The sequence below is a fragment of the Magnolia sinica genome, chromosome 2 (assembly GCF_029962835.1).
Source record: "Magnolia sinica isolate HGM2019 chromosome 2, MsV1, whole genome shotgun sequence".
Classification (NCBI taxonomy): Eukaryota; Viridiplantae; Streptophyta; class Magnoliopsida; order Magnoliales; family Magnoliaceae; genus Magnolia; species Magnolia sinica.
The window spans coordinates 123724018-123796106 of NC_080574.1; the positions used below are offsets into that span (position 1 = coordinate 123724018).

Below are 72089 nucleotides of genomic sequence, written 5' to 3' on the forward strand. Positions count from 1 at the left end.
TGAGACAAATGGGTAATACCTAAATTTGGATAATGGATCGCAGGCTCAAAGCCGCTACGGTCACACTGGGCCAAATGATATAGATAAAGTCATTGATTAAATAGAGGTATTTCAGCTTCCCCAATTTTGCTAGATGAACGGATTTAATTAAATATTCGGCTAACATGAACATTCATAATCTTGCATTAGCATAGGTTGTCAACTCGGTAGTTGAGGTCGCATTGAGGGAGTGTTAGTTATATACGAACGTATAAATGGTGTCGCTTGAGGGAGTGCTGGATGGTAAGGGCATGCATCATATCATAATAGTATGCATGTGCATTAACTAAAGCATTTAGGGACTGTATACTTTAATTACTTTTCATTAATTATGTATGTGGATTTGATAGCTTGTGTAACTTAATGTTAGCGGAACCACTGAGTTGATCACTCACTCCCACTCTGTAATGATGTTTTAAAACACCAACCAGACGATATTATCAATGCAGGTACTATCGAGAGGTTTCAGACAAATAGGCTTAGAGTGGCTTGCACCACCGATGTTGTGTTTTAGAGGATTGGATCAAACCAAAAACTTACACCTTAATCATTTTGGGTATGTATATTATGTCTTGTTTAATCTTCATTTGGGCGAACACCATATTTTAATTTTATCTTTATTGTCATGCCCATAGTTATTAATTTTTGTTATCTATATCTCGCTTTGGATTCGCTAATTTGAATTACACTACTCTGATTGCTCGTGTGTAAAATGAGTGTGAATATGAATCAAGTCACATGTGCATTTTATGTGGTTAACACTTGGAAACTCGGGATCAGAGTTTATGCATTCGGATGCCGATTTTCGAAGTGTTACAGTGAACCACCATTGATATGCCCGTGCTATTAGTAAAGAAGGTCCGCTCATCTGATGGGACACATGTATATACTGGAATATAGTACTGTTAGTCTTTTCCTTTTTCTGCTGGCCATTGTATTCATGCACATGTGTGGCCCACCTGATGAGACATTGATTTTATTGTCAAGGCATAATCATATGGTAAGAGGAGAAATTATTAGGTGTTGATTGTATCTTTTCAGAGCATGCACAAGTTTCAATTCTTACAAGTGGGCCGGATTGAACTTTTTTTTTACCCCCACACACTCACACCACATTGGGTACCGGAACTCATGACCTCGTGTCTAAATTCTTTAGAGTCCACCAACGAGGCATGAGTAAGGACCCCATGATTGAATTGAATAACCGTGATGAGATCCAAATTAGGGGCAGCAATGGGTTGGGTTTTGGTCAGCTCAAGCCCGGCCCATTTACTAAAGTGGCCAATAATTCTGGCCTTTAACTAACCTGCACCTCATTAACAGACCCAGTTGAAATTCACTAAGCCCAAGCTGAAGCCTGACTAGACCCAACCATTTACTTGTAACTTTATAAAGTAAGATCGAAATGATATCAATGCAAACAAGCTCAAGTTTAAGAATGAAATATATGGTCGGTTATGGTAAAGTGAGTTTGGATCATCTAGCCTAGTCCATTGATAGCCTATAGGTAGGTCCATTCTGATAGAAGGTTAACATGAGCCCAACCCATTTGCTTAAACGAGTCACATTTTCTAATCTTGGCCCAAGCCACATCAAAAGTAGTTCAGGATTGCTGATCCATGGTCCACTTGACACATTTACACCCATAATATTAGATGTAGAGTTAAAAACTCAAAAAATTTCCAGTCAGTTGAGCTCAAAGAAGTGTACTCCTTATATAGTTCTCATTTAATAATTATATTAAAAATATAAAATAAACGACATTTTCTATGTAAATATTTCTATAAAAAAAATAAAAAATACACAAGTAAATTGCTGATCATGTGGTCCTTTTTTAGATACCTGGCACTATTTTCTAAGTACATGTTTGGAACATGTAAATGGTGAGACATCTCAACCAGATAAATGCCAATTTTGGGAAAGATCTTAGAGTGGTTTAATCTTTAAAAAAAAAAAAAAGTGATATGTTTTATATTTATATTCCTTTTATATTTGTATCACATAACATAAATTATATTACAATATTAATAATGTTAGTCCAAATTTTATTTATTTATTTTTTTTTTTTTTTACATTTATCTAAGTAAGATAATGTACGGATTTGGTTACATTTTAGCTATGCCTATTTATGTTAAAAATTTAAATGTGTCGTTACTTTCAATCTATTATTACTGGCAAGTTACAGATTACAAAGATATAATTGATATTAAATGGATTTATATTATGTTGTCACAACTATTAACATTGGTATTGATATCACATTAATAAGTAGTCAACCACATCTCATTTGATATTGGTTTTGTAATGGTTAAATGATCAACTTGATTCTTTAGAACTTTTGGTTAGTGCAAGTTGTTTTGAAATATTAAGTATGTTTCTCAACAACAAATTATAAAAGCATTTTTGGAATATTTATTTCACTCGTGGTTCTTTAGATACTGTTAAAAGAAAATAAGAATAACAAAAACCGACTAATCAAAATACAAAATGAAAATAAAAATACACTAATGATAGAAAAATAAAAATAAAAAACTAAAATTTAAGAAAACACACACACACACACACACACACACACACACACACATAACAAAAACAAAAAAACAAATATATAGAAATATGAAAAGAAACTAACAATCTGCAATATCAAAACAAGATTAAAACAAGTATCTATTTAACTGAATTCCAAAAACACATGACATTGAGAAAGAAAACAAAGAAATAATCAATCAAATAAGATAACCTAGATGATAAAATTGAAATGAAAATTCCATTCTTGAAAATTGGTTGCAGCGGATAGGGCCTTCTCTCCCAGGACCCACAGCTGGAAAGACTCCCCTCCTCGCCGGTCCCTGCAAGTGCTGGGCATCAAGTATGCGCTTGTCCCCACCAAAGGCCCATCGATAGTGATGTGGTCTAAGCCTGTGGATGGTTGGATTAAGGTTAATGTTTGCGGTTCGGCCAGGGGCAATCTGGCGGCCGGGGGATATGCAGGGGGAGTAACGAGGAATTCCTCTTTGCCTTCACTTCGGGCTATGGCATGGGTTCCAATTTTAGGGCGGAAGCTATGACTTTTGTAAGGCCCATATCCTAGACGGTACCGTTCCGTAGGCCTCCTGGGTCATCCCGGTCGAATTCTAGTGACCCTCGACCTATATTCGACATTTGCGCACTATCCTAAGTCGAGTCTTACATATCAAAGTCGGCTCAACCTGCGACTTGTACTAGTGCGACTGCGCCGTTACCGGGGTTCTAATACCGCATCTCGCACGCCGATGCGATACCTGGGCTAGGAGATGTGGGCCCGCGTTCAGTTCAAGAAAAACGCCGCGCTTTGCAAAACTCAAGAGAAATATCCCATTAATCAATCCAATCAATCACCTCACATGTCAAATACAACATCTCATCCCCAAGTACCAACACCCATCCCTAAAGTCAACTCCCTCCCTTACATGTCAAGTACACATCACTCCATCACTCACCATCCCTCTCATCCATCACCTCTCTCTCATTCTCTCTCCATTTTTTTAAAGCAACCCTCATGAGAGGTGGGCGTCCATGGCTTCCATGAGAGAAACTAGGTATGACCCACTCCCTACCACCCAATCCCACCCTCCAAAATTGATCCCAACCGTTGAAATTGTACCTTTGGATCTCTAACATATATTGGCGGAAGAAGGAAGGGGAGATCTAAGGTGGGTGTTGTAAGACCCGTATCCTAGCCTGTACCATTCCGTAGGCTTTCACAGTCCTCTCGGTTGAATTCTGGCAACCTGCGACCTATAATCGGCATTTGCTCGCGACCCTGAGTTACATCGTATCATTGCGACCGCGCCGTCGCCGTGGTTCTGATGTCGCGTCTCATGCACCAAGACGATACCCGAGCAAGGAGATGTAGGCCCGCGTTCAGTTGGAGAAAAAACGCTGCGTGTTGCAATTCCGTAGAAAATCTATCGCGTCAATCACTTCAGTTGTCAAAATACACCCATCAAGTCAAGTACCATATCTCATCCCCCAAGTACACTACACCATCCCCAAAGTCAACCTTTCCATCCTATCCCTTACACACCCCATCACTCCTCTCCCATCATCTCTCTCTCTCTCTCTCTCTCTCTCTTTCATTCTCTATCTCACTTTTTCCTTCCAAGCAACCCACGTCCAAGCTCCCCATGAGAGAGCTAGTGTGGCCCACCTTCCTACCTCCCATTTTCACCATTCAAAGTTCATCTCAACCATCAGAATCGTTTCCTTAAAGCTCTAGAATTATAGGCGGATGAAGGAAGAGAAGATCAAAGGTGTGTGCTTCTCTCTCTCTGTGCTTCTCTCTATCTCTCTCTGTCTCTATTTTGTTATGGGTGTGATCCACTAAATCCACACCGATCATGGACTCACCATGATGGATGTATTTTATTGACACCGTCCATCTGCTTTATCCATGCCATTCAGTGGGCCTGGCCTAGATGATGGAAAAACACAAATATTAGACTCATCAGGTGGGCCACGTGCATGTGGGACCCACCATGATGTCCATGCCAGAGACGCTGGATGAAATAGGGGTGGATAACATGGGTGCGTGTACTGACATGGGTATGTACTAACAAGCTAAAAAAAATTATTTATTTGGGGTGGGCCACCCATGTAGGCCCCACCTTAATGTATGGGGCTGATCCACGCCGTCCATTCCATTCCCCAGCTTATTCTATGCGTTGACCTGAAAAATGAAGTGAATCCAATTTTCTGGCGGGCCATACCATAGAAAACAGTAATTTCTACCGTTGAAATCAGCCTTGATGTTTCTATACACCAAAATACCCCAAATATTGGGCTCGTTCGCACTGTCTTGAGCCATGGAATTCAATGGCTGGAGTGGATTCACTGATGCGGGCCCCACGCATGAAAAACCCTAAGAATACATGGTTTTTTTAAAAATAAATAAATAACAACAGCAGCGTCTGCTACTGCTGCTGGCAGAGGACGCCAGCGACGTCTTACGCTGGTTGGCGTAGGTGGTCAGGGGACCGTAGGTCCCAGTTGTGGGCCCCACCGTGATGTGTGTAGAACATCTACACCGTGCATTGGGTGGTTCCCCTCAGGGCAGCGAGACGCCCCAAAAATCAGTCGTATACGCGGCTCAGGTGGCCCACATCACAGCAAACAGTGTGAGATTGAACGACTGTCATTGAAACTTCTTTTGGGTATCAGAAGTTTTGGATCGTTATAAAATTTATTTTTCCTCTTCATCTAGTCCACGTGACCTTATCAATGGTTTGGATGGAAAATAGACATCTTGGTGGGCCCCACCTGGCTGTATGACCTTATCAACATGTTGGGTGGAAATAAACATTCTGGTGGGCTCCAAGTCCAGGTCCGTGTGACCTTATCAGCAGGTGGGTGGAAATAAACATTTAAGTAGGCCCCAAGTCTGTATGACCTTACCAACAGGTTGGGTGGAAATAAACATTATGGTGGGCCCCAGGTCCATGTGACCTTACCAGCAGGTTGGGTGGAAATAAACATTACAGTGGACCCCAAGTCTGTATGACCTTATCAACAGGTTTGGGTGGAAAATGAACATTATGGTGGGCCCCACATGGGACCCACTGATGTGTGTATTGTAATCCACACCTTCCATTAGTGTGGGCCCCACCATGAAGTATGTACTTCATCTATGCCATCCATCCTTTCCATCCCTATGGGATCCACCATGATGCATGTGTTGCATCTAAACCGTCCAACCATTTTGAAAGCCCGTCTTAAAGTTTGAGACTAAAAATGAGACAGATCCAGTTGTCAGGTGGACCACACTACAGAAAATAGTGGAGTGAATGCCTACCATTGAAACCTCCTTTGGGTTACAAAAGCTTTGGGTCAATATGATATTTGTTTCTCCCTTGGCCCTTGTGACCATGAGAATAGTTTGGATGGAAATTAAATGTTGTGGTGGGCCCACTGGGATTTGAAAGTGGGAAATTAATATCACCACTGTTAGTTGTAGTATGGTCCAGATGATCTTTGGATATGATTCATTTTATTTATTTATTTATTCATTTATTTAATGCTCTGTAATGATCTCTATTGATGGATGATTGGCGCGGCCCATTCGATCGGCCAATTGATTCGGCCCATTCGAGTCGACTCACTTGATTCGACCCATTCGACTAGGCCCATTCAACTCGGCCATTCGACTTGGCCCAGTTGATTTAACCCATTGTTGTAGCCCATTTGATGTACATATGGCCCATGTGAATAGGCCCACTTTGGTGTATTTCGTGGCCCATTTATCGGGCCCACTTGATGTATTTTGTGGCCCATTCGTTGGGCCCACTTTGATGTACTTTGTGGCCCATCCATCAAGCCCACTTTGATGTATTTTGTGGTCCATTCGAGATGCCCACCTTGATATACTTGTGACCCATCTGTGAGGCCTACCTTGATTATTTATGGGGCTCATTAGTACGGCCCAATGATGCAGCCCACTTCTTGTACATGAGGCCCATTGGTGCGGCCTATTAACACGGCCCAACTTGATATGATGAGGCCCATGTGTAGAGCCCACCTGCTTGAATATGAGGCCTATGGGCAAGGCCCATTGTGATATGTATTAGGCCCATTAGTGCGGCCCATTGATGCAGCCCAATCGATGTATATGAAGCCCATTGGTGCGGCCTATGGACGCCGTCCACTTGATGTATATGAGGCCCATTGGTGCGGCCCGTGGATGCGATCCACTTGATGTATGTGATGGCCCATGGGTTGAGTACCAATGTGATGTATATAAGGGCCACGAGTGAGGCCCAATGAGACGTATGTGGGGCCTTTGTATAGGACCTCTTGTGATATATATGAGGCCCATTACGATGTGTGATTACTCCATAATGTATGTAATGATGATTATGGCGGGTCATGCCTTGGGAGCAATGATGGTTTAATGTCCACATTGATGGGCAATGATGGTTGGATGTTCACATTGTGACCTTTCATTAGGCCTTATTACCGATTCCGATTGTCGTGGCAGATTACCGATGCCAATTGACGTGATCGATTTGCCGATTCTGATTATTGGTTAATTTTGATTGTCGTGACCGATTATTGACTCCGATTGTCGTGACCGATTTGTTGATTCTGATTATCGATCTATCTAATTATCGTGACCGATGTGACAATTCTGACTATCGATCGATTCCGATTGTCGTGGCCGATTGCCGATTCCGATTGACATGAATGATTTGCCGACTTTGATTATCGATCGATCCCAATTGTCGTGGCCGATTACCTATTCCGATTGACGTGACCGATTTGTTGATTCTAATTATCGATCAATCCTGATTGTCGAGGCCGAGTCCGAGTGTCGATTTTAATTGTCGAGGCCGATTGTTGAGACTTATACGGTGTATATGCGACTTGTAGTTGAGGCCCATTGTGATGTATATTCGGCTATGTTTTAAGCCCAATGTGATGTATATAAGGCCTATGTGGTAAGGCCCATTGTGTTGCATTTGAGGTCCAGGCAATGGAGCCCATTGTGATGTGTGTTAGGCCCATGTGAAAGGACCATCGTGATGTGTATTAAGCTCTTGAGTGAGGGCCATGGTGTTGTATATTTGGCCCTTGTGTGAGGCCATGGGTCCACTATATGTTAAGTTTTATGTGGGCCATTCATTAGGGGCAATGTTGATTAAATGACCATATTGTCAAGGTTGAATGTCGATGCCAATTATTGATACTGATTATGAGTATGTGACAGTATAGCATCATGATACATGCCCATACGCATCATCTGTATGTTTGTTATGAGATGTGGTTGATCATTGCATATGTCATTGAGCATGTTGTTATGAGACTCCCTGATAGGCGGAGGTTATCTCACATGAGTGCATAGTATGCGCGGGATTGATGCATGACTGGATTGTACGACTCATGTATCTTGCATTATGATTACTGTACGCCCTATTGACATAAGGGCCTTAGCCTCCACAGGCATATCATGGATGGCCAGACGGGGCACTGGAAATTTGTTCTAGCATTGAGCTGCCATATATGGCCCTGGGTGAAAATTTCTAAACCCTCTTGGTACCAGAGGATGCTCCAATGTTAAGACTGAGTGGATACATGAGCGCTCGAGTGCCGAATGCTAGGAGGCCGCGTTTCCCATTGTGTCGTGGTCAGTTGGGAGGGGGTGTGGCCTTACCTGCCCGAGGGTAGGGGGCATAGCTAGGCTGAGTTTGACTAGCTCGTGAATGGGTCCGCTATCGACGTGCCGGATAGGTATTGACAGATCTATTGGTCGGTGGATAGTAAGGTTTCTTATGCTTACTTGGATTGTGGGGCTGAACAACAGACCATTTGGAGTGTACTAAATCCCAGTGATGATTTCAGAGATGATCTGTACTGATACGTGGACTTATTGAGCCGGAGTTACATATTCATTCATTCATTCACTATCCACTCGGGCTGGTGGTGCGCAACTATTTGTTACATGTACATTCGTAATAGCCAGGATTTCGGTTGGAGCGCGCGACTAACTTGAGATTAGGAGTTTACCATATTGAGACTGACTATCCAAATTAGGTATGGGATTAGTTTGGATAGAAGTCCCTTGTGATGAGCCCCATAGCCTATGATATTACATACTATCATCCCGACTTCACACTCTAGCATGGTCACTCCATTCGCACCACATATTGCATTATATCTGCGGCATATAGCGGGTTATTATGTTTCTGCATTTATATAGTCTAGGTACGGCTGACACTATTTGTGTTACTCATCAGAAATGTATATTGCATTGCATCCTTTGCATCTGATATTTGGCGCTCTATGACTCCTTATTTGCATAGTTGATTCGTATTGCGTATTCTAATATTGTATGACTTATGGACTTGTCAGTATTTCCGCTTACTCTGTTATCTTATGATTTGTGATCTTGTCAGTATTTCTGCTTATTCCGACATTGTACGATTTATGGATTACCAGTATTTTCGGTATTGTATGACTATAACATTGTATTGAATACGTGGCACTTACCTTGTGCACATACTTACACAACCCTCTAAGCTTTTATAAGCTTATGCACGATAGATGCGTGCAAGTAATGTTAGGTTGCAGTAGTGTTGAGCTTGGAGTGTGCAGCGGTCTTCTGGAGCTTGATTTTCGATTTATGTATTTCCCTTTCAGTAGTGTACTCAAATGATTCTATTAGTGGATATGTGATGATGATGTTGCCTTTGTGAATTGGGTAATCATGTGGTTATGCTTATTATGAGTTAAATGTACACAAAAAAAATTCTCCTTATAAGATCCCAGGATCAGAATCTAACATATGGACATTAGGCGCCGAGAATGGGGTACTATGGAGGCTGTCGGTACCGGATTCGACGATCGGAATTCCTGTGAATCCGATTTCCGGGTTTGGGGCGTGACAGGTGTTCATTCGTCGATTTTTTTAAATTGGTGGCCCACTTGTGGTGGAACTCATCTTGATGTATGCATTATATAGAGGGATCCATAGTGGTGGGGTCCCTCCGCTACTTCGATCTCCATTTCTCTCTCTGTTGAGGGTCAAATATTGCATATCAGACCCCGATTACTGCCTGATTTTACGTACACGATAATGCCTAATATTATAATTTAATCGTGTTTTTGTTGCAGGATGTAATAAGGAGCTTTGATTGAAAAAGAGTATTAAAAGCATGGATTTAATGCTCCGAAGTCACCAGAGCAAGGGACGGACTCCAGGGGACCAAGATCAACGGAATTACACGCCAGGGATTCGCGAAAATTGAGAAACTGAAGCTCAAGCGGCCTGAAAGTCAGCCAGAATGCAAGATCACTGGGTTTCCATCATCTGTTTGGCTCGAAACTTTATACATGGCTCGAGGACCAAAAACTAACCGTACACGTCAAATTTCAGCCATTGGATCCTCGTGAAAGTGGCTGAACTAATAGATCAGCCCATAAAACCCTGATTTGGGGCCCACCCGCTGTCCAGATACGCTTTAACTTCGGCCCCCACGGCTCAAATGAAATGGGGAACAAGATGGATGGTGTGGATTTCTCATAAGCATCATATAGTGTACATAGTACACTTTTTGCACTAAACTTGCATGGCAAACCGTCCTCTGGACGTCTCCTCTTCAAAAACAAAAACAGAAGTTCTGTTTCTGTTATAAAACAGAGATTGCGGTCCGGTCTTGTGGGCCACCACGGTCGATGATCCAGATAATCGGGACCATCCATCAGGCTTAAAAGGGCCCCGTAAACATAGTCTAGGTGGCGAAATGGCGAGATACATCGGAGGTCAGTTTTTAATCATCAAAACTGAAGACAGACGGTGGAATGAGTTGATTTGATGGACCACACTGAACCTGAGTAAAAGCACCCCTTCCTTGCTGAAATTCCGAGAGGAATTCAATGGGCGGGTCGGATTTATCAAGCGACAAGGTAAGTGGGCCCCACCGAGAGTCCAGCGCCGACAAGATCGGGCGCTGTTTACGCAGCCCGCGCACATCCGGAAAAGACGGCACTTGTGGGACGTAATGTGATCAAGATCACATTCTGATGCATGATCCAGACCATCCATATGCTTCAACAAATGGCCATAGCCCTAGCCAAGGTGTCAGAATCAACAAATGTGTTGATTTCATGCTGCAAAATCAAATCAAATAGAGGGTGTTTTGCTGCGAAAGACAGATTGTGCGTCCGGTTTCTGCTGCGAAAAATTTCCGCATGGAGTGCGAAAACTCCAGCCACCGCCTCTAACACTCCAGCAGGGTCTTTGCTGCCTATAAAGAGAGAGAAAAGCATTCGTTTAAAGGGGGGAAAAAAAAGAAGGAGAGGGAAGCAATTACGGTTTGGTCGACGGCTGGAGAGAGAAGGAGGGAAGCAGGGACTGCTGCTGCTGCTGCTCGCTCCTGTTTTTGGCTTTTGACGAAGAAAGAGAAACGGAGGAAGGTTTTGGGTCGTCTGGCAGCGTGAGGATTAAAGGAAGAAAAGAAAAAAAAAACGAGAAGAGAGGGAGATCAAAGCGAAGTCGGCTGCATGTCATCTTTGGACGGGAGCAGAGGCTTGGACGGTTGAGTTCTTCTTTTTCTCTTCTTCTTCTTTTTTTTTCCGTTTTCTTTTCCTTTCTATTTGTTTTGGGTTTAGGCCAATCATGAGTGGCTAAACCTCTTAGCTAGGGCTAAGAGGTGAAGCCTGTAGCGAGATGGGAGAGTTTATTTTATGCATTTAATTTAAAATTTCTGAACTTAATGTGATTTTTAAGTTGATAATTCAAGGAATATTTTCTCAGTATTTAATGGTCTGTTGTGACTGAAATTACAATGGATTTGCAATGGCTTTGAATATTTCTCTTTCTCTTTTAATGTTTATGACGTCAGGAGGCCCTGTTGTTCATCATTGCTCCATGGGCATGATAGGATGACAGTACCCTTCCGATCTTCATACATTGTTGATTGGTTGGTAATTAGTTTAATCCTGTTGTTTACTTTGTCTCCTGGGCATGGTTAGATGATGGAATCCATTCTAATTCATATACCTTTCATCTCTTGAAACCTATATCAATGGCAGTTCAGTAAATTTTCATAATTTGTGATACTGGCACAGATCTCCCTGATCTCTACAAGTGGATCCTCTGAATCCCTAGTTTCCTTTCTCTGAATTCCTTAAAGTCTTAGATAATTCTTCCACAATTATTTCTTAAAGTCTATTTGGTTTAGATCACATCTTAGTCTAGTTCTAGTTCTACTTGGTTTCAGATAACGTACAGGTATCAGCCCCTGTGGATTCGACCTCGGTCTTACCGAGTTTATTACTACATCACAACCCTATACTTGGGGAGTGAACACTCTCTCTCATTTCCCCTTTTTGTGGCCCACCTTGAAGTTGATCCACACTATCCACGCTGATGTGGACCCATCACGATGTATTTATTATACTTGCACCATCCAGGAAAATTGGACGGTGGAGATCCACCCACCTGATGTGTGTGCACGTGTGCAGTGCACTGGTCGTGGGGCCACCTTGATGTGTATGCTTTATCTGGATGGTGCAGCCCACCTGTACATGTGATTATTCACACCATCCCTTGCACTGGACGTGGGGCCTCGCCTTGATGGACGTGTTGAAGTCCAAACCGTCCAGCCCAACTGGATGGTGGGCCCTACCATGATTAAATGTGTTTTATCCTACCAGTCCATTCATCTGGACCGTCCATCTATGTGGACCACACCAGCCATATGGCTGATGTCGGACGTCAGCAGGACAGGTGGGCCCTCACCGTGATGTACGTATTCTTACACCCACACCCATCTGGACGGTGGGTCCCATGCTGCAGGCAGCTACTGCTGCCTGTCCTGGTCGTCAGCAATTTTGTGGGGCCCATGCAACTCTCAGCTGCATCACGTCAGCAGCTGTGGGTCCCTGCATGAGGTATGTATATCCTAACCGTTCATCTAATGGGGCTGCATAGCAGTTGCTGTATTGATGTCAGCAAGTTCTGTGGGACCCACCTTTGTTGTATGTGCATATCCACACCGTCCATTTACAGTGGGACCCACTTGTCATGTATGCATTTCATCCCTGTTGAGGGACCCTCTTGCTGACGTGCTGCAGCCCAGCACGTGGGAGCCACACATGGTAGATGTGTTTTATCCTTGCTGTGTTGCAGCCGTGGGACCCACACACGTGTGGACTCCATTATACGAAATGTATTTCATTAATATCGTCCAAATGGTGGGCCCCACATCAGCAGCTGTAGCCGCTGCTTTGACGTAGCAAGTCCTGTGGGTACCATCATGGGGTCTGTGTTTCATCCAGACTGTCCATTGGACCAACGTCCAACCTCCTGGACGCTGCAGCTTACACAGCTTCACACACATACACACGTATATATATATATAGATATATATATATATATATATAAAATATGTTATATATGAATGCTGAGGTGGGCGACTGTTACGTGGGACCCACCTTTATCATGAAGCCTACACCGTCCAGATCCATCTGGACGATGAGTTTAAGTAATCTGCTGCTACTGCAAACATATATAGTATATAATATTATATTATATAATATTTTATATATTAATATATATATTACAGTGGGCCATTAAGTGGACCACACCATGATGTATGCCTATATTTGCACCGTTCAATTGTTGGACGATGCAGCGGTTATGTTATCCAGACCGTCCATCCAATGGACACGGTCATGGACACCATGATATGTGTATTGTATCCCTGCCATCCACTGATTTGGACGTGGGGACCACACATGATGTATGGGTCTTATCCACATTGCCCATATGATGGGACGGTGGGCCCCTTTGATGCATGCATTCTATACTATGTCGTCCATCCATCTGATGTTGCACACGGCCTTACCATGAAGCATGTGCTACTCCACACCATCCATCCATTCATCTGGCGAGCTGACTGCTCCACACCGTCCATCCATTCATTTGACGAGCTTGTCTTACACCACACCATCCATCCATCTGACGTTGCTGTGGGCCCCACTCTGATGGGTATTTTGAGATAACTGAAGTTTTGAACCAATATGATATTTGTTTTTTCCTCTAAATACAGGCCTTCGTGACCTTATGAACAGACTGGATGGAAAATAAAAGTTATGGTGGGCCCAGCGGAATTTTGATGGTGGAAATTATTATCACCACTGTTGTTTGTGGTATGGTCCAGATGATCTTTTGATATGATTCATTTGTTTAGATAATGCTCTCTATAGATGGATGAATGGTGTAGTTGTTGTGGCCCATTTGATACGGCCTGTTGGATGTATTTGGGGCCTATTTGATGAGGCCCGATGTGACGTATTTGAGGCCCATTTGGAAGGGCCCGATGTGATGTATATGAGACCCAATATAATGTATTTGGGGCCCATGGGTTGAGGCCCATTGTGATATATTTAAGACTCATGGGTTGTGGCCCATTGTGATATATTTAAGGCGCATGGGTCGTGGCTCATTATGATGTATTCAGGGCCCATGGGATGTATATACGCCTATTTGATGCGGCCCATGTGATGTGTATTGGGCCCATTGTGATGTGTATTGGGCCCATTATGATTATATAAAGCCCATTGAGATTATATACAGCCCATTGTATTCTGTATGAGGCCTTTATGTGAGGCCATGGGCCCACTATATGTTCGGCCCTATGCGGACAACTTCTTAGGAGCAATGTTGGTTAAATGTCCACATTAATGGGCAATGATGCTTGGATGTCCACATTGTGACCTTCCCTTAGGCCTTGTTAGGCCCATTCTCATCGATTCCGATTGTCGAAGCCGAGTCCGATCGGCGAGGCTGATTCCGTATGTCGAGGCTGATTCCGATTGTCGAGGCTGATTCCGATTGTCGAGGCTAAGTCCGATTGACGAGGCTGATTCCGTTAGTTGATGTCAATTGTCGAGGGCGATTCCGATTGACAAGGTCGATTCCGTATGTCGAGGCAGATTGCCGAGGTCAATTCCGATTGTCGATTCCGTTCGTCGATTCCGATTGTCGAGGCTAAGTTTGATTGACGAGGTCAATTCCATTTGTTGAGGCCGATTTCGATTGTCAGGGCTGATTTCGTATGTTGAGGCCGATTCCGATTGTTGAGGCCGAGTCCGATTGACGAGGCTGATTTCATATGTTGAAGCCGATTGTCGAGGCCAATTTCGATTATTGAGGTTAATTTTGATTTGTCGAGGCTGATTTCGATTATCGAGGCCGAATATTTAGGCCGATTGTCGAGGCCTAATGTGATGTATATGCGACCCGTATTTGAGGCCCATTGTGATGAGTATTCAGACCGTATTTAAGCCCCAATGTGATGCATATAAGACCTATGTCATGAGGCCCATTGTGGTGCATTTAAGAGCCAGGCGGTGGAGCTTGTTGTGATGTATATCAGGCTCATGTGAGAGGCCCATCGTGATGTGTATTAAGCTCTTGAGTGAGGCCCATGATGTTGTATATTTGGCCCTTGTGAGAGGCCATGGGTCAACTATATGTTAGGCTCTATGTGGGCAATCCTTGAGGGCAATGTTGGTAAAATGTCCACATTGTCGAGGACGATTGTCAATATCGGTTATTAATACCGATCATGAGTATATGACTGCATAACATCATGATACATGCCCATACGCATCATCTGCATGAGATATGATTAACCATTACATATGTCATAGTGCTGGTGGTTTATGGGACTCTCTGATAGGTGGAGTTGCCCCACATGAGCAGAATTGATGCATGACTGGATTGTATGACTCATGCATCTTACATTGTGTATTGTGATTAATATACGCCCTAACGACATCAGGGTCGTAGCCTCCACAGGCATGTCGTGGATGGCTAGATAGGACACCGGAAATGTTTGGTTTGAGCATCTGGGCACTTTGGATGTCTGGATGAAAGTCCTTAAAGCTCCGAGGCCAGGAGACACCCCAACGTCAAGACCGAGTAGATGTATGAGCGCCCGAGTGTCGAATACTAGGAGGCTGCGTCTCCCACTGTGTTGTGATCGGTTGGGAGGGGGTGTGGCCTTACCCGCTCAAGAGTAATAGGCATAGCTAGGCTGAGTTTGACCAACTCGTGAATGGGTCCACTTTCAATGTGCCTGGTAGATATTGGCTGACTACTGGCTAGGCGGATAGTGATGTCTCTTTCACTTGTATGGTCGCGCGTCAGTGGGTGACGATTTGCATGTAGAGTGTACTAAACCTCGATGATGATCCCAGAGATGTATAATACTGATTTTTGGAGCAGGAGTTACATACTCATTCATTCATTCATTCACTATCCACTTGGGCTGGTGGTGCCCAACTATTTGTTACGTGTATATTCGTAATGGCCAGGATTTTGGTTGGGGCGCACGACTAACTTGAGATCAGGAGTTTACCACGTTGAGTCTGACTATCTAAATTAGGTATGAGACTAGTTTAGATAGAAGTCTCTTGTAATGGACCCCATAGCCAACGATACCACATACTATCATCCCGAATTCACACTACAGCTTGGTCATTTCATTCATACCACATATTGCATATTGCATTACATCCTTAGCATATGACATTCTGGGTTGCTATGTTTCTGCTTTTATATGACCTAGATGAGGTTGATGGTATTTTTATGGACTTGTCAGTATTTCTGCTTACTCTGATATTGAATGGTTCATGGTCTTACCAGTATATTTTTGCTTACTTTGATATCATATGCTTCATGACCATATCAGTACTTCTGCTTATTCTAATATTATAGATTTATGGCACTGTATTGCATGCTTGGCACTTACCTTGTGCACACACTTTCACCACCCTCTAAGCTTTCTATAAGCTTATGCACGATAGATACATGTAGGTGGCGTTAGGTTGCAGCAGCGTTGAGCTTGAAGCATGCAGCTGTCTTCTAGAGCTTTGAATTTGATATATGTATTTTCCTTTCAGCATTGTATTCAAAATTTTATATTAGTGAATATGTGATGATGATGTTATTTTTGTGATTTGGGTATACTTGTGGTTATGCTTCTTATGAGCTTAATGTATATTGGAAAATCCTCCTTGTAAGATCCCAGGATCGGAATCTGGTGCAAGCGCGCTAGGAGCCGAGAATGGGATACTACGGAGGCTGTCGGCACTAGGTTCGGCGATCAGGAATTTTGTGAGCACGATTTCCGTGTTTAGGGCGTGATAGCTTTGGCTGATGGCCTTGCTCTGGAGTCGCCAATGGCTAGCCACTCATCGAGAAATATTAAATATAAAAGCATAGTATCAATGACTTTTATTTCAAAGTTCGATGTTGAGAAATATTCCGGGAAAAATAATTTTGAACTTTAGAAGGTCAATTTGCAAGCATCTATGCGTTTCAAAGGATGGGTCATTGACTGTTCAATTGCTCATTCATAGCATGGCAAGGTGCCAGGCTAGCCCATGGGTTAACTAGCCCTACCTGCTTTTGAGATGGGTTTGGGCCAGCTAAATGGATAACAAGTTGTTCTAGGAATGTGGCCGCCGTTAAGTAAATGGGCGGGGCTAGGATTGAACCCTACTTGGAGTACTGGCCAGGTCACCTGAATAGAGCAACCTAAAACTCAAAAAAATAAATAAAGAAGAAAAAGTAGTGTAGATGAACACTTTTTGTATGTATCCACTGTCAGGGCTAGGTTGTGCATTCCTCTAGTCACTACAAGGAAATTGACCTTAGTGTCAAATTCCATTCTTAAACCTGAGTTGGGTCGAGGTGGGTTGGTTCAGGTCAACTTAACCTTAAATAGATCTAGTCAAGCTTGATGAATTTTAAGAAGCATAAGGTGGGGTAAGAGGGTAAATGGGTTGGGCTTGGGTTAACCCTGACCATGATCGAACCTAACTCATTGCTATTTTTAGTCATGTCGTTTCGACTAACCACCATATACTTGAACGTTAGTATTATATGATCAATGTGATTTTTGGACTTTGGCCTACCTAAGAAGCAGTCAAACAATTGGCTCAATCCGAATCAATATGCAGTCTTTAAATTAGGGATGGTTGGTCATGACCCTAATCAGGATAAAAATTCTTCCCCCTGGCTCTAACCCTATGAGGTGCACCTTATAAGAAAAAGATTGGCATGATCAAAGGTTTGTAATAATATAAATCTTTAAAAATAAAAATAAAAATCCATCATCCACTTTGTAAAGCCCGTATTTTTTCTAAATAAAATTTAAATTTTAAATTTTTAAATTTAAATTTTGAGTGGGAAAGAGATCCACCGATTTCATCACCCTTCCTCTTATATCTCTTTATTCAAAACTTTCCTCGTATCTCATAGTCTCTCAACGAACCCTCTCTCTTAAAAAAGGAACTTAAGAGAGTGAGAGTTGTATCAAAATTCAAAGAACCAGAGAAAAACTCGTAGAAAAAAATGAAAAACTCGTAAAAAAAAAACAAAAGGAAAAGTGGGAAGGAGGTTTTTGGATTTCGTCTATTCATGTTAGTGTAATTTTTTTTCTTTATTTTCTTTATATAGTAATTAATTTGGCATTGATCTACACATTGAATGGATTAGATCAATCAAACATCCATTGTATAGGGCCTAATTCATCCATGTGGAAAGGTACACTGATGCGCATTCTTTAGGGCTGATGTGTAGAAAGTGGGATTTTTCCATAATGAATAGCGATCGGTATAATCTGTACAATTCATGGGTGTTTTAAGACTCAATTCGACACATCAATAGATTGTACCAATATTCTTTTTAAATCTAATGAAATTGAATTAATACTGGAAGAGTAATTCTTTGTGCAAGTTATAACTTGGCACAGAGAATTATGTAACATAATCTGAAATATGTGATTAAATCATCACCATTCATTAGATTTTTAGGATCAAAATAAATTAAAATTTTAAATTCCAGACCAATCGGACCATTGGATGGGCTACATTGCTTTGAAGAATGGTAGATAATGAATCATATATTGATTTATTATGTGGAATTGTAAGATTAAAAAAATAATTCTTATTTATGTAATTTTAGAAAATCCTAATCAAATCATTGGCTTTACGAAATCATCTTTACCGCATCAAGGTAAGTAATCCCTATGTGTTTCTCATCCATCAAGTTAAAATAAATTGATTGTTTGATATGTTGTATACTTATCTTGATATTGTTAATATGTATTCTTAGTTGATTTGGATGAATGTGTGATTTCTGTATTAATATAATAATAATGATATGATTTGATTAATGTGTTAGTATAATTAATTATTTGAGTTACTATATTACTGTAATTTATATGTTAAATTATTAATTGGACATGAATTGAATGATATACTAATATTATTGGATAGTATTGGAATATGTTGATTCGAATGTGATAATCGAACTAATCTATATAATATATGATTCACGATTAGTTGATATGCTTGTGCATCTACTAATTGTATGCACAACACGTGCTGAATTCCTAGGGGACCTCTCTTAATTTATACCTGATAGAATCGTTACCAGAAGCTCACTATATTAGTGAAAGCCTACTTAAGGAGTGTATATAGGCCTTACATATACCTACCAAATGTTAGAAGCCTGACAAGGGGTAGATGCAGGTTTATGAATTTCCAACGCAAGCAACTAGACGAATTCCCGCTTGATGCATTCATGCATTGCATAACATTTGAAATTTCTTTCTAAACTTATATATCGTATGATTGTTATTCTATTCTAATTTGATGTGAAGAGCCATGTCAGGACTTCTCATTAGGCCTGACCAGCTTACTCTGTATTGATGTGATTGAGTGTGAGCTAATGACTTAAGAAAAGGAGTACGTGGCTGACCTGGAAAAGGACTCAAGGGACACGTGACCCTACTTGACAGAGGAAGAAGTTGTCACATTAGATTGATAATAATTATCACTTTAATTATATTTGATATTATTAGATTGCTAACTATTTCTTTCAAGTTGTTAGACAAATATTTATTTTATTTCGTAAGACCCTAAATAGGAGGGTCCTTAACTATGTTCATAACTAATGATTGGAATGGGTGATCGATTTTTTATTTATGAGATGTTGAGTATTAATGGAACATAGATCTATGGTAGAACTACTAGCTAGTCGAATTTTTTTAAACATATCTAGTAGTTTAAGTACACATAGTGTACAAGTCATGATATGAATCTTGGGTCCGAAGTATACGCCAAGTACCCGAAATTTGGATTGTGACACACTCCATCTGTGATGAATCCCATCGTATATAAATTATTTTGATAATATAAATCCTTTTGTTATTTGAAATGAAAGCATCATTTAAAAATAAAAATAAAAGTAAAGGCCAATTTTCTTGTAGTGACATAGACCTTAGATGTGACCCTCACAAGGGTTTTTAATTTGTCCATTCTTTTATATGACCGGACTAGGCTAGCAGCTGAGCTGTTCACCATTGGCCTTGCTCCTACCCAGCAGAAACATCAAAGCCTAGATTCCAAGCCCAGCCGTCTGGCCAATATCAGCCCTACAGGGCTGCACCATCAGGGTTGGGCTACAGCCCGGCACATTAATTTAGAATAGAGATTGGGTGCAACAATCAGTTTCGTAATGCAATTGATCATGCTGTCATTCCTCAAAAGGGTCCATCTATATCAAAATCAAATCGGCCAGTCAATTGGTCACATCTTAGGCTATGATTGATCATGCTGTCATTCCTCAAAAGGGTCCATCTATATCAAAATCAAACCGGCCGGTCTATTGGTCACATCTTAAGCTAATCATAGCCTGTAAAAAGATACTAGGATCGTCTGATTAGTGGGCTGTCGAGTCGGTTTCGTGATGCATTGACCCTTTTGATCAGTGTGGTATGCAATCTACAGTTGATCTAAGAGGTGACCCACCTGATGGACAGTCCAGTCAGATGAACAGATAATAGAGTCATGCTAAACGCCTGCACGCTTGAATAAACAGATTTCCTCTGTTTATTTCATAGAAACTAAGAAAATTACTTTTTTTTTTAGTATAATACATCTTAACTTGCTTTAAGTTGCATGAAAAGCCCATTTGGCGTCTGCAGAACAAAGAAGGAATGAAAGAAATGGTCCAAGAAGAGAGCTTCGCTAAGCCACACGCGTGTGCAAATAAGCTCATGTACATGCCTCACGTGTCCCATGGCATGATAGGAACAAGATCCAATCTATCCATCGGAATATCACCACTATATTGATGCCCTATGCTAAGAATCGGGTTGATCCACTGGTCAGGTGGGCCGCAATTTGCAAAACAAAATGTATGGATCTGAAAAACTTTCACCTGTTTCGCGGCCCACATGCTAGTTGGATCAGATTTTATTTAAGGGAAAACATGTAAAGGTCGGACAACCTGATGGGTGGATTGGACCTCATCTGTCAGCGTGTGGCATGTACACAGCTTTATTTGCACACGCATGTGCGCTGAGCAAAACTCACTATAACACACGCAAAACAGTTTCCAGGCGATGCATGGAAACAAGATTCATCCTGCAAGATCCAATCCACTCATCAGGTGGACCCACCGTGAGAATGCTAGGCCCAGAAATAAGGTTGACCCACTTATCAGGTGGGCCAGACATGTATAGACATGTTGGTCACTCTTTTTCGAACCATCCATTTTCCTATTACACAAGTGGCCCGCCTGATATAATCCAAGTGGTCAGATTTCGAGACAAGGAATATTGAATATGGGCCCCACCTGATGACTCGCCCAGATATGCTTCACGCGTGATCACATTAGCAGGTGTCGTAAGACTCACATATCCAGAGAGATCCTCGATCGTCCAACAACCATATCCTCCAACATTATAAGACGTCCATTTCACAGGATAATAATATCAAAACAGGATACATATATGGGAAAAATCACCCTCAAACGTTTGTAGCTAAAGACCAGCTAAGGTGTTTATATGACACTATTCTCAATTCCTCAAAACCATGAAAGCTTTGATGGAAGGCTCCCCACATACCATCTTACACCACTTATTGGTGTGGTCACTACTTCTACTGGGGCCCATTGCTGATGTGTGGGCCATGGATGAACATCAAACGTACATCGTCCACATGGACCACTCGCACAAGCCCGACACGTTCGCGAGCCATGAGTCATGGCACCAGTCCATGCTGGAATCCTTGACGTTGGCCGAAGGGACGTCGAGTGAAGAAATGTTGCTCTACCCCTACAGCCATGTCATGCATGGCTTCAGCGCCAGGCTGTCACCTTCTCAGCTATCCGAGCTGGAGAAATTGCCAGCTCACCGGGCTACGTACCGCGAATCACACGGCAAGCTATTCAGTACCCACACCCCTGCATACCTGGGCCTCAGGCATCGTTCTGGCATATAGCCTGTATCATCCTACGGTCAAGATGTGATCATTGGAATAATGGATACTGGAGTTTGGCCCGAGAGCGAGAGCTTTAATGACCGTGGGATGTCGCCGGTGCCAGATAGATGGAAGGGTGAGTGCGAGAACGGGACGGCATTTAGCCCTTCGCTCTGCAATCGAAAGCTAATTGGAGCTCGATCATTCAGCAAAGGACTGAAAGCTGGCGGAATTAAAATCAGAGATGTCGACTATGACTCCACCAGAGACTGGTTTGGACATGGGACCTACACATCATCGACGGCAGCTGGGGCCTATGTGTCCGGTGCCAGTTACTTTGGGTACGCTGAGGGTAGAGCCCAAGGCGTAGCCCCAGGTGCCCGGGTTGCAATGTACAAGGTGCTCTGGGCTTCGGACAGCAACCAAAGTGCGGCCACCGATGTGCTGGCCGGCATGGACCAGGCGATCGCTGATGGTGTTGATATCATGTCCTTGTCTCTCGGTTTCGAGCAAACACCATACTACAAGGACGTCATGGCCATGGGCGCACTTTCAGCCATTGAGAAAGGGATCTTTGTTGCATGTTCAGCTGGCAATGATGGGCCAGAGAGGAATTCGACATACCACGGTGCACCATGGATCATGACCGTTGGCGCGGGCACCATCGACCGTAGTTTCCAGGGAAAGCTGACACTGGGCAATGATATAACGCTAGAAGGGATATCCTACTACCCCGAGAGCATATACATTGCCAATTTGCCTTTGTACTATGGCAAAGGGGACATAAGCAAAGCAGCATGTCTGCTGGGTTCATTGGTTCCGATCGATGTTGCCGGGAAAGTCGTTCTCTGTGATGTAAACAACTAGGCTAACGTTTACTCGCAAATTTCGGAGGTCAGTCGGAGCGGTGCGTCCGCGGGTATCTTCATGATGGACGCCACGTTGCTTGATCCCAGAGACAACCACATTCCTACCCTTGTTCTAAAAGGTGGGCCTGCAGCAACTTTGATCAGGAAATATGCCATGGAAGCGATTAATGCGACGGTGAGAGAGCTGAAGTTCAAGATAACAAAGCTGGGGGTGGCCTTTTTCTCATCGAGAGGGCCAGACCCGGTGAGCCCAAGTGTGCTAAAACCGGACATACTTGCACCAGGAGTAGATGTGCTTGCAGCATGGGTTCCGAACAAACCATTCGCAAAGACGGAATCAGGTTATTTGGTTACAGATTACGCATTGGTGTCAGGTACATCGATGGCATCGCCCCATGTAGCTGGCGTGGCTGCACTAATGAGGGCCATCTACAAAGACTGGAGCCCAGCAGCCATCCGTTCAGCGATCATGACCACCGCAACAGCCACGGACAACACTCACTCCACTATTGGAGATCAGTGGCCCGGGCTGCATGATACACCTTTGGACTTTGGTGCAGGCCATATCAACCCAAACAGAGCGATGGACCCCGGGCTCATCTACGACATGAACTTCCAAGACTACATCAATTTCCTCTGCAGTCTCGGATACAACAAGACCCAGATGGCCGCCATCATCAGACGGGCCGAATGGAGCTGTCCTAACACACCTACCAATCTCAACTACCCATCCTTCATCGCAGTCTTCTCAAATGAAACTACCTACCCAACAGTTCAGAATTTCAGCAGAATCGTGACCAATGTGGGAGGCGATACTGCCTCTTAAAAGGCGGTAATAGATTTCCCCTATGGAATGAGAATCCGAACAGATCCGGAAACACTCACATTCAACAGTAAGAATCAGAAGCAAGGGTTTGTAGTGAGTGTAGAGGTTGATAAAGAAGCATGGAGTAATGGTCCAGTGGTGTATGGTTATCTCAAATGAGTTGATGAACAAAACCATTTTGTGTCCAGCCCAGTAGTAGCTATTTCTGATTCACACCATTAAAGTGTAATAGCTAATCTAGTATAAATACAGAAACAAACATACTGTATTTCTCTCTTTTGATTAGCCCAAGCACAGCCCATTTACTAAAGTGTTCCAGAATTCTGGCCTCAAACTGAACCGAACTCATTAGCATGGCCAGAACAGACCTAGATAAAATTTATCAAGCCCAAGCTCAAGCCCGACTAGACCCAGCCCGTTTAGTTGTAACCTTATAGGGTAAGATTGACTCATATTAGTGCAACCAGGCTCAAGTTTAAGAATGGTACATGTGGTCGGTTACGGTAAGGTAAGGTCGGGTATCTGGCTAGTCCATTGATAGCTTATGTAGGCAGGTCCGTACTGATTGGGGGTTTACATGAGCCCACCCATTTACTGAAATAAGCTTCTATTTTTTATTTTATTTATTTATTTTCCAAAAGGGACTTTCTATTGAAAACCAACCTTTCTAGCACAGGGTCTACGGGCGCCCCTGGGACAAAAACAGGGCACCGATAGTAAAGGCAGCCACATACGGCCACCCAAAGGAAAAGAAAACAGGGGAAAAAACTTCACATGGTTAGTTCTAACAGTTCCTAACCCGACCTTATCTAGGAATAGAAGGCCGCAGACATGGGGAGGGAGATCCCCAAACTGGTCTAGAACTACAACCTTCTGCCTCTTGCTGCCCTCCTTCGCCATACGTACCATCAGCCTGACCGTTCCCTTCCCTCTGAATAACCGAAATCACAAAGGTAGCAATCTGCCCCAAGTTCTTGATTCTTGTGACCCAAGGTTTCCATTGCCACGGGGTCTTGGAATTCCCCAAGAGGAGGCCCGCCGCAACCTTTGAATCAGTTTCAACCACTACTCTGACATGCCCTTTTTCCAGACATAGCATCAGGCCATCCTATATAGCCCGCAGTTCAGCCCCGTTACTCGTCCCCACCCTGTAGCCAGACAAGAAAGCGAAGATGAGGCTGCCAGTATGTCTCCTACAAATCCCACCTCCCCTAGATAGGCCTGGATTCCCACAAGCCGAGCCATCCACATTAAATTTAACCCAGCCTCTAGCCAGTTTCGCCCATTTAACAAGCTGCATGGTACGGATCTGTCCGGACGTGGGCAGAAAACTCAGCCCTACCACGGCATGCTCTCTAATGTAATCCACCTGGCCCTCAAGGCTGGCCTTGGCTCACCAATTGATACATGCAATGGAAATGAGCTACATTTTCTAATCTTGGGCCGAACCCCACATGGAAAGTAGTTCAGGTTTCATGATCCATGGTCCAATTGACCCATTTACAGCCATAAGGGTGTTAGAGGCAGGGTTGAAAACTCAAGTTTTTTTTCAAATGGTTGAACTGAAAGAGTAGGATGTACTCCTTGCTTAGTCCTCATTTATACTTATATTAAAAATAAAAAATGAGCTTTATTTTTTGAGTGCGGATCTTTTTTTTTATTATTATTATTATTATTATTATTATTATTATTATTTTATTTATAAAAATCTGGTGTGGCCCCGTTGAGTTTTGAATCTGCCTGATTTATTTTTAATCTTTACTTCATAGAATGATATAACAAAACTGATGGGACGGATTAGACGTCATGCAGACATCATGGTGAGTGGTAGTAATTGGATTTGTATTTTACCTTGAAGTACATGTAGAAACATACCATCATCTTGACCTTTGGATTATCATGCATTCATAGTAATATTCACGCATTGTTCAAAAACTAGTGCATACCGTGTATGCTAGTTGTGAGATTTTTTTTTCTAAGTTTAGTTTGCTAGCTGGGTGAAGATAAACAGTAGATATTTTTTGGATTCTTTTCTTTCTTTAGGTGCCCCTAGGATGAATCTAGATAGGGATAAATTAGTCATTTCATAGAATAAGAAAGCCTATAAAAGGCAGCAGTGTAATACGTTTTCATTCATTCCAATACAGCAACAATCTCTCTTCTTCTTCCAAAGGTTCCAGTTTTTTCTTTTTGGTGGTTGCAGCCACACATCAGTAAGAAGTTGGGTTTTAGACCCAACAAAGTGGTATCAGAGCTACTGATCCTTGGGCCTCATCAGCAAAAAACAAGTCCTGCTCTACCTGTTTTGGGTCTGAAATACCCAAAACAAATCAGCTGTGAGAAGGAGGTCTTACACTCCCTGTTTTGGGTTTGCAAATACCCAACAAAAAAAAAAAAAAAAAAACAAATCAGTCGTGAGGAGGCTGAACTGCATTTCTTCATCATTTTTTTTGTCCAGATTGTGTTTGAAACGTCCAGATTTTTTGCTTGTAAAATCTGTCAAGCCTACTGTCTAGGTTTTGTTTGAAACGTCAGTTGTGGTGGGCCCATATGCCATAGGTCTCAGTTTTTTGTTTGAAAAAGTTTCTAACCAAAAAAACTATTTTTAAAAAAAAAAATCAGATTGCAGCAAAAATCTATTTTCAAAAAAAATATTCAGATTTCTATTTCATCCATCTCCCTTCATTTTCGAAAAAAAAATCAGCCATTCCTTTTTAAAAAAATAGAAAAAATGGCCAACACAAACCAGCCGTAGGTTCCTAAGTTGTCAAAGGACAACTATGAAAAATGGTGTATCCAAATGAAGGCATTGTTCGGGTCGCAAGAACTATGGGAGATCGTCACCGATGGGTATGAAGAACCCACTATGGAAGAAGAAGCTGCCTTCATCAATGAAGAAAAGATCACTCTAAAAAATCAAAGGAACAGAGACAACAAGGCTTTGTTTCTCCTCTATCAAGGGTTGGATGAATCCACCTTCGAAAAGATTGCTAAAGCAATATCAAGCAAGCAAGCATGGAATACCCTTGGGACCATCTTCAAGGGTGTAAATTGAGTGAAGCGGGTTCGCCTTCAAGCATTAAGAGCCGAGTTCAAATTGATTCACATGAAGGAAGGTGAGAATATTACTGATTATTTTTCGCATTTGCTTGTAACTGTCAATAATTTGAAAAGAAATGGTGAGAAGATTGAAGATGTCCGAGTTATTGAAAAGATACTTCAATTCCTCACAACCAAGTTTGAGCATGTGGTTGTGGCGATCGAAGAATCAAAAGATATTGAGAAACTCTCCATTGAGGAGTTGATGGGATCGTTGTAAGTTCATGAGCAACAAATGCAGAAGAATACCAGTTCCATGCCGATGGAACAAGCTTTAGATTCAAGATTGACTGTGAATAATAACAATGGTGGACATGGAAGTTCACAACGTGGTGAACGTTTTGCTAACAATCGCGCAAGAGGCAGAGGGCGCGGATACCAACAAAGTCATGGCCAAAACCAGTAGAAAAATACTAATTTCCGTGGAAGATGAAATGGTAGAGGTAGATGCGTGGATGAGGAAGTACAAAGAACATCCAGTGTTATAATTGCAACAAGCTTGACTACTATGCATCTCATTGTTGGAGCAAGCTGGTGAATCAAGATGAGCGATCCAACTATGCCAAAGCATTGGGCCATGAACAAGAAAGCTCCACACTTCTCCTTACAAAAGAGAAAGGCAGTAATCAGCACGATGTATGGTATCTCGACACAGGTATAAGCAATCACATGTGTGGCAACAAGAAACTCTTTGTGGAACTCATAGAAGGAGTTCATGACGATGTAACATTTGGAGACTCATCAAAAATGCTTGTGAAAGGTAAAGAAAAAATCAAAATCTTTCAGAAGAATAGTGTTCCAAACTATATCTCTAATGTGCACTATGTGCCCAACATGAAAAGTAATATACGGAGTCTCGGACAACTCCTCGAAAAAGGATATGTCATACACATAGAGAACTCTTCTCTTTCCAGAAGAGATATGCATGGACATTTGATTGTAAAAGTCCAGATGGTGAATAATCGTATGTTTCCTCTCCATATAAACACAATGCTTGAGAAGTGTTTTTATGAAAAAGCAAAGAATGATTCTTGGATGTGGCATCTTCGCTTTGGCCATCTAAATTTCAGTGGCTTGAAACTTTTGTCCTCATCAAGCATGGTGTATAGCTTGCCTGCTATTGAAGCTCCAGAACATGTGTGTGAGGCATGCACACTTGGAAAATAACAAATGAACTTCTTTCCTAGTGGAGTATCCCGAAGAACAAGAGAACCATTGTAGTTGATACACACTGACATCTGTGAACCATTAGAGCCAATCTCTCTTGGAGGTAATAAATACTTTATTACCTTCATTGATGATTTCAGTAGAAAATTATGGGTGTATGTAATCAAAGAGAAGTCTGCTGCTTTTACTATTTTTAAAATTTTTAAGGCCCATGTTGAAAAACAAAGTGGTCTTAAAATCAAAACCCTCCGATCTGACAGAGGTGGGGAGTACACCTCAAATGCTTTTCGAGAATATTGCAAGGAACATGGCATTAAGTAACAACACACTACAGCGTACACGTCACAACAAAATGGAATTGCGGAACGGAAGAACTGCACCATCCTCGATATGACGAGGATCATGCTAAAGGAGAAAAGTCTACCAAAGAATTTTTGAGCAGAGGCAGTTGCATGTACTGCCTATCTGCTCAATAGGTGTCCGACCAAGAGTGTCAGATTCCAGACATCGCAGGAAGCATGGAGTGGATACAAGCTGAGCGTGGTGCACCTTAAGATCTTTGGGTATGTTGCCTATGCTCAAGTTCCAGAAGCGAGAAAGAAAAAACTTGATGATCGTGGCGAGAAGTGTATCTTCATCGGCTACAGTGAAGAGTCAAAGGCATACAAGCTCTACAACCCACTAACCAATAAGCTGGTAGTGAGTAGAGATGTGGTATTTTGTGAAGAAGAAGCATGGAAATGGAATGAGGGAAACTTGGCTAAAGAAAAGCAAGTCGAGGTCGAAGAATATGAAGAAGAGAGACATAAGAAGTAAGAGCAGACACTCATATCAACCCCTTCGGGTGGCAGAAGTCCAGGATTACGCTCCATCTCTCCTGAAAGTACTTCATTAAATTAGAATTCATCCAGCACATCTTCATCCGATTCTCCTTCACCCTTGGCTCCTATTAAAATGAGAAGCCTCAGCGACATCTATGCACAAACTGAGGAAGTGAATTTACTCTGCCTATATGGGGACCACGAGCATCTCACATTCGAGGAGGCTGTGAATGAAGAATATTGGAGAAAGGCTATGGAAGAAGAGATTCATGCCATCAAGAAGAATCGAACATGGGAGTTGACCTCACTTCCCAAAAGCCAGAAGACCATTGGTCTCAAATGGGTGTACAAAATAAAGCGAAATGCCGATGGTAAGATTGAACGATATAAAGCAGGGCTCGTAGTAAAAGGTTACAAACAAAAATATGGGGTAGACTATGAAGAAGTTTTCGTCCCAGTTGCTCGCCTTGACACTGTAAGAATGATTATCTCCCTTGCAGCTCATCACAGTTGGATAATCTACCAACTAGATGTGAAATTCGTATTCTTGAATGGAGTACTTGAAGAAGAAGTCTATGTTGACTAGCCTGAAGGCTTTGTCATGTAAGGGGAGGGACACAAGGTGTATCGGATGAAGAAAGCCCTGTATGGGTTGAAGCAAGCTCCTCGTGCTTGGAATGCACGGATCAACGGTTATCTTCAAGAGAATGGTTTCGTTAAATGTCCATATGAGCATGCCGTCTACACAAAGAAAAATACCTGTGGTGATATACTTATCGCTTGTTTATATGTTAATGATCTGCTGTTCACTGGGAACAGTCAGGCAATGTTTGAAGAATTTAAGCAGGATATGTTTAAAGAATTTGAGATGACAGACAGAGGTCTGATGTCTTTTTTTCTGAGCATTGAAGTGTAGCAACAAGTTGAGGGCATTTACAAATCCCAGAAGAAGTACACAAAAGAACTTCTTGAGAAGTTTCAGATGATCGACTATAAAGCTGTAAGTAAACCTGTTATAAGAGGTCTGAAGCTCACAAAAGATGGAGAAGGAAGAAACGTTGACTCAACCCTATTCAAGAGCCTAATCGGAAGCTTAAGGTACCTCACAATTACTAGGCTAGATATAGTATACAGTGTTGGGCTTCTAAGCCGGTATATGGAAGCCCCAAAAGAGTCACACTAGCTAGTTGCAAAACGAATACTTAAATATATCAAAGGGACTATTGAATTCTGTCTCTTTTATCCATACGATGATGAGGCGATGCTGTATGGATACTCTGATAGTGATTGGGGAGGTGACCAAGATGAGAGAAAGAGTACCACAGGCTATGTATTCTATCTTGGAACGACTGCTTTCACGTGGAATTCAAAGAAGCAGAGTGTGGTTGCCATGTCCACATGTGAAGCAGAGTACATGGCAGCATCGTCCACCGTCTGTGAGGAAATTTGGTTGAGAAACTTGCTAAAGGAGCTGAAGCATCCGCAGGAAGAATCCACAGTCATATATGTGGATAACAAGTCGGCAATCGAGCTAACTAAAAATCCGGTGCAGCATGGAAGAAGCAAACACATTGATACCCGATACCATTTTCTGAGAGATCATGTGAAGCAGTAAATGATGAAATTAGAGTATTGTCATACTACCTAACAGGTGGCAGATATGTGAACAAGGCAATTAATGTACACACACCACTACGTGTGATAATGTGACTAGTGTTGGACACAGTGGAGGATTTGTGCAAATCCAAAACCGTATAAGGATCTTTTGAGCTAGTTGTGCATACCGTGTATGCTAGTTGTGAGATTTTTTTTTCTAAGTTTAGTTTGCTAGCTGGGTGAAGATAAACAGTAGATATTTTTTGGATTCTAACATCCATCCCATCACAGAATTCATCTAAACAAATCCTACAATTCCTGCCTAAATCTCTTCCATCATATTTCTCTGTCTTCAAAGCTTTGATTGACGCTAGAGATGCCGGGACTGATCTTGACCCACTAGCATCCATCGAATCTGTTGCAGCCTGAGCGATTGCCTCATCTTCATCGTATAATTCAATCATAGAATCGTCTATCTCCAATACCATCTCCACATGATCGTGTTTTGAATGAACTGCCTCTTCTTCCTTATTGCGAACGAAGGATGAGGCGTTTATTAATGCGGCAAAATTAAGAAAGATATGGGTATACATTCTTTTCTATTTTCATATCATATATTGTCGTTTTGTTTATCTCTTTTAAATTTATCTTACAGTTCATGATACAAGCTATCCTTAGATAAAAATAGGTTGGTCCACAGATGATCAAGTGGGTTATATTTTATGAAAATGGATTAGATAGAAAAGATAACTTGGTTGACTTTCTCCAAGCCATCCATTTGTTTCTAAATACTATAGTCCATATGATGAGAAATCATCCTGTTTTTTGGGCCATGGAACATAGCAGGACCCACCTGGGAGTGGCTTGGATCATGTGCAGAACATGTGTTGGCATTTAGATAGACCATCTTACACACTTCTTCAGTTATATATATTCTCTCTTTCTTTCAGTAGCTCACTTTTTATTCGGAGGCTAATTAGAATGGTGTCTTTGATGATCGAACCCTTTCGGGTTCGGTGTTTTCCAGCATTGTTTAATCCACATAGGCAATCACCAAAATACGTTAAGTCAAGATGTCCTATTTGGTACCTAATCTGTGCATAGGTTCCCCTCTATCCTGACTTGACTCGAGACCAAACGAGTTGATCTAAGTATAAAAGATAAGTAAAAGTAAAGTAAAATACAAATGTTGTCAAAGCATCAACACTTATATTATTAAAATATCAAATTTCTCTCTAAAATGATTTTATTTCTACTCACATTCAAATAGAAATTATTAAAACTTATGATTTGGGAAGTGAGATGGATTGGAACATGTACACATGATTATCTTCGTTAGTTAATTTAATATCTATAGATAGTTTTTTTTTTTTTTTTTTTTTTTGTTTTGCCAGTTGGAGGCAAGGGCGAATGGGAGCTGGATCGATGGATTTTTTTAATGTATTTGAAACCATTTAACTTATTATTGTAAATATTATTTTAATATTCATTTTTAACTATGTTATGCAACATTTTTTAGATTTCAAATATACAGAAAAAATACAGATTTTAAATCAAATATAAATAACCAAATGCATTATATATAGATGTGTATATATATATATATATATATATATATATATATATATATATATATAAAATAAAAATAAAAATAAAAAACATTTTTACCAGTGATCTGTACTGGCACTTTAGCACACCATTATAGTGGTTTGGTAGAACTTTAGTGGTGGTTCGGCATACACTTACCGGTGCTTACAGGACTTTTTCAGGTACTTGTTAGGCTTTCCTCGATGCTTAAGAATACCTTTAACGAAGCTTTTTCAGGCTATAATGACAGTCAAAAGAAGCGCCGGTAAAGGCTGCTTACCGCCCGTAAAGGATGTTGACTACTAGTAAAGCTCTCCCATAGTGCCAGTTAGCAAAACCGACGGGAAAGCTTGGTGGGCGCCAGTAAATGAATTACCGATGCCTCATTTTTTTACGTGTATCTAGTTGCCGACAAAGGCTTTGCCGGTGGTTTTTGGGACCTTAATTTACTGACGGTTGTAGCCACGGGTAACAGTATATTTTCTTATAGTTCATATGCAAATGGTTGATCATGTGGTGCCTAGTGCCTATTTAGAGACTTGACGCTCTATTTTTTAAGTAAATCTTTCATGGATGTATATGATTAAGTGTCGGAGATAAAATGATAATATGGAAAAGATCTTAGAGTGGGTTATTGTTAAAATGAAAAAAAAAAGAAGAAGAAGAAGAAGAAGAAGAATAGAAGTTTTATATTTATTCCTTTTCTATATGTATCATATAACATAAATTTAAAATTGTACACATCTTTCACCATTATTTATGTAAAGAAAATACACGGAATTGGTTACATTTTAGATATGCATATTTTTGTTGAAGATATAAATGTATCATTAGACTCAACCTTTTGTTGTTATCTAGTCAAAGAGTATAACAAATAAAGTTTGCTTGAGATTTTATTTTTTTTTAAAGGCCGAAGCCTAGGAAATTCATTGATCAGCTGAATTTACAGACATTTAGGAGGGCCCCACAAAAAGGAAGGCAGCCTCTCCCGTCATATACCTCAGTACAGAAAAGAAAAACAGGGTTGAAAGGGAACACAACAAAAACAACAGAGAAGGAGAAGAGAGGAGTTGCACAAGAGGACAACAGAAAGGCAAACCAGCAAAAACAGTCAGTGGCACCTGAGGGCTCCAAGACCTGCATTATCTAACACTAAAGCCCCTCTGACTGGCCTCGGGAGAGGAGCGTGATGGAAGAAAATTTTGTTTGGACACCCTTCACTGGCGGTGCGAGTTAGAGCATTGGCATTGGATTCCCTTCTCTGAAAGTATGGTTGATCACCAGGTTAAGGTCCCGGGATTTATCTCTAATTTCCCCAAATGTATACCAGATTTTCCAAAGATTGGAGAAGTCAGTCTCTCTCAAATCATCAACAATGACTTTAGAGTCAATTTCGAGAATGATATTCATAAGTCCCAGGTTGGAGCAAATGTTGAGGCCATCCAGCATGGCCCTAACTTCGGCCTTAGTGTTCGTAGAGATACCGTAGTAATTGTGAAAGGTAAAGACGAGTCGGCTAAGATGGTCCCGGCAAACACCACCTCCACCACTTTCACCTAGGTTGCCTCTCGAGGACCCATCGGTGTTTAGTTTCAGCCAAAGCGTTGGCGGCTTTGTCCATCGAATAATGGAGGGCATAGATATAGGGGAGTTGGAGAGGGAGGGGAGCCTTAACAGTTGAGCGATAAGGTGCTCAGCCAGGGAATTGCTGTTCGTGGCTGGGATGAGGGACCCAATCTCACGCAGCCAACAAGAAACTTTGTAGATGATAGAAGAGGCAGACATTTTTTGGCCCTCAAAACAGGCTGCATTCCGATCATTCCACAACTCCCAAATTATGAAACAAGGGAGGAAACCAGTTAGCATCCTGATCCTGGACTTCTCGCTAGCTAAAGCAGACCACTGCTGAATTTGCTGAAGAATGGTGGCGTTGAGGAGGAGTGAGATGTCAAAGAGGGCGATGAAATGGGCCCATACCAGAGAAACAATGCTGCCTAGGTTGAGCAGATGGTCCAACGTCTCCTCAGCATGATGATAAGGCAACGATGATGGCCTGGGTTGCTGACCCCTGTTCTGCTGAGGACGGGCGGATCCTAGAGAGTCCTAAAGGGACGCGGCAGCGACTGTTAAAGGGAAGCAGCATTCGCAGTGGGAAATGAAAGGAATCCTACATTTTTGGATCGCAACGTCAACAGGGACGGCCACGTGAGCAGTTTTTCAGCTGAAAATAGCAATCTTAGCAGGGAGAAAATGGTTCCATATCCATCTAGACCATGTGGTCTTTGGGTATTGCTGCCTGATGACGTTTTAAGAGGATTTTAGGGTGAAGGATCCCTTCGGGGTTAAATTCCAAATGAATCTATCTTCTTGATTGGAAAGGCCAACTTCAGTGGCTGATATGGTCTACATGGCTGAGGGGGAAATAATATTTTAAATTTCAGAAAGATTCCATCTACCGCCTAAAGAGTTAAAGTCACTAACTTTGGCCCTTGTAAATGAGGAGGGATCGAGCTCACTACGACACCTACCAAAATTCCCTTGCCTGTCCAATTTTGATTCCAAAAGTCGACATTTCCCTCATCAATCAACCATCTTGAGTGATGAAGAGCAAAAGGCAACGCATGGAGAAGTTCCTTCCAACTAGGGGAAGTGATGGAGCCAACCCTTCCGTGATTGGAAATAAGTTTCGAAAAATATTTGGTTGTCATGAAGCGAGCCCATAGAGATTTTCCTTTAAGCAGATTTTATCCCATTTTGATTCTGAAAGCCTGCATGACATCTTCTAAGCTTCTAATTCTAAGGCCTCCTTCTTGGAGAGGCAAGCAGATTTTAGCCCATTTGACCCAATGTCTTTTGTTTCCCTTCTCTGAGGTTCCTCAGAAGAAATTTGCAAATGCCTTTTCCAAGGATTTGCAGACGAGCTTAGGAATGTTGATGGCAGATAGCAAATGGATGGGAATGCTGGTTAGAACATGCTTAATGAGGACCTGTTTTGCAGCTGGATTGAGAAGATTTGCCTTCCAGCCATCAATCTTACATGTAATCTTATGCACAATCGGCTGTAGAAGCAGGCTAGAGATTCTGCTTTTGGTGAGAGGAATCCCCAAATACATCATGGGAAGAAGGGTTTGGCTAAAACCTATGAGGGTGCTGATTCTCTGAGCTTTGTTCCTAGACGTTTTCGTGGGCAATAGGAATGAAGTTTTGGAAGCATTCACCCATTGACCTGAAGCATTCTCGTATTGGCGAATTAGATGGAGGAGGATCCGCATATTAGAGAGCCTGCCATTCAAGAAAAGAATCGCATCATTAGCATAAAAAAGGTGGGAAATAGAGAGGCAGTTGTTGGGGAGCTTGAATGGCTGACATCGGCCCGATGAGAAGAGATTTGAGATGGACCGGCTGAATACATCAGTTGCAAGAATAAATATGGTTGGGGATAACGGATCTCCCTGAGGGAGACCTCTACTAGCTTGGAAGAAACCATAACTCCATCTGTTGATGAGAATAGAGAACCAAACATCTCTCCAACATCTTTGGAGTTAGGCTGTCCATAGGGGGCTGAACCCAAATCTGTCCAAAACCTACATTATTAATGCCATTCCAGGCGATCATGGGCCTTTTCCATGTCGAGTTTTATTATCATGTTACCTCCAAAAACTTTCCGATCAATGTCGTGAATCATTTCCCTGGCTATTGAAATGTTGTCCACAATGGATCTGTCCTTAACGAAGGCACCCTGTTCATTGGAGATCAAGACGGGGAGGATAGGAGCAAGCCTAGCTACCATGATCTTGGAAAAAATCTTCATAATACAATTGCAGAGATTGATAGGCCTAAAATTTGTAACGTATTCCAGGTTTCATTTTTTAGGAATCAGGCAAATGTGAGTGCATTGAAAGCTCTTAGGAATGTGGCCACCAAGAAGGAAATCTTTTGCAGCCTCAAAGAGATCCGGGCCAATCAGATCCCAACAGGAAGTGTAAAACACACCTCCAAACCCATCCGGCCCAAGGACATTGTCCAACGGAATGGAGGTTGCCGCTTCCTTAACTTCTTCCAGAGTTAGGGGCCTCATAAGGCTTTGATTCATTTGGGGGCCGGGTCACTAGCTTCGAGATGCAGTTGAGGATGTCGCCTTTAGATTTGCTTCCTTCCAAAGAGAACAAGAGCTAGAAGTAACGGACAGTTTCTTCACCCATATCGTCATTCGTTTCAAGCATCTTCCCAGAAGAAGTCTTCATACTATGGAGAGTCAGACGTCTCCACTTATCCAAGACAGAATTGTGGAAAAATCGAGTATTCCTATCTCCCTCAGACAGCCAGGTATTCCAGGAATTTTGCTTCCAATAGATCTCCTCTTGCAAATTAGCACGTTTCAGGTTAGCCTGGGCTTACTGTAAAGAGTAGGAGTCCGCATTTGTCATGAAGTTGAGAAAGCAAAGATCGGCTCTAGTAAATTCCTTCTCAGCCGCTTGGACATTTCTGAAAACATTGCCAAACACTTCATGGTTCCATTTTCTCAATGTATTCTTCAAAATCTTCATTTTGATGGAGAGCTTGAACATAGGAGAGGCTGTGATCTCAGATTTCCAGCTTTTAGCAACCACATTCCTGAACTCATCATGAGTCGTCCACATTCGTTGAAAACGAAAAGGGCATGGGAGTTCAACAACTGCTCCCTGGAAAGTGAGTAGAAGTGGCGAGTGATCGGAATGGATCCTCAGTAGATGGTGGACTTGAAAGCCCGGGAACAGAGATAGCTAATCAGAATTGATAAACACGCGATCCAACTTGGCCCATCTGCGACTTCTGCCAGCTCTATTGTTGCTCTAAGTAAATGGCGGCCTAAAAAACTTGCGCCCAATTAGGCCTGAATCATTGATTGCATCTTGGAATTCTCGCATAGCTCCCGTCATCTAAGGTGTCCCACCAATACGATCATCCAGACTGGTCGTGGTGTTAAAATCACCACTGACTAGCCACTGGTCAGATGTCAATCTAGAAATGTCTCTCAGCTCATGCCAGAGCTGCTTCCTGCTTTCTCTGTCATAGTTAGCATAAACAGCGGTGACAGTGATTGGTTGGGGGAAGATATCTGATTGGGCAGAGAATATTATGGATTAGGGGCTGATCCGGATGGTTTGGAGCTAGAGATGTCCGATGCCAGGATCCAAATCTAGTTAGCCCCCATATTCTTAGCAATATGGGAGGAGAAACCCAGTCTGGAAGCCACCAGGGCACGCCGAGACTCTGATCATCGGTTCTTGTAACAAAAGGAGAGCCACATTGTGTTTCGTAGCCAGCCTTTTCAAAAAACGGGTAGTCTAAGCATTACCTACCCCACGCACATTCCATGAAAGAATGCTACACATCAGAAACAAAGCCTCTATTCTCAACCCGGCATAGTTTACCTTTCAGTCTTTGACTCTTCCTGTAAATGATGCTTAGCTTGGACAAGTTTTTCTTTTTCTTTTTGCTCTCCCTCCTGATTCTCGCCTCTTGATCAGAATCAATGTTGGAATCAGAAGAGGGTGGCCTGTTAGTACCTGTTAAGCCTTGAGTATCCACCCATAATTTTAGTCCCTTAGGAGATTTTGGATTTGATTGATTTCCTGGATCATATACTTCATTGCATACAGGTTCATTTCAAACTTCTTCTTGGCCAAATGCTCTATCTGTCTGGGCCTGTAGTTCCTCATTAACTATCCTGACTAGGGAGGCATTCTGGCCCTGCACCTCCTCACTGGCTGTCCTGGCTGGGGGAGTACATAGGGTGGAGTTATTTCAAACGGCAGTTTGAGGTAGATTGGGGTAAGGAGGGCTGAGAAACAGTCTTTCCGGGCTGTCCTTGAATAAATCTTTTATACCAGATAGCCACCTGTCCTAAGCTTACAGAGTTTGTTGGGGTGGATGATTCCATGGGGTAGAGTGTTGTGGCTGACAAGGATGGGACATGGTGGGATGGCTAACAGGGGAGGAGTGCAGAGTGTTATCCAAGGGTCTAATATTGAAAACGCCAGCCTCCCTGAGCTAGGCTAGCGGTTGAATGACATCTCTATCAGTTGGCTGGTTAATCCTACTGGGTATGTGTAATTGAGGAATGAGATCCAAAATCTGGTGGTTGAAGCTTGGGGATGGATGTGGTTGGTGATGCGGCTGTCGTTGATGGCTTGGAGGGGAAGCATGAATTTGTCTTTCATCTGTAGCTTGTATAAACTCTGAGGCTGTTGGTTGAACAGGCGGAGCAACATCCCTCGGTTGGTGATCACCATGCCTAGTGCAAGTCTGTCTCTCATCAGAAACTGGAGTAGTCTCTGAGACCTTTTGTCGAACAGGTTGAGCATTATCCCTCGGCTGACGATCTTTAGGGTGAGCATCCTCCATCAGCCCTGATTGGTCATCAGTATAGCCTTGGAATTGCTAGGAATCATCCTCAGGTGGCCTGTGGTGAGTTAGCCCAAAGGTCCGGGCAACCCATTCTCTTGTTCCTTCAGTGGTTAGGTGGGGTGTATGCTGGGTTGGAGAATGCAAAATCTCCCCATTCGAATGGCAGTAGCAGTCGAAATAGGCTATAATATGATATGCTCTTCCTTCTACAAGGAGTTTGGAGGCCCTGAAAGGTGGATCACCTCGATGAGGTATAATTTTAGCTCAGGCAAACTAGCGATTTGTTCCGTCTTGAGCACCCCTGTCCAACTTAATGAATGTCCCCATCTGTTCAACAATCTGTCCGATGGTATGTTCACTCCAGGCATGCAAGGGAATGCCTTCAATCCGAATCCAGATTCCCATACCTAGGGTTATCATCGCTGGGCTCCATATTCTAGAGTGTTTGAAGTTCATTTTCTAGTGGAGGAGGTGGTCCTTTGAGAATGCTAAAACTTCCTCTCTGGATTTGAAACTGATCGCGTAGCCATATTCAGAAATCCTGTGAATCTGAGGGTTTGAAGATTTGAAGGGGGAAGATTTCAAAATGTCTATCAAGCTGTTGGAAGCATTTATTGGACTGTGAACCTCTCCCACGATGGCATTGGCCATATCCGCCCTACCCTTGTCAGATATCCATTTGGGAACAATAATGGAGGAGTTGGTGGCTGGAGGATTGGGAAGATGTAGAACATCCGCATAGGACATGTGGTTGAGGTCATTAGGGGTGGCTTGGGTAGGGATCCGACCTGCGGTGTTAGAGGAGAGAGGTGGAAGGTCAGAAGGAGGGTCTAGAGCAGGCTTAGGTCTAGGGTTTTGGGGGCCAATGGAGGGGTTGTTGGGAGCCGTTCTCTAAGAGGCATCATTAACGACCATTCGGCGCCTACCAATGAAGTGATCGTTGAGCATTTCCCCCCCTGTTCCGGAATCGCACAAAAGTGTATCCCTTCTTTCTTCTAGATCGAGCAAAGGAAGGGATGTAAATGTCATTGATATCCCCAAACTAACCGAACTGTTTGTGGAGATCGTCCTCCTTGATGTCAAAAGCAAGATTACCCATGAAGAGGCTCCATTCGTTGCCTTTAGATCGCTAAGGAAGAACTGTTCGCCATTCATGTACTTTGGGTAGCGTGGCTGAATCTCCTCTCCCGGCGTGATCCATCGATTCCTTCAAACCAAATAGTTATGGATAGCTATTTTCTCCTCATCTAAATATGGACATCTCACACAACATAGACGAGAGGCTTCCTCATAGCTCAACACCTTGCAGTTTGTGGTGTTGGTGTTGTTTGGGTGCTGTGGTGGGAATAGTTTGCTTGAGATTAAATGAATGCATATTATGTTGTTACAACAATTCACATTGGTATTAATATCATATGGATAATTGGTAAATGGTAATGATATTAAATATTAGTTTTGTAATAGCTAAATGATTAATTTTGATTACTTCCAATGGCTTCAAATTTTGAAAAATATTACTCACCGAGAAAGATAAAAAAATAAAAAGGATTTTGAAAACATCCCATTCAACCACTATATTCTTAGCGATTTTGATACTGTAAAAAATAATAAATAAATAAATAAAATTGATTATTACAAAAAGAAAATAGAAAAATAAAATAAAATAAAATCACCCTAGTTAAGATAACCTATTGAAACAAAAAACGTATGGAAATATGAAAAGAGACCAAACAGTCAGTATGGTATGCAATACAAAACAAGATTAGAAAAAATATTTAATTGACTCAATTCCAAAAACACAGCATTGAGAAAAAAAAACCCCGAAGATATAATCAATCAAATAAGATAAACCAAAAAGAAAATTGTGGGAGTGAAAAATCCATTGATTGAAAACACATACATATATGTTACAATAGGAGATAATGCATGGAATGTGTGTTTGTTTTAGAAATACTCATGCATGTGCAGTTGGCACCTTTTTAGCACTAGTCACACAAATATTGCACAAAGACACGGGATAAGCTGAACACAATATTCATTTCAACTGCATGTTTAAAATTTTCAAAGTTAGAAATGCTCTGGCGCTCTCCTAGTTACATCAGATAACTTGGACAGCCCAATATATCGATCTTTTTTTCTTCTTCTTCTTCTTCTTACGTCCAGCACTTTTTTTTTTTTTTTTTTTTTTTTTTGCTGGCCATAAAAACCATTTTTTTTTTATATTCATTGGACACTTACTTCTACAGATAAGAATACCATACATTCACCTAAAGTGGGCCATCCAATTGAAGCAATAGCTTCAGATCTAAATCTAGTTCTTGTGCGTTTCTTGTATCAGAGTTCTGACTAGTTGATCCCATTGAGTCGCACCGGTCCTGTCTTCTCTTCCGAATTGTCCTATCACATTTGCTTGTGTTGCTTGTTGGGGCTATAAAACACTGCTGGCTTGATTCCATGTAGTTCTTGCTACGGCACCAGAGTGAGAGTCTCTATATCTGATGTCTGTTGTTTCCATGTCTCCAAAGCTCCTCTTGCAAGCAGAAAGGCCCGAAACACAATGCATCCATCCACAAGTCTGAAAACAGGGGAGACGAAATCCTACACAAAAACTCTGGCCTACGACAAAGAATCTCAGCATAGGCCTTTACGAAAATCACTCAAAACCGCTCCAACGCCTTGCTTGAGCAGATCTAGGAAGCAAACTAATCCCCTACACAGAATCCCCCCCCCCCCCCCATATAGCCTCCAAAACCTTTGAAAAGCATCAAAGAAAAACATTCACTCCAACCAACAAAACAAAACCCACTCCAATCCGAAGTAAATCTCAGCCTCTTGTTGGGGGCCTTTGTACAAAACCTTAGGATCTAGCCTCCCAAAAACACCAGAATTATGGGATAATAAAGTAATGAAATAAATCAAAGTACAAACCACACGGCATAAGAAATTTTTACATAGAAAACCCTCAAAGAGGTAAAAACCACGAGACCTCGTCCAGATCAACAATCTACTATGAAGTAGAACATTACAACCTTCTTCACTCACGCAGGAGTGGATAAATAATAAGAAAATAAAGAAAAACGGAGAGATCTCACCGATCACGAGGACGTAGAAGCATTGAGATGTTGATTGCACAGTAGATCACCTCCTCCTTTCTACAAGATTCCTCTCTCTCTCTCTCTCTCTCTCTCTCTCTCTCTCTCCTTTGATAGCCCTAAACTCTTTAGCAAACCCTTACAAAGCTTTAGAAAATCCTCTTACATTTTCTAAAAAAGCCCTAGGCACCCCTATTTATAGTTTAAGAAACTCCCTTCCACACTTTATAGCGAAAGGCCTTAAATTTTCGTAGTCTACACAAGATCCGAACTTAAATCTGCGTAAGCTCGACTGGTCGAGCCGAGTCCTCGACTAGTCGAGCACCTCCCTCGACTGGTCGAACACCTCAGAGAAAATACATCAATTGATCGCTGGACTTTGAGTCGAGCCTCACTGGACTTTAAGTCAAGGTCAATCGTCACCCATGATCAGTCGAGCAGCGCAGTGAACTACTCTGAATTTTCAACCCGTTGCACTGTCTCTCCCCTGAACTGAGGAGGAAAACCCTATCACCTCTTCCTAGACCAACCAACATCATCAGTGAAGGAACCAATCTCGCCAGCCAGAAAACTGATGAAAAGCACAGCAACAGATCTGCTGATTAGTGAACACATTCCACAAGCTTCCTAGACAAAGGAACTCTAGCCCTTCATCCAAACAACAATCACGCGCCACACAAGAACAACCAAGCCCAAGCTAATTCAGCAACCCCAAATAAGCTCAAGCTAACAGTAAATACATCACTTCTTTCTCTCTCATTTTTTTTCGGACAAAATGAGCTATATACCCTATCCCATAGATTCTTGCTAGCCCTAAGCCCAACAAAAAAAATTGGCTTAGACTACCCTATCATATACCTTATGCCCTCGGTTGGCTCCTTTACAAAACATCTCTCCACATTATTCCTTATGATGGGATCCAACACAAAGAGCTGCATCACACTACATGCATCAGAAAAACAAGCAACAACCATGACTCTCACAAGCTGCGTTTTTGCCCTACCTACTAATTGAACCACTTCATCCACGATCCCGACCGAGTGCATTTAAACTCGGACCTAAATCGCCAATCGCAACCCACCTATGAATCATGTTACCTTCTGTGATTCGGTTTTTGACAGGTCATTCTACGTCGCCAATCGCTGGAATTCTTCAACATAATTTGTGACAGTTCAATTCCCCTACCGACAATTTTGGTATTGCCGGAACCATACATGCTCGTAATCACTAGGGAGGAATCATGATCAAAGAAGGCATCTCATCCGTAGCCATAATGAGATGGGTGCCTTATTTTGTCGGGCACATGAAAGTTATAATTGCTTCTACCATGCAAAAGCACCAGATTTTAATTTGAACGCTACTAATTTTACCTTTTAATATTCGGACACGTCCATGTAATTAAAATATCATTCTACTTCGGCTAACCAGTTAAGAAAATCTTCTATACATAATAAGCCATTAAAATTAGGATGTTCGGCCTTACCTCAATAGTCTTTTTTAGCATGATATAGACGATCGCCTCCATGGACTAGTTGTTGGGCAAACTATCATCGAGGTCATCGTCCCTAGAGGTTGAATCATTTGAGGTAGCCATATGATTCACCATGAGTAGTGATCTATTGAAATCTGGTTTGTGCCGACAACCACGGATGGATGAGTATCGCCTTGGGCTCAGGGCAGAATTAGCGTATCCGCAAGATGGTCGAGGGTTGCCTGTAACCCTTGCATGCATGGTTAACTGACCTCTCAATGGAAAACTTCCATTCTTTCCTAAAGATAACGCATCCCTAGATCACCGTCCATAAGATTTTGGTTCATACTTTTGTTATTTGTCATCGGTCCAAGGGGAGTCCTCACTCTGATATCAATTGACGCAAGGATGGGTGTGATGAGTTTGAGCACCGGGTTCCTCAGGGAATAATTACTCCGAATCCACGGAGCTTCTCTGAACTTTTCAGAGAGGTTCCTTGCCTTTAGTGTCATCAGAGCGTTAAATCCATGCTTTAAGCTTCATTTTCAGTCCATGCTCGTAAATACACTCTGCATCACAAACATGATTAAAGCGGCCCATTAAACGGTATCACGTTCGTAAATCCAAGCAATAACTGGGGTCTAATATACAATATTTGACCCTCAACACTACTAGACCTTATTGTTTTTTGCCAAAAATAGTGAGTGTCCTATTTAGCTAAACCACTTTGTTCTTTTAATTTTTCTAAGTACTTTTCATGTTAGACAAAACTCCTAAAATTCAATGGATCAAAAGTTATGATCGAACTAAAACTTACTATAAATAGTAAAAATGGAAATAAAATGGTTTTCAATCGTCAATCTGATGGAATCTTGTAAATTTGGCTTAGGCAATGTGGCATATCAGGGTTGTTCAGCTAAAGTAGCTTCTCCTACCCCAAAATCATATATGATATGTCAAATAACTCATTTTGATTTGCGAGATATGCCTATTTTAAGGTTCTAATGATCCAGATCACCTCCACCTCCGATCAGACATTCTCTAGTCCATCTTAGACTTGAAAGTGTCCACGACCCGCCCTACATCAGTTTGTGCTAGCTAAATGGATAGTAGGTCGGTCTAGGAATGCGGCCCATTAAGTAAATGGGTGGGGCTTGGATTGAACCCTACTGGAGTACTGGGCCAGGTTACTTGACTAGACGAACCCAAAACTCAAAACAAATAAAGAAGAAAGGTACCTGTGGGTGGACATTTTGTGTATGTGTCCACTATCAAAACTAAGCTATGCATTCCTCTAGTCACTACAAGGAAACTAACCTTAGTGTCAAATTCCATTCTTAAACTTCAGTTGGGTCGAATTAGGTTGGGTCAGTTCAACTTAACCTTAAATGGATCTAGTCATGCTTAATGATTTTTAAGATGCATAAGGTGGGGTCAAAGGGTAAATGGCTTGCGTTGACCCCGACCATAATCGAACCTAACTCATTGCTATCTTTAGTCATGTCCTCCTGACTATCCACTATATACCAAATCCCATATATAAAGTTGAACATTGGGATTATATGATCAATGTGAATTTTGGACTTTGGCCCACCCAAGAAGCAGAAGCAGTCAAACAAATGGTTCAATCCAAATCAGTATGTAATCTTTAAATTAGCTAGGGATGGTTGGTCATGGCCCTGATCAGGATAAAAAGTCCTCCACCTTGGCTTTAGACCTATAAGGCCCACCCAATAAGAAAAAGATTGGCATGATCAAAGGATTGTAATAATCTAAATCTTTAAAAATAAAAATCCATCATCCCTTTCATCTGCAATAAATTCTATCCTATAAGTACTATTGGTAATAGAAATACTACTAGAAATCCAAAAGTACCTTTAAACTACACATATATCTTCAATGTGACCTCTCACATGGTTCTTTTATATAACAATGACCCGCTTGTAACTGGACTGGACTAGCAGTTGAGTCATTCCCCATTGGCCTTGCTCCTACCCAGCAGAAACACCAAGCCTAGTTTTCAAGCCCAGCCCTCTAACCAAGATCAACCATACAGGGCTACACCGCCATCAGGGTTCGGCTAGGCAGCCCGGCCCATTACCAACCTTAAATTTAGAATAGAGATTGGGTGCATGCACCAATCAGTTTCGTGATGTAGTTGATCATGCTGTCATTCTTCAAAAGGGTCAATCTATATCAAAATCAAACTAGCTAATCCATCCTCTCGGAGATCTGGCGCGCCAGAAATGCTGCCAAATTTGATGGCTTCAAGCCTCGGTCGTCGGTGGTTATAGCCCATGTGAAATGGTGGCTCGCATCAGTGCATTGTGGTATGAATTCTTCCTCATGGCCCCTTTGGCTGATCAGAGATTGCTCGCAGATCTGGGCATTCCTTCGAGGGGCTCGACTGGTCCTTCTTTGGCGATTGTGAAATGGAGAAGAGCTCGTCTTGGGTGGATTAAATTAAATGTCGACAGCTCCGCTTTAGGCAACCCAAGTAATTCGGGTGGAGGAATTTGTAAAGGGGACAATGGTTCCTTCATCTTTGCTTTCTCTTTGGGATACAAGGTGGGGTCGAACTCCAAGACCAAGCTTCGGGCTGTTTACAATGGCCTGTGCCTTTGTTTGCAAATGGGCTTCCATCGTATTGAGATCGAGTCGGACTCCACATTGGTTGTGTCAATTTTGAACGGTACTTCCAAGCCGAACTAGCATTGGAAATGCTGGTTGCAGAGGATTCATAGGTTACATATGAGGGTCATTGTGTCCATTAATCACATTCTCAGAGAAGCTAACAAATGCTAGGTGTAGAGATACGGCGTCAATTCTAGGTTTTAGAAAAGCTGAAGCCCCATTCACATATCTTGGAGTTCCGATCTTCAAAGGGAGACCAGAGAAGGCTTATTTTCTATCTTTGTTTGAAAAAATACAGAAGTGCATTGAATGGTGGAAAAGCAGGATCCTTTCACAAGAAGGGAGACTCACGTTAGTTAACCATGTCCTATCCAGCATGACTGTGCATCTGATGGCATGACTAGACATATCAGTCTCAGTTCTAAATAGTCTCCAAAAATCATTTTCTGATTTTTTCTGGGGGTTCGACGGTGTTAGGAAGAAGCAGCACTAGGTATCATGGGAGAGAATGGCTTTTCCGGTTGTGGAAGGTGGGTTGAACTCGCGAACTCTTCCATCAGTCATGGAGGCCTTCAAGATGAAGCTTGCCTGGGCGGTGACAGATTGTGAGACTGAGAACATTTGGAGCTCGTTTGTTAGAGCGAAATATGTAGCAGACCTATAATCCTTTGATGGGCAATCAAGCTATTGGACGGCCTCCTCGCTATGGAAACATGTCTGCAAAGAGCTGCCCAAGGTGGACGCGCACTCTCGGTGGATAGTGGTGCAAGGAAACCTACATTTCTAGAACTGTAACTGGACAAGGCTGGGCTTACTTCGAGATGCTACGAACTCGCCAATTCCTCTCGATCTACAGTAACTCCAAGTGAAGGACGTAATTGGACCACATGGGGCTGGATTTCTCCAACCCAGGTTGTGGCTTTTCTTCCTCAGCACATCTTTGATCTCGTTGCAGCGGAGGGAGTCTGCACCTCGTTGAATAGGTACATAAAAATCTAGTAAGGTACAAATAATGGGAAGTTTCAGGTGGGCCAAGCTTGGGAAACCATCAGGCCTCGTGCGGACTCTAAACGCCGGGCATTCTGGGTTTGGAACTCAAATCTCCCTTTGAAGTTATCCCTGCACGTCTTGAAACTATTGTTCAATGCATTGCCTGTTGATGGAAACATTCCAAAAAAGGGCGTCCCCCTCTGTTCTAGGTGCCATTGTTGTACTGAGAATCAGTCTCCAGACGTTGAATCGATAGACCACCTCTTCTCTAGGAGTGAGACTGCTAGCTCGGTGTGGCAGCACTTCGGGCAAGCCTTCAGCGTCAACCACAACAACTCCTCTACAACGTTTGATGTGCTCAATTTCTGGTGGGTGAATTCTTCCCCCTCCAAATCAGTTCTGTTGTTGAAGGGGCGCATTCCTACCTTCAAAATCTGGTAGATTTGGATGGCCCGCAATAGTGCCAAATTTGAAGACATAGATATGAAAGCGGCTAATATCATTGCTAAAGTTCGCTGTTGGGTTCTCCTCATCGGTAATTCGCTGCCGCAACTTAAAACCTTCAAGCTGCCGGCCCAACTCACGTGCAGTCTACTGGGTGTCAATCTCCTCACTCCAAGACAACCAATCCATCGGATTGTGAAATGGACAAGACCCCCGCAGGGGTGGGTCAAGATTGACGTCGACGGAGCGGCTAGAGGTAACCCAGGCCAGTCAGGTGGAGGAGGTGTGGGCCGTGATCACAGGGGTAATTTTCTTTTTGCATTTTCGGTAGGTTATGGATTTGGGACAAACTTCGGGGCCGAAATGAGGGCAGTGTTGGATGGGATTTCGATGGCAGCTAGGCAAGGGTTCTCTAACATAGTCGTTGTTAGTGATTCCAGCTTGGTGGTTGCAGCGTTATCGGGCCTTGCTTCAAACCCATGGCCTTCGTGGTATTGAAGACGAAGAATAGAAGTGGAGAGAAGTAGACTAAATGTGTCCATCGTCCAAATTCCGAGGGTGGTAAATGCGGTGGCCGACGGGTTGGCCAGGCTGGCGAGTTTGAACCAATTCATCTCCCTTTTTTCATGACATGTAGTCTCTACCCCAAAATCATATATGATATGTCAAATAACTCATTTTGATTTGCGAGATATGCCTATTTTAAGGTTCTAATGATCCAGATCACCTCCACCTCCGATCAGACATTCTCTAGTCCATCTTAGACTTGAAAGTGTCCACGACCCGCCCTACATCAGTTTGTGCTAGCTAAATGGATAGTAGGTCGGTCTAGGAATGCGGCCCATTAAGTAAATGGGTGGGGCTTGGATTGAACCCTACTGGAGTACTGGGCCAGGTTACTTGACTAGACGAACCCAAAACTCAAAACAAATAAAGAAGAAAGGTACCTGTGGGTGGACATTTTGTGTATGTGTCCACTATCAAAACTAAGCTATGCATTCCTCTAGTCACTACAAGGAAACTAACCTTAGTGTCAAATTCCATTCTTAAACTTCAGTTGGGTCGAATTAGGTTGGGTCAGTTCAACTTAACCTTAAATGGATCTAGTCATGCTTAATGATTTTTAAGATGCATAAGGTGGGGTCAAAGGGTAAATGGCTTGCGTTGACCCCGACCATAATCGAACCTAACTCATTGCTATCTTTAGTCATGTCCTCCTGACTATCCACTATATACCAAATCCCATATATAAAGTTGAACATTGGGATTATATGATCAATGTGAATTTTGGACTTTGGCCCACCCAAGAAGCAGAAGCAGTCAAACAAATGGTTCAATCCAAATCAGTATGTAATCTTTAAATTAGCTAGGGATGGTTGGTCTAGGCCAAGAACTAAGGTTGACCCACTTATCAGGTGGGCCAGACATGTATAGACATGTTGATCACTCTTTTTCGAGCCATCCATTTTCCTCTTGCACAAGTGGCCCGCCAGATATAATCCAAGTGGTCGGATTTCGAGACAAGGAATGTTGAATATGGCCCCACCTGATGACTCGCCCAGATATGGTTCACGCATGATCACATTGGCACGTGTCCTAAGACTCTCATCTCTAGAGCGATCCTCGTCCAACAACCATATCCTCCAACAATATAAGACGTCCATTTCACAAGATAATAACATCAAAACAGGGTACATAGGAAAAATCGCCCTCAAAGGTTGTAGTTAACGACCAGCTAAGGTGCCTTCACATATGATGTGTATTTATATGATACTTCTCTCCTCAAAACCATGAAAGCTTTAATGGAAGGCTCCCCACATACCATCTTACACCACCTATTGGTGTGGTCACTACTGCTACTAGGGCCCATTTCTGATGTGTGGGCCACGGATGAACGTCAAACGTACATCATCCACTTGGACCACTCGCACAAGCCCGATACGTTCGCCAGCCATGAGTCATGGCACCAGTCCATGCTTGAATCCTTGACGTCGGCTGAAGGGACGTCGAGTGAAGAAATGTTGCTCTACTCCTACAGCCATGTCATGCATGGCTTCAGCGCCAGGCTGTCACCTTCTCAGCTATCCGAGCTGGAGAAATTGCCAGCTCACCGGGCCACATACGGCGAATCCTACGGCAAGCTATTCACCACCCACACCCCTACGTACCTGGGCCTCAGGCATCGGTCTGGCATATGGCCTGCATCATCCTACGGCCAAGATGTGATCATTGGGATAATGGACACTGGGGTTTGGCCAGAGAGCGAGAGTTTTAATGACCGTGGGATGTCGCCGGTGCCAGATAGATGGAAGGGTGAGTGCGAGAACGGGACCGCATTTAGCCCTTCGCTGTGCAATCGAAAGCTGATTGGAGCTCGATCCTTCAGCAAAGGACTAAAAGCCGGCGGAATTAAAATCAGAGACGTCGACTATGACTCCACCAGAGACTGGTTTGGACATGGGACCCACACGTCGTCGACGGCAGCCGGGACCTATGTGTCCGGTGCCAGTTACTTTGGGTACGCTGAGGGTAGAGCCCGAGGCGTAGCCCCAGGTGCCCGGGTTGCAATGTACAAGGTGCTCTGGGCTTCGGACAGCGAACAAAGTGCGGCCACCGACGTGCTCGCAGGCATGGACCAGGCGATCGCCGATGGTGTTGATATCATGTCCTTGTCTCTCGCTTTCGACCAAACACCATACTACGAGGACGTCATCGCCATGGGCGCACTTTCAGCCATTGAGAAAGGGATCTTTGTTGCATGTGCGGCTGGCAATGATGGGCCAGGGAGGAATTCGACATACAATGGTGCACCATGGATCATGACCATTGGCGCAGGCACCATCGACCGGAGTTTCCAGGGAAAGCTGACACTGGGCAATGATCTAACGCTAGAAGGGACATCCTACTACCCTGAGAGCATATACATTGCCAATTTGCCTTTGTACTATGGCAAAGGCAACATAAGCAAAGCAGCATGTCTGCCGGCTTCTTTGGTTCCGATCGATGTTGCTGGGAAAGTCGTTCTCTGTGATGTATACAACCAAACTAACATTTTCTCGCAAATTTCAGAGGTCAATCGGAGTGGTGCGGTCGCAGGTATCTTCATGATGGATGGCACGTTTCTTGATCCTGAAGATTACTACATTCCTAGCCTTGTTCTAAAAGGTGAGCCCGCAGCTACTTCGATAAGGAAATATGCCATGGAAGCAATTAATGCGACAGTGAGAGAGCTGAGGTTCAAGATAACAAAGCTTGGGGTGAAGCCAGCACCTCAAGTGGCCTTTTTCTCATCAAGAGGACCAGACCCGGTAAGCCCAAGTGTGCTAAAACCAGACATACTTGCACCAGGAGCAGATGTGCTTGCAGCATGGGTTCCGAACAAGCCATTCGCAGAGACGGAATCAGGTTATTTGGTTACAGATTACGCATTGGTGTCAGGTACATCGATGGCATCGCCCCATGTAGCTGGAGTGGCCGCTTTACTGAGGGCCATATACAAGGACTGGAGCCCTGCAGCCATTCGTTCGGCGATCATGACCACCGCAACAACCACAGACAACACTCACTCCACCATTGGAGATGAGTGGCCCAGGCAGCTCGTCACACCTTTGGACTTTGGTGCAGGTCATATCAACCCAAACAAAGCGATGGACCCCGGGCTTATTTACGACATGAACTTCCAAGACTACATCGATTTCCTTTGCAATCTTGGATACAACAAGACCCAGATGGCCGCCATCATCAGACGGACGGATTGGAGCTGTCCTAACACCCCTACCAATCTCAACTACCCATCCTTTATCGCAGTCTTCTCAAATGAAACTACCTATCCAACAGTTCAGAATTTCAGCAGAATCGTGACCAATGTGGGAGGCGATACTGCCTCTTACAAGGCGATAATAGATTTCCCCTATGGAATGAGAATCCGAACAGATCCGGAAACACTCACATTCAACAGTAAGAAACAGAAGCAAGGGTTTGTAGTGAGTGTAGAGGTTGACAAAGAAGCATGGAGTAATGGTCCTGTGGTTTATGGTTATCTCAAATGGGTTGATGAACAAAACCATGTTGTGTCCAGTCCAGTAGTAGCTATTTCTGATTCACACCATTAAAGTGTAATAGCTTAGAATCAGAGACACTTTGTTGAAAGATAATCTTTCATCTTTTCCGAGTCTTTCATTTTCAGATTTTCATACTCCCTCCGTAGAGTTTGTAACTTGATGGCAATCACTTTAAACGTACCTTTGAATTCCTGTTGTAAAGTGTCCCAAGCTTGCTTTGAATTTTGAGATGGAATGATTCTAGAGAAGATAGAATTAAAGACACTTTGTTGGATGAAGAAGAGGGCCTTCGCATTTTTCTTCTTATTCTCCTTCAGTTGTTCTTGTTGTATGGCTGAGAGAGATGTGAGATCAGTTGTAGTTGGACAACTGGTTTCAACAATCTCCCATAGCCCTTGAGATTGGAACAAGGTCTTCATTTTGATGCTCCAATGATCAAAGTTCTCCCCTCCCAAAATGGGAATTGCGGGATAAATCATTGCACCATTCGTTGCCATTGATTCTACTTTTTTAGAAGTTTCTAACACCCAGTCAAGACCCGAAACGTGGCTCTGATACCACTTTATAGGCTATTTTAGCCTTTTTACTTAGTAAAAATAACTTAGAAGGGAATAGGAGAAAACTAATTTTTGTTGTAGTACTTCATATATGAAAATGAATTCCATACACATATTTATAGTAAAAAAAAAAACTAATAGACAAAAACTAATTTTTGTTGTAGTACTTCATATATGAAAATGAATTCCATACACATATTTATAGTAAAAAAAAAAACTAATAGACATGACTCTTCAACAAAGAGACACGAGCATTTTCAACTAAGGGACATGTGACTCTTCAACAAAGAGACATGAACATTTTCAACTAAGGGACATGTGACTCTTTAACAAAGAGACATGAACCTTTTCACAAAAGTGCGTTAATTCAACATAATCTAGTATAATTACAGAAACAACAATATGTATTTCCCTATTTTTGGTTAGCCCAAGCGCAGCTCATTTACTGAAGTGTCCAAGAATTCTAGCCTCAAACTAACCTGAACTCATTAGCCTGGCCCAGAACAAACCTAGATAAAATTTATCAAGCCTAATTGCTCAAGCCCGACTAGACCCAACCCGTTTAGTTGTAACCTTATAGGGTAAGATTGACCTATATCAGTACAAGCAGGCTCAAGTGTGGGAATGGTATATATGTGATCGGTTACAGTAAGGCAAGGTCATTCATCACGTGATTTGATGTAAGAACTTTTCCTTAAACGGAATAACGAAGAAACTCCCTATCCATAATGATTTAGATATATATTCTTTTGTAAGAATTGCTTAAAAACATATATATAACTATGTGGGGTCATTAGATTTTCCAAAACTCACAGATCAACAATAATTATGAAAACGCCATTAACCTATACCCCTGATCACTTCGAAAACCCACTTTGTGATCACCCATTCACAAAACTGACCATACATCCACCCATATGCATGGTTAGAGTGCTAACCATAAAACTTTCTTATTTTTAACAAGTCACCTGACCATCCATCAGGTTTGGATCCGCCAAATGGGTCATTCGAATATCAGGATGAATCGGTCATTATGAAGATCTTCAGGTTTAAGTCCAAACTACCCGGTAACTTGTCAATCAGAGGAGTACAAATATTATTTTAGAATTTTGAAGTATATTAGCCATTAAAAGAACATCTTATTCATCCTCGAGAGATCGGGACCCAAACTGGATCACAGGAAAGAGCACGAAAAATGATGCATGTTCGCTAAATTTCAAGACATTCGGACGGCACATTTTGACCTATCGGGCGTCGGATGCCGGTTGAGAAATGGATCGAATTCGTAAATAGTGAATGCCACTACATGCCACCATTGATGCTTGATCGGATAGTATGGCCCACCCGATCAACAAATCTACCCCATTTTGGACCTTAATCCTAGCAGGGCATGTTAAACATAATGAACAGAGCAGATCGTACAACTACAAGTAGTAAAGTGGACTTCACACAAAATAACTCAATTCATTCAAATTTTCACAGCAAGCTACGTGCATGGGGTTTAATGATGAGTGTTGGTTGCTATTGGACACACCATACGACTAACTCGACTAACCAAATCGTCTCATATTTGACCCCATGTCCTAACATAGCGGTGCCAAAGACAGTGAATAGAGTGGATCTTTCGGAAGAACATCACAGGTGGACCCTCATTTATTTTAAATAACTAGATAGAAATCTGCATGTGGACGTAAATTGGAATTTACGGAATTAGCACCACACATTGACTAGTGGTGTGGCTCATCCAAAACTCGGATACATCCCATATTGTGGCTGCTAGCCTAACATCAACTTACAAAACTGATGGAAGGAATGGATTTTCTGAAAACCATACTAGTTGGCCCCCGAAAACAAACGGAAGGGAATCGTTCCCTGACCGTCCGTTCTATCACGAATAAACAGAAGGCGAACAGACCACTGAAGTTACGGGGAGAGCCGCGTCGGTTGGATTTTCGACGTGCAGACGCCAACTCTCTCTCTCTCTCTCTCTCTCAAGCCAAAAATAGCCAATGTGGGAGGAAGTACAAGCCGCATTTATCCGTTTTGAGAAAAACAGAGGCAGCCACTGACGACCGTCGCTTGGGGATGGGCAGAACCAATCCCAGCCCTTGGATCTCCATCTCCTTGCCTATAAATGAGGAGCTCAGCCCCTCAGACTTCACACAGAAAGAGAGTTGAGAGAGGAAAGAGTCGGAGAGAGAAGAAAGAGAGAAAACAGAGAGGAGCTGTGCACGGGTGCCATGGATGTACGGCCGTATTGTTAAGAGGAGCACCGTGGTCATGCGACTTACATTTATATCCTTTCTATTATTTCTTATATATACAAATCTTGTAATCGATAATGTTGAGACATTGGTTTTGTATAAGTCATGGGCTGCTTGTATATTTGAATGATAATGAAATTTTTCTTACGTTGATTTGTCCACTCTACGTTCATCTCCCTACTCTGATGAAAGATAAAAGAAAAATATATACTCGACTTTGACTATCCTTTAAGGTTAACACTCGGGTTTTTGGGAAAGGGGTCGTGTACTCGGGTCCTGAAAACAAGGGGCGTTACAATATAGATAAAATTTATCAAGCCTAATTGCTCAAGCCCGACTAGACCCAACCCGTTTAGTTGTAACCTTATAGGGTAAGATTGACCTATATCAGTACAAGCAGGCTCAAGTGTGGGAATGGTATATATGTGATCGGTTACAGTAAGGCAAGGTCGGATCATCTGGCTAGTCCATTGGTAGCATATGTAGGTAGGTCCATAATGATAGGGGGTTAACATGAGCCCACCAATTTACTAAAATGAGCTACATTTTCTAATCATGGCCCGAACCCCACATGAAGAATGGTTCAGGTTTTCTGATCCATGGTCCAATTAACCCATTCATACCCTTAAGGGTATTAGAGGTAGGTTGAAAATTCAAGATTTTTTCAAATAGTTGAACTTTTTTATTATTATTATTATTTTTAAGGAAAAAGATATTTCATTAAGATGGAAACCAGCATATACAAATATTTCGGGATGCCTAGAGAGCAAAAAGAAACTCTGGAGAGTCCTATCGTGTCAACTGACTCTAATTGTACCTAGACCCACTTTGTCCAGGAAGATGAGGCCACGAATGTGGCCCGGAATCGCCTCCAACATGCTTGCAAAAAAATTACTTTGCGATTCGCTTCCCCTCCTTGTGAGGCATCCACCAGAGCGTTCCCTTCACGAAGAGTGTGAACAAAAACACAATGACGGGAGAGGGTCAGTTTTCGGATTCTGGCCATCCAGTAGTTCCATTTCCACCCCGGGGTGGCCACGCCATTTAGGAAATTAATCACCAGCTTTGAGTCGAATTCAATGATTATCTGGTGAAGACCATGATTTAGCCCGTAGATAATACCGTCATGAACTGCTCTGAGTTCGGCGAAGGTGTTGGAGCCCGTACTATAGCCATGAGAAAAAGCGAACAGAACATGGCCAATTTTGCTTCTACAAATTCCTCCACCACCCAATCTCCTGGGGTTTCCAAGCGACGAACCATCGACATTAATTTTGGCCCAGCCACAGGGTGGGGGGAGCCATTTAATCACCTGGAAATGAGGGAGGGTGCGGGAGACTGGAGGGAGGGAGTGCTGGCTCGACAAAAGAGGAGTGGAATGGTCGTCCCTATTCACAACCGAGGGATGAGGTGGCCTGCCGGCCACGTTGAAGGAAGTACTATGATCGCCCCTAATTTGGCTGATCCACCACAGAATCCTGGAGTGGAGACGTCTAATGGAGGGGTAGCAAACATCACCTCATTTCTCATTCAGCAAATTTCCCACAGAACGACACAGGGATCCAGGTTGTGAGCCTTCGAGGAGGGGCTGATGGTGGCACGAGCTGCCCACCATTGGTAAAGACGATGCTCCACCGACGGAGCATTCTACAAGGAGATTCCAAAAATTGAGGCAACCAAATCCCACGCCATTTTAGCAATACCCCCTTCTAGAAAAAGGTGTGGGATGGATTCTAACGCCTGAGCAGGCTAGCTCAAGGAAGACAAAGAAACACAGCAGACACATCTAGGGGCCATTTGGATGCCCCTGGATTGAATTTGGGCCTCGACCGGGATTGCTTTCGAGAGTATTTTCCAAACGAGAGTGGAGATTTTTGGGGGAAGGGAAGAATGCCAGACCCATTTGGACCAGGTTGTGTGGGGTCGGCTGCTTCTGCAAAGGTCCCATGCTAAGCGAATGGAGAATTTGCCAGAGGGGGTGAACGGCTAGAACACTTCGTCAGGCCCAGGAGAAAGGCAGAATCCCGCTTGGAAAATAAAATCTATAATGTGCTGAGGAAGGATAGTAAGGACCACCGACGGAGGGATAGGGCCTGCAGGGCCCAGAAAATGGTTGATCTTCATCTAGCTCAAAAGGGGGGCAGTCTGAATGGAGCCAATGCGATTTAAGGGACCTAATCTGGTCCAGTTGGTGGCCCTGATGTTGTTGTCCCCTGCGCCTATTTTTAGCTGAATCGAGTCGTCCACTCGCTGGCACAACTGGATGATCTTCTTCCAGATAGGAGAGGCCAGACGAGGAGGAGGGCAAGGGGTATTGCTAGCAGGATTATATTTTGCTTTCATAAACGCACTCCACAGGCTGTGATTAGAATCAGATTTGATGGACCAAGCCATTTTAAACCTGAATGCTGCCATAATGTCCGCAAGCTTCCACATTCCCAGCCTACCCTCATCTTTGGGATGGGAGATGAATCTCCAACTTTGCCAATGTAGCTTACGTTTTCCTTCTGACCAGCCCCAGAGGAAATTGGCGAATTATTTTTCTAGGGATGCTACCACCTGTAGCGGAAGGTGAGTTGCAGCCAATGAGTGCACAAGGATGCTTCCCAGCACGTGGTGAATCAGCACCATTCTACCCGTGTGGGAGAGAAATCTAGCTTGCCATCCAGATATCCGGGCCTCAACTTTATCTAGCAGGGGTTGGAACACCGCCGCCTTCAGCCTGCCAATAGCGAGAGGAACCCCAAGGTAAAGGAAAGGGGCGGAGACATTAGTGATTCCGCTTACTCGTTCAATCGCTCTAATTTTGGACTGCAAGAGAGAGGAAGCGCATACAAACGAGCTTTTGGCCAGGTTGATGGATTGACCAGAAGCTGCCTGGTAATCATCAAGGAATTTCTTCAGGGCCTTAACCGAGGAGATGGAACCGTTGAGGAAGAGTAGGGTGTCATCTGCGTATAATAAATGGGAAATGATCGGGCAGTTTCTGTTCAGCTTGTAAGGAAGGATGGCCTAGCCAGCAATCTGCGATTTCATACTCCTACTCAGCACTTCAGCGGCGATGATGAAAAGGGCTGGGGAGAGCAAGTCACCCTGTCTGAATCCCCTAGATGATTTGAAGAATCCCGACGCTTCGCCATTTATAAGAACCGAGAACCAGGCGCTAGACCAACAACATTCGGCCAGCCGAACCCATGCCCTGGCTAAAACCGAATCTCAACAAAACGTTCTTGAGGAACGACCAATCAACTTTGTCATAGGCTTTTTCCATGTCTACTTTCACGACAAGATTTCCACCCCTAGACTTTCTGTTTATATCTCTGAAAACTTCCTGTGCTAGCGCAATATGTTCAGCAATAGGGCGACCTTGGATGAACGCCCCCTGTTCAGGGGAGATGATGACCGGGAGGATTGAGCTAAGCCTCGACGCTATAATCTTGGCCAGAATTTTGTAAAGGCAGTTACACAGGCTTATGGGTCTGAATTGAGAGAAGTTGGTGGGGGAAGAGACTTTAGGAATGAGGCAAATCAGTGTGGCATTGAGGGCACGCGGGATGGCCCCACCAAGGAAAATATGTGTGATCGCTTGCAGTATATCCTGGTTGATTATGTTCCAGCAGCCATTGAAAAATGCACTTGAGAAGCCATCCGGGCCCGCAGCGCCATCGGAAGGAATCGCATTCACTGTAGTAAGCACCTCCTGAAGAGTCGGAGTAGCCAATAGATCAGCATTCTGCTCATAGGTGATTAGGTGTGGGATGGAGTCGAGAAGGCCAGGACGATTAGTCACGCTGACTGCCGCACACTGATTGGTGAAAAATTCTACCGCAGCCTGTTTGATTTGCATTGGATCAGTCAACGTCTCCCCAGCTTGGTTCCTGATTGATCGGATATCATTCTATCTCTGTTTCTCCATGGCCACCGCGTGGAAGAAACGGGTGTTTGTATCTCCCAATTCAAGCCAATTTATCGAAGATTTTTTTTTCCAAAAAGCCTCGTCCATGCATTCAAGATGTCTCAGATTGGACACGATACGATCATAATTCTCCTACCGATCAGCCGAAATAGTCATGTTATCTGGGGGCCCTTGCAGCTCCGTCTCCACTTCTTGGAGTTCAGATTCAGCTTGGGAAACCTGACTAGAGATGTTACCGAAAACCTCACGATTCCAGGTTTTAAGAGCAGCCTTGACCTTTCTCATTTTGACGAGGATATTGTCTATCGGGTGGGCAGCGCCAGTAGAAGCTTAAGCATTCTTTACCACTTCCTGAAAGTATTCATGCATCAGCCACATGTTGAGGAATAGTACTCAAAGAGTAGGATTTACTCCTTGCTTAGTCCTCATTTATAATTATATTAAAAATAAAAAATAAATGAGTTTTATTTTCTATGTAAATATTTCTATCAAACATTCACATGCAAATTGTTGATCATGTGGTGCCTATTTAGATACCTGACATTCTATTTTCTAAGCACATCTTTCATGATTGTATATGATTAGAATGAAAAAAATAAGAGATGTTTTATATTTATTCCTTTTCTATATGTATCATATAATATAAATTTAGAATAGTACACCTCTTTCACCATTATTTATGTAAAAAGAATACACCAAGTTGGTTACATTTTAGGTATGGTTATTTTTGTTGAATACATAAATGTATAATTAAATTCAACATTTTGTTACTTCTTCTTTTTTTTGTATAATTAAATTCAACCTTTTGTTGCTGCCTAGTCAAAGAGTATAACAAATAAAGCTTACTTGGTATTAAAAGTATGCATATTATGTAGTCACAACAATTCACATTGGTATTAATATCACACGAATAATTGGTAAAGTGGTAATGACATTTGATATTCATCTTATAATAGTTAAACGATAAATTTGGTTGTTCAGAACTTTTCATTAGTTCCAATAGTTTTAAAATTTTAAGAATATTAATCACATCGGATGATAATAAAGGATTTTGACGTCATTCCATTCAATCACTATATTCTTGGTGATTTCGATACTGCACCAAAAATAATAATAATAATAATAATAATGATTAATACAAATAAAAAATAGAAAAAATAAAAATCACCCTAATTAAGATAAACTATTGAAACAAAAAACATATAGAAATATGAAAACAAACCAAACAGTCCAGTATGGTATGCAATACAAAACAAGATTAGAACAAACGTTTATTTGACTCAATTCCAGAAACACAGCATTGGGGGAAAAAAAACCCAAAGATATAATCAATAAAATAAGATAGCCCAGAAAGAAAATTGTGGGAGTGAAAAATTCACTGATTGAAAACACATACATATATGTTACAATTGGAGATGATGCATGTAATGTGAGTGTTTGCCTTCGAAATACTCATGCATGTGCATTAGCACCTTTTCAGCACTAGTCACACAAATATTGCACAAAGACATAGGAAAAGCTGAACACAATATTCATTTCAATTGCATGTTTAAAATTTTCGAAGTTAGATGTGCTCTTTTTTTTTCTTTTCTTTTTTTTTTTAGAACATATATATTCATCGGAGGAGATTACAAGAGATTCGGGTGGGCCTCACCAAAATCGAGAGCCGCACGGGGAACGGAAGATCGGCTACTGTCAAGATCTCGGTCTGGCCCTGGGAAGCACTCCCAAACTTAACCAAGCCATCCGCAACGCCATTAGCTTCCCTTGGCAAGAAAGAAATTCTGAGGGAGGCCTGCCTCCTAAGGCAGGATAATTTGGCCCCAATAACTCCAACCCGAGGAGCCATCATTGTTCAAGAGATCCACCAGGCACCTTGAATCACTAAGCATATCAATGGCAAAGAAGCCCTTAGAAATAGCCATGTCCAGCCCATCAACAAGGGCGGTGGTTTCCGCCATGAAGTTAGTGCCTATGGTATAATTCGCGGCAAATGCGAAAAGAAAATCTCCATTGTTATCTCTGCATATCCCTTCACTACCGAAGGGGCCCGGGTTACCCCTGACCGAACCATCAACATTGATTTTAACCCTGCCCGCTTCGGGCCTAGACCATTTAACTACCTCGGGCTTGCTGGGAAAATAGGGGACGCACCTGATTTGGAGCTGCTGCAGAGTGTGTTGGCCGTAAGATTTGACTGGGTGGGGGTTTGGGAGAGAAGGGCCGATGAGATGCAACTAGCAGGTGACCTGACTCATGGTGCGAGCCCCACAAACAGGCCTGTTGTCGAAGATATGAGAATGCTCAGATTCATGAATGTTGGGTATTACTTTCTCCTAGACTCAGGCACACGGTAAACTTCATAATCAAGTTCAAAGTATTAATCCAGGAATTAGAACAATTCTAAACAATGAGTATCATGAGTGTATAATGAAATCTCGACTTATTTTTATGGTAACATTGATAATCAAAACAACATTTAGGACACTCAAAACCTAAACCAGAATTTGCCTTACAATTCTTCTTTTTTATTCTTCCCACTTTTGATTTTTTTTTCATCGAGGGAGAGGGGAATCGAATCCGCACCTATAGGGAGCAAAACTATGGTGAAGATTATTCGCCTAACCTTTTCCAAAGGTATCTCTCTTTTTTTTTTCTTTTTTTTTTTTAATTGATCATGACGGACAAATTTTCCAAGCTGGTTCCTTACATGCTTAGTGATTACCAAGTTAACCCTTTAATATCAAACTGAAATCTTAATGTGAAAGCGAGATGTGACATGTGAAATCATAACTCAATCAATGTTTAAAACTTCTAATTATAGATTAACACTTCAAACTTAACTGTGAAATCTAATATAATAGATAATTGAATTTAAGAGTCATAAATTACCAACTTCACTTATCTTGTAATTCTAAATCCAAGATGGTTGTCAAAATCACTTCGAATTCAACAAAATGTCAGAAAATTTTTAAAAAAACTTTCACAATTTTCACGCTTAAGACTAAGAAAACACCGATTAGGAGACCTAATCTCCCACCCCCAACCTAAAATCTACATTGTCCTCAATGTAAAAGAAATAAGCATGCGATGCACATGGGACAAAATAAGTAAATGAGAAGTGATGGAAAGATAATACCTGGATGAAAGAATCAAGAGGCTTTCTAAAGATATCTATGTAAGGGCGGGTCAGCACAAGAGAGAAACCAACAGAAGTAAAATAAAATAACAAAAATAAAATCCTACATATACCACTTTCGTAGGTGCTCTCGATTGCATTTAGCGTATACAACAAGCCTTTAAACCCCTAGGTTGCCCCTAGTGGACGAGTTGTAGTCTCGTGAGGGTTTGCAGTAATGTTACCCAAAACATTGAACTAACTAACTAGGAAAATGGAAATAGAAAGAAAAACTGGATTGGCTCCCAGGAGCGCTAAGTTTACCGTCTTCAGCCAGACAAATAAAGCAACTACCCTAGTCCTATGAAAGCGGGAAACCTACCTATACCTTCATCAGACTAGGAGATCAACCCCGGTAAACAGGAGCAGTCAGAGGCATGGACATGTCCTCTGAATCAAATTTATCGACAAATGGTTTCAATCGATGTCCATTGACTTTAAACTCCTTGCCATTGTCGGGATCTCTTATCTCAATGGCCCTATGAGGAAAAACAGTAACAACCATGTAAGGGCTGGTACAACGAGATCGAAGCTTACCCGGAAAGAGATGTAATCGAGAATTGTACAAAAGGACCTTCTGACCAGGCGTGAATGATTTTCGCAATATGTGTTGGTCATGAAATGCTTTCATCTTGTCTTTGTAAATTCTCGAATTATCGTACGCATCATTCCGGATTTCCTCAAGTTCATTCAATTGAAGTTTACGTAGCGTGCTAGCGTTGTCCAGATTGAAATTAAGATTTTTGATCGCCCAGTACACTTTATGTTCCAACTCCATAGGCAAGTGACAAGCTTTTCCATAGACAAGTCTAAAGGGAGACATTCCAATAGGGGTTTTAAAGGCAGTACAGTATGCCCATAAGGCATCGGTCAATCGGATTGACCAATCCTTACAATCAGGGTTAACCGTTTTCTCCAAAATGTGTTTAATTTTCCTATTAGAAATCTCGGCTTGCCCACTTGTCTGTGGGTGGTATAGGGTGTTCACCTTATGAGAGATACCGTATTTCTTCATTAAGCTCTCAAATGGTTTATTACAAAAGTGTGAGCCCCCATCACTAATGATGGCTCGAGGCATTCCGAATCGAGAAAGGATGTTTTCTTTTAGGAATTTAATGACCGTGCGATGGTCATTAGTTCGACACGGAATCGCTTCAACCCATTTAGTGACATAGTCCACGGCGAGCAAAATATACAGATTTCCAAATGATTGGGGGAATGGTCCCATGAAATCGATGCCCCAGCAATCAAATGCTTCAATGATAAGGATGGGATTCAAAGGCATCATATTTTGACGGGACAATGCTCCCAATTTCTGACAACGCTCACAAGCTTTGCAAAACTCATGAGTGTCCCTGAAATAGTGGGCCAATAAAAGCCACACTGCAGAATCTTGGTCGTGGTCTTTTTAGCAGAAAAGTGACCACCACAGGCCTGTGAGTGACAGAAGGAGATGACGCTCTGATGCTCATCGTCTGGTACACATCTCCTTAGGATTTGGTCTGGGCAATATTTAAATAAATAAGGATCATCCCAGAAAAAGTTGCGCACCTCGGTGAAAAATTTCTTCTTATCTTGCGCAGTCCACTGTGTCGGTATGGCACCTGTAGCAAGATAATTAGCAATATCAGCGAACCAAGGTGAATGGGAGACTCGGAACAGTTGTTCATCAGGGAACATGTCGTTGATATGGGTCGTCTCAAGGGGATCAGAGGTATTAAGGCGAGAAAGGTGATCGGCCACAACGTTTTCTACTCCCTTTTTATCTTTAATTACCAAATCAAATTCTTGGAGTAGAAGAATCCATCGTATCAAGCGGGGCTTAGAATCATTCTTAGAAAGAAGATACTTCAGTGCCGCATGATCTGTATAGATAATGATCTTGGATCCGATCAGGTAGGACCTAAATTTATCCAAGGCGAACACTACGGCTAAGAGTTCCTTTTCCGTAGTCGAGTAGTTCACTTGGGCAGGATTTAGAGTCCTACTCGCATAATGAATGATGTAAGGCCTCTTGTCTTTTCTCTTACCTAGAACCGCTCCAAGAGCATAATCAGAAGCATCTCACATAGGCTCAAAAGGAAGGCTCCAGTCGGGTGGATGCATGATAGGTGTAGTGGTTAACATGCCCTTAAGCTTGGTGAAAGCTTCCTGACATTGCTCAATCCACTCATACAGTATATCCTTTTGAAGAAGATTACATAAAGGATAAGAGAGGAGACTAAAGTCCTCTATGAATCATCTGTAAAACCCTGAGTGTCCTAAGAAGGATCGCATATCTCTGATGTTCTTGGGTGGAGGTAGGTTAGAGATAAGATCAATTTTTTCCTTATCTACCTCGATTCCCTTGGACGAGATGATATGCCTAAGGATAATTCCCTTCCGAACCATAAAATAGCACTTCTCCCAATTAAGTACCAGATTCTTTTCTTCACATCTTTTCAGCACACATTTAAGACTCTCTAAACACTTGCTGAAAGATGAACTAAAAATAGAGAAATCGTCCATGAAGACCTCTAGATATTGCCCCACCATATCGAAAAATACTAAGCATACATCGCCGAAAGGTGGCGGGGGCATTACATAGTCCGAATGACATCCTTCGATAGGCAAAGGTGCCGTAGGGATATGTAAATGTGATCTTTTCCTGGTCTTCGTGGGCTATCTCTATCTGGTTGTAGCGAATACCCGTCAAGGAAATCAGTAATAGAATGACCACTAACCTTTCCAGGATCTCGATCAATAAATGGTAAGGAAAGTGGTCTTTCCTCGTGACGGTATTCAACTTCCTGTAGTCAATGCACATTCTCCAACCAGTAGTGACTCTAGTTGGTACGAGTTCATTATTAGCATTGGCTACGATGGTGATTCCGGACTTCTTAGGGACCACTTAAGTTGGACTCACCCATTGACTATCAGATATAGGGTATATGATACCAACGTCCAATAGTTTAAGAACCTCAGCCTTTACCACTTCCTTCATGTTTGGATTTAGTCTACGTTGTGGTTGCCAAGCGGTTTTTGCATTATCCTCAAGATATATGCGGTGAGTACAAATCGAGGGATCGATTCCCTTGAGGTCCGCTATCGTCCATCCCAGGGCTCCTTTATGCTCAATGAGAGTAGATATGAGCATACTCTCCTGTTCTTTCTCTAGGTTGGCAAAGATCACCACCGGGTATGTCTCATCTTGACCTAAATAGGCATATTTCAAATCAGAGGGCAAAGGTTTTAGGTCAAGCTTCGGCGGCTTGAGGTTAGACGGTAAAGGAACTACATCGGTTTGTGGCAATTCTTCAAATTGTGGCCTCCACCGGTTAACTTCAAGTACCGGTGCAATATCAAGCAAGGCGCACGTCTCCCTAATCATGTCATCATCAAAATCATGGGAGTGGGCTAGGCACGTCTCTAGATGGTCGGAGGATAAGGTTAGAGGTGTCGTATCTTCCACGAAAGAGTCAATCATGTTAATGTCGTGGAAATCATCATCCTCCTCTAAGTTTCTGCTGTTATTGAAAAAGATGTTTGACTCCAATGTCATATTCCCAAAAGACATAGTCATGACACCATTCCTGCAATTGATAATTGCATTTGAAGTGGCAAGGAATGGGCGGCCAAGAATGACGGGGATCTGAGTGCTTATGTTATTGATGGGTTCGGTGTCCAGGATGATAAAATCTACAGGGTAGTAAAATCTATCAACTTAGACCAACACATCCTCAATTATCCCTCTTGGTATACGAACAAAGCGATCAGAAGTTGTAGTGTGGTTAGGGTGGGTTTTAATTCACCCAAACCTAACTGTTTGTATATCGCGTAGGGAATCAGATTGACGCTCGCTCCTAAGTCAAGAAGTGCATGATCAATTCGATGGTCCCCGATTACACATGATATGGTTGGGCTACCGGGATCCTTGAATTTCTGTGGCACGTCTTGCTTTAGGATAGCACTCACTTTCTCAGTCAAGAAAATTTTCTTTTGAATACTTTGCCGTCTTTTGGTCGTGCATAAGTCTTTCAGGAATTTGGCATATGAAGGTATCTGTTTAATGACATCAAGTAGAGGAATGTTGACTTTCACTTGTTTCAACACCTCTAGAATATCCTGAGAGTTAGAGAGAGGTTTTGGTGAAACCAACCGTTGGGGGAACGGAGCAACTGGCTTCTCTAGAAGTTCCGGTTCTACTTTTTGTGGGGCATCACTGGATCCATCATTGTTGTCCTCTTCTGGTTCTTGAGGCTTTTCGGGCCTAACCGGAAGAGTTTTATCAATGATCTTTCCACTCCTAAGAGTGGTGATGGATTTAGCGTGCCCATCTGATTTGAAGAGCTGAGATCATTAATCTCGTACTGCGGTTTAGGATTGGGGAGAGGTTGTGCAGGAAGCATCCCCTTTTCTATAACCGTCATACGAGAATCTATCTTTTGCATAAAATCTGTAATTCCCCGCATTGCCTGAGCCAGCTCTTGTATGGAATTTTGAACCGGTTCCTCTTGAGGTTTCACTTGATTTGGATTTTGATTGAAGAAACCTGGAGGAGTAGCCGTTTGTCCATTCCTCCAACTAAAGTTTGGATGATTTTTCCAACCAGGATTGTACGTATTGGAGTTAGGTCCAGTAAAAGGTCTTTGATAGTTGTTTACGGCATTAGCTTGTTCATTCAACACTCCTCGAAAGGCGGGTATTGTAGGACAATTTTCAGTTGTATGAATGTTGCAATCACAGATGCCGCAAACAATTTCATTAACCTTATCCTTCTTTCCTTCCATGGCCTCAACTTTCCTTATGAGCGTAGTCACTTTACACTTGAGATCATCCTCTTCTTTCAAGAGATATAATCCACATTTCTCCTTTAATTGAGTCGACCTAGACATGGTGTTTGATTTTGGGTAATAGTCCCAAGATTGTGTTTTTTCAGCCAGACTGTCGAGATAGTCCTATACCTCGTCGACATCTTTATTAATGAACTCTCCATTACACATTGTCTCGACCATTTGGCGCATGAAAGATGTCAGTCCATCGTAGAAGAAATTTGTAATGCGCCACGTTTCAAATCCGTGTTGTGGGCATGAACTGACCAAATCTTTGAACCTTTCCCAACATTGGAAGAATGTTTCATCTTCCTTTTGGGCAAAGTTCATGATTGCTTTTCTGAGGGTAATCGTTTTATGATGTGGGAAGAATTTTTTTATGAATTCCCTCTGCATGTCGTTCCATGTGCCAATGGATCTCGGACGCAGTGAATGTAACCACGTCTTAGCCTTTTCTTTTAAGGAAAAAGGAAAGAGTTTCAGCCTGATTGTATCCTCAGATACATTAGGAAAATATAATGTAGCTATAATCTCATCGAACTCTTTCAAATGTAAATATGAACTTTCTGATTCAAGTCCATGGAATTTGGGAAGGAGTTGGATAACTCCTGGCTTGATGTTCATTTGTCCTGTGTTTTCAGGAAAAATCATGCATGAGGGTATACTCACTCCCGCCGGTTGTAGATAATCTCGTAAAGTACGAGGCGGGGGTGCCTGATGCACCTCATTCTCATCTTGGGTATCCTCCACCCTGGGTGGAAGTAGAGGAGGTTGATCTTCAGCCATAACTTCAATTAACTCAGGGGATTTCGAGTGGTGTCCATTCCTGCGATGGATAGTCAACCCCTCAACCAATCTTCCTTGATCGAGAGACGTCGAGTGTTGTCATGGGCCTACTTGGGCATGAAACACTCACATCCCTCAATTAAATTCAAAACCTAATCCTAAGAAAGGAAAAGAAAATCTAGAAGAAAGAGAAGGAGAGTTGGAAAGAAATTACCAAATTGAAGCCCCTAAGTTAAGGACTGAATTAGAAATTTCTATCTTTTCGAAAGAGAATGTCTAGAATTAGAAAATCATTAAAAAGGAAGAAAGTCCTAAACTAGAAAGTAAATTAAAAAGAGATATGAAAAATAGAAAGTGGAGAGAAAGAACTTACCAAATTAGAAATTTCTATCTTAAAGGCCTACACAATAAGAAAGTTAGTTTCTAAACAAAAATTCTATGAGAAGAAAATTAGGAAACAAAATTAGATTCTAAAAGGGAAATAACTAACCTAGTTTCTAAAAACAAAAGAGGAAAATTTCCAAAAATAAACTATTTCCTACAAATAGGAAAATACTAGAATTAGAAGATTTCTAAAATTTAAACCCTAATTTTAAAAGTGGAAAAAGCAGAGAAATTAGGAAGGAATTACCAATTTAGGAACTTATGTCAGGATCCTACAAAACATGGAAACAAGTTAGTTTCTAAAAATAAAATAAAATAAAAATCTTTAACCTAATCTTAAACTAATTCTAAAACTAGTTAATCTCAGAAAAATGTAACCGTCAATCCCCGGCAATAGCGCCAAAAACTTGTTCACTCCCCAAGTATAGGGTTGTGATGTAGTAATAATCTCGGTGAGACCGAGGTCGAATCCACAGGGACCGAAACCTGTACGTTTCCTGAAACCAAGTAGAACTAAAACTAGCAAAAGATGTAATCTCAATCAAATAGAATTTAAGGAATAATTGTGGAATAATTATCTAAAACTTTAAACAATTCAGGGAAGGGAAACTAGGGATTCAGAGGATCCACTTGTAGAGATCAGGGAGACCTTATGCCTGCATCAGGAATCATGGAAATCAAACTGAACTTACTTGATTTATTCTTCACGAGATGAATGGTATATGAATTAGAATGGATTCCATCACCAAACCGTACCCAGGAGACAAAGTTAACAACAGAATTAAACTAATCACTAACCAATCAACATGCTATGAAGGTTAGGAAGAGTACTATCATCCAACCATGCCCAGGAGACGATGGTGAACAACAGGGCCTCCTGACGTCATAAACATTAAAAGAGAAAAAGAAATATTCAAAACCATTGCAAACCCATTGTAATTTCAGTCACAACAGACTATTAAAGACTGAGAAAATATTCCTTTAATAATCAACTTAAACTCAAACTCAGTTCAGAAATTTAAATTAAACGCATAGAATAGACTCTCCCATCTCGCTACAGGCTTCACCTCTTAGCCCTAGCTAAGAGGGTTAGCCACACATGAATGGGCTGAATAAAACAACAAAACAAAAATAAAAAGGGAAAGAAAAGAACAAGAAGGAAGGAGAGAAACCAGCTTCACGTCTTCACCCCTTGTTGCTCCCGTCCCTGCCCAACTGTCTTCCCGTCCCCAGCTTTTCCTCTGCCTCAAACCAAAACCAATCCATCTCCCGTCCCAAAACCTCCTCCTTTATAGACGTATTTAGGCGCACTCCTCCCGCTGCTGGAGTTCGTCTCCAAGGCTTCTGTTCTACGCAGTTTAATAGTTCCAAAACACCTTGCGTTTGATAATTTTCGGGATGGCTGTACAGGCTTGGCTTCGAACTTTCCTCATGGCTGGGGTCTCGGCTAGCGTGGGCTCCACATGAATGGTTCAGATCGTTCATCCGATCAAGGATGATGGGCCACAGCTGTTCGAAATTTCCGGATTCCTCCGGACTGCGTAAACAGGACGCATAACGTACCTGCGCTGTTCGGATGGTGGGGCCCCTGATCATAGTTATTTGAGAAATCCGACTCGTCCATTAGCTTAGTCACGAAAAATAGGTCGGACATGACCATTTTTGGATCAGCTTCTTCGTGGCCCATGAATGATTTCATTCCACCGTCCGTCTGTCGTTTGGACGATTAGAAATCGTTCTCCTCTGCCTTCTGAAATTCTGTCACAGATCTAACCCATTCAGCCCACAAATGAATGGTCTAGATCCGATCTATAGGATCTAATAATAGATTGTTCAAACTTGGCAATGAATTTTTATAAATGAATGGTCCATATTTGGCCTTTTAAACAGCCATTACGTCCATTGTATTCCTAGCTAAAAACCAGTCAGGAATGGACGGTTTTGGAGTGTAGTTGGTGTGGTCCACTGAACTTTGCTCGCCGCCGTCCGTCCTGCGATTTATGGTTAGGATCTTCCGGTAGCTTGCATGAGGACAAAATGACACCTAGGAGAGGGTTTTTGCCCCCCTATGGACACAATAGACGGTACTGATCATCTATTTGGATGATGTGTGGGGCCCACTGGCCAAAAATTGATCGGACAGCGTTGGACGCTGCCTCTGCAAGGAAGAAGGCTCGGGTCAGCCCGGTTTTGACCGGGCTGACCGTCCGGTGCGGCGCTGGCGCTGTACCTCATGCACACGCGCTGTACATGCGGAGTCCACTGTGATGATCGTGAGAAATCCGCTCCGTCCATCCGCTTTGACACGTGGTTTAAGGCATTGAGACCAAAATTAGAGTGTATCCAGATATCAGGCGGGCCCCACATAACGATTCAAGGGGCTGATCTGTCCGTTGGGCCACTTCCGGAGGGATCTGAGGGTTGAAATTCGACATGTACGGTTAATTTGTGGGCCCCTGGCCATGTATGAAGTTTTGAGCTGAACGGATGGTGGGAACCCCGTGATCTTGCATTCTGGATGTTTTTCAAGCCACTTGAGTCTTTAATTTCTCGATTTTCTTGAATCCCTGGTGTGCACATCCGTCGATCTTGGTCTCCTGGGGTCCGTCGCTTGCCTTGGTGACTTCAGACCGTTAAATCCATGCTTTTAGTATCCCGATCCAGTCCCAGCTCGTAATTCCACCTTGCAACAGAAACATGATTAAAATGAGCTTTTAAACGGTACCATGTTCATAAATCTAGGCAATAACTGGGTCTGGTATGCAATATTTGACCCTCAACAACACATTACTTATGCAACATAGAAATTAGTGCCTATGGTATAATTCGCGGCAAATGCGAAAAGAAAATCTCCATTGCTGTCTCTGTATATCCCTCCACCACCAGAGGGGCCCGGGTTACCCTGGGCCGAACCATCAACATTGATTTTAACCCAGCCCGCTTAGGGCCTGGACCATTTGACTACCTCGGGCTTGCTGGAAAAACAGGGGACACACCTGATTTGGAGCTGCTGCAGAGTGTATTGACCTTAGGATTTGACTGGACGAGGGTTTGGGAGAGGAGCGATGAAATGCAACTAGCGGGTGACCTAACTGATGGTGCAGGCCCCACAACAGGCCTGTTGTCGAACCTAGAGTTGTTCCTTGCAATCCATATTTCCCAAATAATGAGACTGGGGAGGAGGCCATGGAGTTGGAAGAACCAGCCGTTCTCCACCAATGGAGCACGGTAGTATTCATGGAATGAATAGGCTAAGGGGGAATGTGAAAATGAGCTACGAAATAGGACCAAACCTCCTTAGTGAGGCCTCCAGAAGCTAGAAGGTGGTCCACCATTTCCTCTGCCGGTTGCAGCATAGCATAAGGGAGGCAGTAGTTGCATCAGGATGCCAGGTAGATCCCTTTATCCTTGACTCGAGCATCAACCGGGATAGCCCCATGAAGGGCCCTCCAAGTTAGATATGCTTAATTGTTCTCCTAGTTACATCGGATAACTTGGATAGCCCAGTAGATCGATCTGAACCGTCTGTTGAGCCTAGTATACATTTGAGGGGATACCATGCATAAATAAGTCTGATTGGATGATCAAATCCATCCTAGATTTAAACTTATTTTTTTATCTATCCTTTTTCCAACCCATGGTTGGAAGTTTGAGATTGACAAATAGAAGTGATTCTTTAGAATCATAAGCAATTCATGATGGGAACTAGCAAATAGATAGATCTATTGGTTAGTTAAACCTATTTTTCGTACAAATGATCTTGACTATCCATATTGGAGCCCATTTGTCAGATGGTTGAGATCATCAGATTAGTGTAGTCAATGAAATGTGCATTTGTCCTAACATGGACAGTTTAAATTAATCGATTGGACTGTTAGAGTGTTAGAGGTTTAGTAAACATATCATAAAATAACATGTAAAAAAAATAAAATTACGCCGATTAAACAGTTGTAAGCATCCTGTCAATAAAGATGGTAATGGATCCTAGGCCTAGCCTGGCACTTAAGGCTTGAGCCAGAGACTTGGGCCCATAACTAGGGCTGAAAGTCAAGCGGGTTGGGTCAGGTTGGTGCTCTACATTAACCCTACTAAAGATGTAACACCCCGAACTCTTCCATACCCGACTATTGAAAGTGCTCAAGTGTTATCATAAATTTTAATTTAGTATAAACATGTGTATGTCACCAATTTAGCCTATCCTAAGCTTACATATATTCTCTAACCTAAATTTGATCGTTGGGAATGATCTTCATTCATAGATCAAGTCATCCAACCATTGATTTTTAAGATGAGATCATCATATATCTAAGTATTCTAACTTGTCCTTCATAACCAATCGTTCAATCAACTATTCACCGCTAGTTAAAGATATTTGACCGTCCATTATGAGTTTGGACCACCCCATCATGGTAAACTAACTACCTGATCTCTACGTCCGCTCGTACACGTATTGAATTGAGATGCTGATCCGTTCATCTTGTTCACCACCTATGAATATGCTTAACCCACTATCAGGGCTACAATTTGAGGAACTAATACATGTGAATAAGTCACTTGAATATAACTGTATACATGTTCTACCTCTTGATCACTTAAAAAAATCTACTTGTGTTCATCTGTTTACAAAACTGACCGTACACCCACCTACATACATGATCAAAATATTAACCATCAAGTTTTCTTATTTTTAACATGTCATCTGACCGCTCATCATATTTGGATCCGCCAAACAAGCCATCCAAATATCAAAATAAACTGCTCAATTCGAATATCGTAAGGTATATGCTACAACTATCAGCTAACTTCTCTATTAGATATATGAAAGCGTTGATTTAGACCTCAGGCCGTATAGCCCGTTAAAAAAGGCATCTTGGTCATATGTGAGCAATCAAGGCCTAAAATGGGGCGATGGAAAGAGAATGAAAAATAAAGAATGTCTGTCAAATTTTAATACATTTGAATGGTGTAGTCCGACGTTACGGACGGTGGAAGTTGGAGAAATAAAAGATGGAAAAATCGTAAATACTTAATGACATTAACCTATACCCTTGAATTCTAAATTATATACTTCTCATGATCCGTTTCATGTGAAATTTTATATCATGCTTATTTATCATTAAATTAACCATACACGTCGAATTTCAGCCCTTAGATCATTGTAAAAGTGGCCCAATTAACAAATCAACCTCTTAACCATTGATTTTGGTGTCCATCAAGTAAGGAAAGCTCGTGGGTAGTTATAGTAGGATATACACCCAGCACGTGATCATTTTGAATATATGCTATGC

The 72089-nt window shown here is 42.3% G+C and overlaps 1 protein-coding gene, 1 non-coding gene and 1 pseudogene across 2 annotated transcripts; all 3 read left to right on the forward strand.

Moving 5' to 3' along the window:
• The first annotated feature begins 21557 nt into the window (after positions 1 to 21557).
• On the forward strand, positions 21558 to 23775 carry LOC131227295 (subtilisin-like protease SBT3; annotated as a pseudogene).
• Positions 23776 to 48568: 24793 nt separating this feature from the next.
• Positions 48569 to 50956, forward strand: LOC131227309 (subtilisin-like protease SBT3). Its single transcript, XM_058223084.1, has one exon. It carries the CDS (start codon positions 48635 to 48637, stop codon positions 50954 to 50956), a length of 2322 nt encoding a protein of 773 aa, XP_058079067.1. The 5' UTR covers positions 48569 to 48634.
• Positions 50957 to 65872: 14916 nt separating this feature from the next.
• On the forward strand, positions 65873 to 65979 carry LOC131238094 (small nucleolar RNA R71). The gene has a single exon (XR_009167511.1). It is a non-coding gene; the product is annotated as a small nucleolar RNA R71 (small nucleolar RNA).
• The last annotated feature ends 6110 nt before the right edge of the window (positions 65980 to 72089 follow it).

Bases quoted from the DNA above. Each gene is read 5' to 3' on its own strand.
- LOC131227309 (XM_058223084.1), top strand. From the start codon at position 48,635: ATGAAAGCTTTAATGGAAGGCTCCCCACATACCATCTTACACCACCTA.